Source organism: Medicago sativa, chromosome 5, assembly GCF_051527215.1.
Source record: "Medicago sativa cultivar Bolivia chromosome 5, Bolivia_mono, whole genome shotgun sequence".
Lineage (NCBI taxonomy): Eukaryota > Viridiplantae > Streptophyta > Magnoliopsida > Fabales > Fabaceae > Medicago > Medicago sativa.
In genome coordinates this window covers 74,262,190-74,330,663 of record NC_140753.1, presented here as the reverse complement: position 1 = coordinate 74,330,663, position 68,474 = coordinate 74,262,190, and the positions used below count along the sequence as shown (strand labels likewise).

The 68,474-nt window shown below is 34.3% G+C and overlaps 8 protein-coding genes across 13 annotated transcripts; 5 read left to right on the top strand and 3 right to left on the bottom strand.

Annotated features, from left to right (window-relative positions):
• Window positions 1-12,905: 12,905 nt before the first annotated feature.
• On the top strand, window positions 12,906-15,402 carry LOC146924930 (beta-amyrin 28-monooxygenase-like). Its single transcript, XM_085709888.1, has 4 exons — window positions 12,906-13,312; window positions 13,765-14,203; window positions 14,612-14,799; window positions 14,879-15,402. Exons 1-4 carry the CDS (start codon window positions 12,938-12,940, stop codon window positions 15,179-15,181), a joined length of 1,305 nt encoding a protein of 434 aa, XP_085566014.1. The 5' UTR covers window positions 12,906-12,937; the 3' UTR covers window positions 15,182-15,402.
• Window positions 15,403-15,497: 95 nt separating this feature from the next.
• LOC146924929 (uncharacterized) lies at window positions 15,498-20,835 on the bottom strand. The gene is made up of 7 exons (XM_085709887.1): window positions 20,455-20,835; window positions 19,240-19,380; window positions 18,774-19,139; window positions 17,920-18,165; window positions 17,335-17,427; window positions 16,828-17,028; window positions 15,498-16,061 (listed from the first exon to the last, which is right to left on the bottom strand). Exons 1-7 carry the CDS (start codon window positions 20,773-20,775, stop codon window positions 15,846-15,848), a joined length of 1,584 nt encoding a protein of 527 aa, XP_085566013.1. The 5' UTR covers window positions 20,776-20,835; the 3' UTR covers window positions 15,498-15,845.
• Window positions 20,836-25,060: 4,225 nt separating this feature from the next.
• LOC146924927 (DNA/RNA-binding protein Kin17, conserved region) lies at window positions 25,061-29,838 on the bottom strand. Of its 2 annotated transcripts, none has more exons than XM_085709890.1 (2): window positions 29,713-29,838; window positions 25,061-26,492 (listed from the first exon to the last, which is right to left on the bottom strand). In XM_085709890.1, exon 2 carries the CDS (start codon window positions 26,395-26,397, stop codon window positions 25,204-25,206), a length of 1,194 nt encoding a protein of 397 aa, XP_085566016.1. In that variant the 5' UTR covers window positions 26,398-26,492; window positions 29,713-29,838; the 3' UTR covers window positions 25,061-25,203. The 2 variants fall into 2 exon arrangements, with proteins under 2 accessions (XP_085566016.1, XP_085566015.1); XM_085709889.1 differs by having other exon boundaries at window positions 25,061-26,413.
• LOC146924928 (uncharacterized) lies at window positions 27,518-27,766 on the top strand. Its single transcript, XM_085709891.1, has one exon. The coding sequence runs from the start codon at window positions 27,518-27,520 to the stop codon at window positions 27,764-27,766; it is 249 nt and encodes an 82-aa protein (XP_085566017.1).
• A 3,063-nt stretch (window positions 29,839-32,901) lies between the features above and the next one.
• Window positions 32,902-35,420, top strand: LOC146924926 (putative serine/threonine-protein kinase PBL23). Its single transcript, XM_085709886.1, has 5 exons — window positions 32,902-33,021; window positions 33,248-33,435; window positions 33,726-33,915; window positions 34,256-34,647; window positions 35,018-35,420. Exons 1-5 carry the CDS (start codon window positions 32,925-32,927, stop codon window positions 35,267-35,269), a joined length of 1,119 nt encoding a protein of 372 aa, XP_085566012.1. The 5' UTR covers window positions 32,902-32,924; the 3' UTR covers window positions 35,270-35,420.
• Window positions 35,421-38,307: 2,887 nt separating this feature from the next.
• Window positions 38,308-46,382, top strand: LOC146924925 (DNA polymerase I A, chloroplastic/mitochondrial-like). Its single transcript, XM_085709885.1, has 12 exons — window positions 38,308-38,471; window positions 39,716-40,580; window positions 40,700-40,891; window positions 41,062-41,741; window positions 42,016-42,469; window positions 43,153-43,248; window positions 44,056-44,148; window positions 44,240-44,434; window positions 44,523-44,615; window positions 44,720-44,932; window positions 45,265-45,354; window positions 45,759-46,382. The coding sequence occupies exons 1-12, from the start codon at window positions 38,350-38,352 to the stop codon at window positions 45,918-45,920; spliced, it is 3,255 nt and encodes a 1,084-aa protein (XP_085566011.1). The 5' UTR covers window positions 38,308-38,349; the 3' UTR covers window positions 45,921-46,382.
• Window positions 46,383-47,885: 1,503 nt separating this feature from the next.
• LOC146924924 (hexon) lies at window positions 47,886-51,577 on the top strand. 4 transcript variants are annotated; one of them, XM_085709882.1, is made up of 3 exons: window positions 47,886-47,900; window positions 48,250-48,323; window positions 50,345-51,577. In XM_085709882.1, exon 3 carries the CDS (start codon window positions 50,430-50,432, stop codon window positions 50,943-50,945), a length of 516 nt encoding a protein of 171 aa, XP_085566008.1. In that variant the 5' UTR covers window positions 47,886-47,900; window positions 48,250-48,323; window positions 50,345-50,429; the 3' UTR covers window positions 50,946-51,577. The 4 variants fall into 4 exon arrangements, with proteins under 4 accessions (XP_085566008.1, XP_085566007.1, XP_085566006.1 ...); XM_085709881.1 differs by lacking the exon at window positions 47,886-47,900 and adding an exon at window positions 47,962-48,108; XM_085709880.1 differs by lacking the exons at window positions 47,886-47,900; window positions 48,250-48,323 and adding an exon at window positions 49,431-49,569.
• A 2,319-nt stretch (window positions 51,578-53,896) lies between these two features.
• CHL (chloroplastic lipocalin) lies at window positions 53,897-56,995 on the bottom strand. Of its 2 annotated transcripts, none has more exons than XM_085709878.1 (5): window positions 56,908-56,995; window positions 56,707-56,833; window positions 55,574-55,816; window positions 55,088-55,378; window positions 53,897-54,318 (listed from the first exon to the last, which is right to left on the bottom strand). In XM_085709878.1, exons 1-5 carry the CDS (start codon window positions 56,979-56,981, stop codon window positions 54,040-54,042), a joined length of 1,014 nt encoding a protein of 337 aa, XP_085566004.1. In that variant the 5' UTR covers window positions 56,982-56,995; the 3' UTR covers window positions 53,897-54,039. The 2 variants fall into 2 exon arrangements, with proteins under 2 accessions (XP_085566004.1, XP_085566005.1); XM_085709879.1 differs by having other exon boundaries at window positions 56,707-56,824.
• Between the last annotated feature and the right edge of the window lie 11,479 nt (window positions 56,996-68,474).

The window sequence follows — 68,474 nt, the reverse complement described above, 5'->3', positions numbered from 1 at the left end:
CTTGATGCATAAGCAACAACTTTACCATCTTGCATAAGTACACCGCCTAAGCCCAATTTGGACGCATCACAATACACTGCAAAAGGTTCATCAGGTTTTGGCAAAATCAAAACTGGAGCCGTCGTCAAACGCTTCTTCAATTCATTAAAACTGTTCTCACAATGAACATCCCACACAAAGGTTTTACCTTTACACGTCAACTGTGTTAACGGAAGTGCCAACTTAGAAAATCCTTCTATAAATCTTCGATAGTATCCTGCCAAACCCAAAAAGCTTCTAATCTCTGTAATCGACTTAGGAGTCTCCCATTGTGATACTGCTTCAACTTTAGATGGATCAACTGCAATACCACTACTAGAAATAACATGGCCCAGAAAACTTACCTCGTTCAACCAGAATTCACACTTAGACAATTTAGCATACAACTTCTTCTCTTTCAGCACTTGCAAAACGATTTTCAAATGTTCTGCATGTTCTTCTTCTGTCTTAGAGTAAATCAAAATATCATCGATGAACACAACCACAAAGCGATCCAAAAATGCATGGAAATGCGATTCATATACTCCATAAACACGCCAGGCGCATTACTCACACCAAAAGGCATCACCTTATATTCATAATGACCATATCGCGTCCTAAAGGCCGTCTTCTGCATGTCTTCATCTTTTACTTTAATCTGATGATAACCCGACCTTAAATCAATCTTGCTGAACACACGTGCACCCACCAGCTGGTCCATCAAATCATCAATTCTAGGAAGTGGATATCTATTCTTTATAGTTACTTTATTCAGTTGTCGATAATCAATGCACAACCTCATACTTCCATCTTTCTTCTTAACCAACAATACCGGCGCTCCCCAAGGTGAAACACTCGGTCTAATGAACTTCTTATCTAACAATTCCTCCAACTGTTTCTTCAACTCAGCCAACTCAGAAGCTGACATACGATAAGGTGTCATAGACACAGGCTTCGTTCCCGGAACAAGGTCAATAGAAAATTCAACTTCTCTCTCCGGTGGTACATCAGGGATTTCATCAGGGAAAACTTCAGGAAAATCACACACCACCTGCAACTTATCAATCACTGCTTGATTCTCCAAAGATAAGGATGCCATCAAGGAAAACATCAAGATCCCATCGCGTTCTAATTGCTTCAGCTGCTTAGTAGACAAAAATTCTGCTCCACTTTCCTCTTCAGCAGAAGAGAAACGCACCGTCTTACTAAAACAGTTAATGAGAACATGGTTGTACTCTAACCAGTTCATACCAAGAATTACATCCATTCCACTCAGAGGCAGACAAACTAAATCGATCTCAAAATCACAATCAAACATAGACAAAGGACATCGTAAACAAACAAGAGAAGTAGTCACCGAACCCTTAGCTGGAGTTTCGACGACCATTTCTCCACTCATATCAGACACAGCAAGACCCAACTTAGAAGCACAATCAAAAGCAACAAAACAATGTGTAGCACCAGTATCAATAATAGCAACTAAAGGAGTATTGTTAATATAACAAGTACCTCTGATCAAACGATCCTCATTTTCAGTCTGAGTACCAGTCAAAGCAAACACTTTCCCTCTAGTCTGAGTCTTCTTCGGATTCGTACACTGAGACCCAATATGACCCTCTTCTTTGCAGTTAAAACACACAATGTCCGCATGCTTACACTCTGCAAGTGTATGTCCTTTACTGCCACAACGAAAGCACCGTTTAATATCCTTAGTACAAGCAGTACTCTTATGGCCTTTCTCGCCACAAGTGTAACAAACAACCTCAGCACCAGCATCCTTCTTATTAGACCTCCTCTCATCATTAGCTCTTCCTTTTCCTTTGTCAGCAGGAGCACTGTAAGGCTTTGGGCGACTTTGTTGGCCCTTACCCCTCTTCTCACTCATAATCTTATAATGAGCTTTGCTGTCATCTTCATAGATTCTGCATCTGCTCACCAAAGCAGAAAAGTCACGGATCTGTTGGTAACCAATGGCTCGCTTAATATCAGCACGCAAACCATTCTCAAACTTGATACACTTGGAGAACTCAGCATTGTCCCCCGTGTAGTGTGGATAGAACTGAGCCAGCTCCACAAACTTTGCTGCATACTCCGTCACCGACATGTTTCCTTGCTTTAGCTCAAGGAACTCGATCTCTTTTCTCCCGCGAACATCCTCAGGAAAATATCTGTTTAGGAATTCTCTCTTAAACACAACCCAAGTAATAACTGCATCATCCTGCTCTAGGGTAGGTTGGAGGCTCACCCACCAGTCATCAGCTTCCTCAGCCAGCATATGCGTTCCAAAACGCACCTTCTGATCATCGGTACATTGCATAACTCTGAAAATTCTCTCAACCTCCTTGAGCCACGTCTGTGCTCCATCAGGGTCGTACCTTCCTTTGAAGGTAGGAGGATGATTTCTCAGAAAGGTCTCCAACATCCTCACATCCGCATTCGCACCAGCACCAGCATTTGGATGTTGTCCCACAGCTTGGGCTACAGCTTCCAAAGCAGCAGCAATCGCAGCATCATTTCTTCCAGCCATTCTAGTCCTCTTATAGCAAATAAGATTCGCAGCCTCCAGGTCTCTTCTCTGCACAACACACAACATTTAGAATATCATATAGTGGTATTCCAACTCCTAAAGACACAACTCGACTCACTACTTGGCCGGACGGACCGACCTGCTCTGATACCAATTGTAACACCCCGTTTTCCCAACATAAAAATTTCATTTAAAATCAGAGTATTTTGATCACAACGGAATGTCACATACTTCATTTAAATCATAAAATGGATAATAATGATTATCTTTCAAATTCAACATCATGAAATATCTTAAACTATTGCAGCGGAAAATAGTTCAACATTTTAAAGTCTTGGCACGCAGGCCTTATTGGAAAATCTCATAAATTAGTTCATAAAAGAGACACGTAAGGAATAGAAGTAAAAGCAAGCCCCCATCCCGTTACGTATCAGAGCACCTAGACACCAACTGAGGAGTCCACTCACGAACGCCTCTAATCTTTATTACCTGCACATTACCCACGGTCGAGGCAACATATACGCAGAAGGGGTGAGATTTCATAATCAATACATTAAGCATATAATCCAATAAAATGCATTTAACAACTTAAACATTAATAACATATCAACAATTAACAATTGGCATATTTTTCATTACATAACAAATACGATCATCAAATACCATTACTAATTTTCATCACAAATCATAATCAACTTAACACTCAACTTGACGACACAACTCATCCTTGACCATGCAACTCTATCAACTCGACAACAACTCGACAACTTAGACATCATGAACTTCTTGATATGCAAATGCATGTGGTACCAATCAGTAACAAAATGAGCATAATAGGCTCTTCAACGTGTGAGCACAAAGGCTGCCGGGCCTAAAGCCCCCAACTTTAATGAGCACAAAGGCTGCCGGGCCTAAAGCCCCCAACTTTAATGAGCACAAAGGCTGCCGGGCCTAAAGCCCCCAACTTTAATGAGCACAAAGGCTGCCGGGCCTAAAGCCCCCAACTTTAATGAGCACAAAGGCTGCCGGGCCTAAAGCCCCCAACTTTAATGAGTATGCAATGAACTCAACTTCCAACAACTTAGACAACGACGTGTACAACTCATACGACTCATAATCATGGACGACTTCTTAAATTCCAACAACATAGACCGACTCATGCAACCTCAAGACACTAACAGTCGACAACAGAAAACAGCAGCAACATGCAACAATTAACAACGCTTGAATGTGTTAACATTCACATAAAGAATTAATTACATCAATATAAATATCATAAAACATCATTATAGCATTCATGCAGCAACACTTCTAGTTTCAGTCACCATAACAGACTTCTGGAGCTTATGAAAGCATCCTAAACAGCTCTCTAACTTACTTCTAAGGTCATCTCAAGACTACACGTGCGAAAGGATCGCATCGGGACAATTTTGGGCAACTAACAGCCTAACTCGCAGTGGCGAGTAACTTCACTCGCAATGGCGAGCAAAGTGTGCATTCTGAGTTCCTACGTATTTACTCGCAGTGGCGAGTTATTCTGCTCGCGGTTGCGAGCTCACAGGTCACTCGCAGTTGCGAGTTGCATTGCTCGCAGTTGCGAGTTCTGGGTTCTAGCTCGCAGATGCGAGTGTTCTTGCTCGCAGGTGCGAGCGATGAATGTCAGTACGGCCAGAAACCTAAAAATCACAACTTTTCACCTATATTCACGATTCCTTCATCCAAATAGCATCTAATTATCATCTTAAGTCATATCTAAGGTCTGTACACTAATTTTGCATCAATCTAACATCTGTTCTTGATTCATTCATCAAAATTGATCCTAAACCTAATTCCCAATTCTCACCAAAACTTAACCTAATCATGCTAAATTCATCCTATAGAATTATACCCTTAATAATATTGAAAATTAGTCTCACCCTTACCTTGTAATTGCAGAATCGATAGCCTCTCCCTCTGGTTCTCCTCTTCTGACTTTTCTCCCTTTTCTCCAAAAGCGTTTCACGTAAAAACGTTTCCCACTTATGTCTGTATTATTTATTTACTCTTATTACTCATCTCACCTATAAACTTACTCTTCCCACCTCACAGCCCAACTTCTAATATTTTTATTTTATTTCTAATATCTTATTTTATTTAATAATAAAATAAGTCACACCAACATAACAACTTCGCAACATCATATACTCCACATAATTTCTTCATAAATCGTATAACTTACTCAAATCATAAATCACATAAATTACTCAAATTATAAATCATATAAGCATATATTTATAAATATATTCTAAACTTCATTGAATTAATTAAATAGTTAAGACGGGCGTTACATTTTCCACTCCCAATTCCTGATATTCTCGTGCCATTTATGGTTCTTTATAGTGCATCACTTCTGCTTCTTCTGGTTAGTTGTGTAACACCTATATATTATTTTGAATGTAAGATGCTTATATCATATCAGTTAGAATTGATTGAAAAATGCAATCAGGACGGAGTAATTTATAGAACAAATATTTTTTTTTTTTTGAGGGAAACTTGCTTATAGCATTTCATTAATAATTATGGATTCAATACAACTGGGTATTTCATAAAAGACAGCGGAACTAGCTGAACACGTGGCCTCTCGTGCAAGAGTATGAGCCACCGCGTTGGCTTGTCGCCTAACAAACTCCACCCTAGAGTTAGAAAATAAATTATGAATCAAAGACCGACATGAAGAAATAATAGAGCCAAATTCAGACAAGTCGTTTCGAGTAGAAAGGAAGGCATCAATTGTTATTTTAGAGTCGGTTTCGAAGTCCATATTATCGAGTTGCATATCGCTCAACCATTGCAAAGCATAATGCAGCCCTAGAGCTTCTCCAACATCCACCGAAGCAATGAAAGGATATGTAGCACCTTTAGCCAAAACAAAACTACCTTCCGAGTCACGGACACAAATGCCTATACCTGTGCGGTTATGAGTAGGAGAAAAAGTTGCGTCGATATTACACTTATACCTTCCTGATGCAGGGGGCTGCCACAAGGTGCTACTAGTTTGGTGCGAAGGTACTCCCATAGTCGCGGCCACCATAGGCTGAGTCGGTGAAGTAGAGGCAAGGGCATCCGGAGCATTCGCCAATTGCCAATCGATAATCATGTTTCGAGCACGTTCTACAACCACGACACTTGTTTCGATAACATCATCCCAAACTCTAAGGTTGCGGTGTTTCCATAAACTCCACATAACAGTTAACAACCGTTGTTTGAGCTCGACAGACAAATTCTCTAGAAGAGAGAAAATAGCATCCGTAGCGGAAGTAGTATGAGTGAGAGCATGTTGTATCGAGCTCCAAAGACCGGTCCTGTTCCACACCTGTATAGCAAAAGGACATTCAAAGAAAACATGCAAAAGATCCTCATGAGTAGAATCACAGCTAGAACAGTTAGTGGGACAAACAACACCTTTATCCAACAGACGGACACGGGTCGGCAAACAACCTCGACACATGCGCCAAAGTAAATTCTTAACCTTCGGAGGCACTTTGAGGTTCCAGATACCAGACCAATATCCCGGACGCCATAAATAGGAAGAATCAATTAAATCTGTTACGCACAGCCTGTAAGCACTACGTACAGAGTAACGTCCATGTCTTTCTGCTTTCCAAATAATTCTATCTTCCTCAACCTGGGAGATAAGTGGTGTATGCAATATTTTATCTGCAATGTCCACACTAAATATCTGTCGTACCACCTGTTCATTCCAGCTTTTTTCATGTAAATTCATCAGACTATTAACAGTGAGGTTATGAACAAAGTGAGCACCTGGAATATCGCTTCTAATGGACTCCCCATTTGACAACCAAGACTCATTGAGAATGGAGATAGTAGCACCGGAACCTATACTCCACCGTACTCCCCCGCGCACAATAAATCTTGCACGCATGATACTTCGCCATACATAACTCAGATTATGTCCCACAGTAGCCGTGAGATAGGAACCGCCCGGGAAATATCGAGCTTTGAAAACGCGAGAAACAAGAGAATCCGGTTCAGCAATGAATCTCCATCCCTGTTTTCCCAACATAGCTAAATTGAAAGCAGATAAATCCTTAAAACCCATACCTCCATGAACTTTTGGTGCCGATAACTTCTCCCAATTCATCCAATGAATCCCGCGTTGCGTCGTTCTTCCACGACCCCACCAGAAAGAATTCATCATCCTTTCGATAGAATCAACCAAAGTACTAGGCAACTGAAAAATACTCATTACATAATTAGGAATAGCCTGCAAAACAGACTTTATCATTACCTCTCGACCCGCTTTCGAAAGACACTTACCACTCCAGGAATTGATTTTATGCCAGACACGGTCCTTGATATATGCAAAAGTGGCTTTACGGTCACGACCTATCATAGATGGTAGACCCAAATATTTACCTGTGCCCAAAACAACTCGAACACCCAGAACATTGGTAATAGTTAGGGATGTCAATGGGTATCCATGGATACGGGTAGTATGATATCCGTCCCCGCCCCGTTGGATAATTATGGTACCCGTGCCCATCCCCGTACCCGTGCGGGTATCTCTATACGGGTAATCCACGGGTATTTAGATCCCCACGAATATTCGCGGGTACCCATGGATATTTGATTTTTTTTTTGTACAAAGAAAAATACTTTTTTAATTTCCTACAAACTTCAACTTTTTTTTTAATAGACAAACTTCAACTTTTAACGATCCATACCTAACATATTCCATTCAAATTTCATAATTCATATCATAATCTAACAAAAATCATGATTATTACATAATCCCAAGCAAATTCATCATACCATAATGCATATGATTCTTATATAATCCATACAAATTCTTGAAGTAAAATAAAACGATAAAAACATCCAACATCCATAAAGGATAAAAACCTCCAAATAAAAGCTAGAAAAGACTAAAATTAAAATAAACATCCGAAAATTCATATGCATTCCAAGCTATTTTATATATACACATGGATATATTAGTAATTTACTTAATTTATTAACAGGTATGGATACCCGCGGGTACGAGTATCATCAAATCCGTGTCCGTGTCCATAAAGTAACGGGTAATTAAATACCCGTTTATTATACCCGCGGGTACCCATTTAGCTACCCGCCCCGTGACCATGACGGATTTTATCCGCGGATACCCGCGGGCACGGATTTTTTTGCCACCCCTAGTAATAGTAGTTTGAAGATCGCTAGGGACATTACGACTACAATAAATTTCTGATTTTGGTAAACTAATCGCTTGACCTGAAGCTAGCTCATAAGTTGATAAAATATTTTTCATAACCTGCGCTTCCTGTTGGCTAGCTTTAAAAAATAGAAAACAATCATCAGCGAACAAAAGATGTGAAACAGTGCATGGCGACAAACCTTTGTCCCTGTTAGTACCCCGCGCGCCTCTGCATCCCTAATAAGAGATGATAAGCCTTCCGCACAAAGGATAAATAAATAGGGGGAAAGAGGGTCTTCTTGGCGGAGACCGCGCCCTGGAATGATCGGACCAACCTGCGAACCATTAACTAGCACAGAGTAATCGACAGATTCAACGCACATACGCATCCAGTGAATCCAACGATGATGAAAACCCATTTTTTGTAAAACAGCCATTAGATAACTCCAGTCCATACGGTCGTATGCTTTACTAATGTCAAGTTTAAGTGCAACATACCTGTCCGCTCCACATGTCTTGGCTTTCATAAAATGAAGAACCTCAATGGCTACCATAGCATTATCAAGTATGGAGCGACCGGGAACGAAGGCAGATTGGTTGTTGGAGATGCATTGCGACAGAACCCTTTTCAGCCTATTGGCTAGAACCTTGGAAATGAGTTTATACAGAACATTACACAGTGCAATAGGCCACCAATCTTTCATGCTAACCTGCGATGAACCTTTAGGAATAAGAGCAATGTTAGTTGTATTTAAATCAGGAGGAAACTGTCCTGTATCTAGCCAATTGCAGCAATCTTTGAAAATGTCGTCACTACATATATTCCAAAAATGTTGATAGAAACCCGAACTATAACCGTCGGGACCCGAACATTTGTCCGGATGCATGGAGAAAATAGCGTCACGGAACTCAGTTTTAGAGAAAGGCGCCATAAGCATATCATTATCGCTACCAGATATGGACGGATTTATAACATCTATCACCGACGAAAAATCACTATTCTGCTGTTGAAAAATATTTACAAAATAATGTCTTGCTACATCTTGCATCCCTTGTTCACTAGTAATTTGATTACCTATATCATCATCAAGTGAGGTAATGCGGTTTACCTTTTTCCTAGCCGTTGCCGATGCATGAAAAAACTTGGTATTTCTATCACCATCTTTGTACCAGTGAGTTTTTGCACGTTGCCGCGAATAGACATCTTCTTGGATCAGCAGCCGTTGCATATGCGCTGCCTTAGCTCAATAAGTCGAACCTGGTCCTCCCCAGAAGCTTGCAACCGTATGTCTTGCATCTGTCTGCGACATAGATCGATATCACGCTTTAAATTATGACAATGAGTTTTTTTCCATGCCAACATATCCTCCGCACAAGCTGACAACTTGGGAATAATATTATTTGAGGAGTGTACCTGCCAAGAATTATGAACAAAATCCTTAAACCCTGGTTCTAATTGCCAAGCATTCTCATAACGAAAACGTTTAACAAAATGGAGAGACCGAGGTTTAGGAGAACATTGTAACCAAATAGGATAGTGATCCGACGCGGGTGCTATAAGATTTTCCAAAGATGCATTAGGAAACAGGTTAAACCATAAGTTATTAGCAAGAGCACGGTCTAACCTTTCTTCGATAGCACGTGGTGTGCCAAGACTCTTAAACCAGGTAAATGGGTACCCTTCAAACGGTACATCAGACAATCCAGAATCTAGAACGGCTTGCCGAAAGCCATTAATAAGCCACGAAGACCTTAAGTTGCGCCCCCTTTTCTCATTGGCATCTAGTATGTCGTTAAAATCTCCCAAAATGCACCACGGTCCTGCAAAACTATTAGAGAGTTGACGGAGAAAATTCCAAGCAGCAGTTCGTCTACCATTATTGGATAACCATAATAACCAGTGACTCTCCATGGACCACGTATAGTATCAATAATTTCAACAGTGATGTGATTATTTGAAAAATCAATAAGTTTACAATTAAAAGAATTTTGCCAAAATAAAGCAAGACCCCCGCTTCTACCGGTGCGGTCTACATGAACACAGGAATCGTAACCAAGCAAACAACGAAGCTCACCATTGTTTCCCAATTCCCCTTCAGCAGCAAATGTATTGGTAGCATTCTGAAGGTTCAGCATCCGTTTCCTTTTCTTCAATTCAGAACCAGTATCGGTATCATCATGAGATTCATCACACCCAGCAAGTGTGATAGGGACAGCCGGTAAGCCAAGCACCACAGGCTGGTTGGACAGCAAGCTGGAGGTCGAATTGCCTGTTGAGGAAGAAGGCAGATAGTGCAGTTTACCAGAGAAACAGTACCTATACCTTGTTTCATTTTTGCAGTGGTCTGGACAGCGAGCATGTCATGCTTGATTGCAGTTATTTGAGTTTGGACAGCAAGCATCCTGTCATTGAAACTTGGTACAGCAGCGGCACCTGCAGCAGTTGCATTGGAAGCATCGAATCCACCACTAGCAGTGTTGTTACCTTGCGACACAGTTGCAGTAATAGGGTCTTGAAGCCAACGATTTGTTGCAGCAGTACCAACACGTTGAGCAGCAGGTCGAAGGTAAATTCCCCAGTTTCGCACACCATCATCAGAGTCCAATTCATACAGCTCCAGACACACCTTGTCCGTATGACCGATCAGCCCACACCTGTGACAAAAAACACCCAATTTTTCATATTTAAAATTAACAGTCACAAAAGAACTGTTACTAGCACGGACACGCCATTCTTTTTTTAACGGCACAGTAACATCAACGACCACTTTGATACGCATGTAGGCACTATGAATTGTGTTCCGGCCATCATAGGACTTAAGAGTACCAAGGAAACTGCCTAGACCTTGACCTACTTTGGGTTGAATGAAACCAAAAGGCAAACCATGGACTTGCACCCAGAAATCGATGTGGTTTAGGGGCACAAAGCTCGGGACGACACCGGGGTTAATACGATCCAGTGCTATATGAAAGTTATCATACAACCACGGACCTTCATCTAGGACACGAGTAGCATCCACCTTATGGTGGAATTGAAACAAGAAACGGTCTGCAACAGATTTCGTGATCGTAACTCGTTTGACTGGCTTCTAGGCTCGCGACATACGCTCACTGAAATAGGCAAACTGGATTTCACGATCAGCAAGAACACGACCAATCAAACAGTTTTCGAGAATGGCAGTGGGTTCAGGCTCGGTTTCAAGATTAAGGGTTAGACCCTCCTCAGACAGAGTTAAACCAGCAAGGTTGAGGTTTGATGGATCCATAGGACACAGCTTACAGTGAAAGAAAACGACTAGAGAATGCCAGGAACACAATTGACTCGATTTAGAAACAAAGCAATACGCAAGCAGACTAGGGTTTGTGTGATGATTTGAACCAGAAGGAAGAACCAGTATATATACGCGATGCAGAAGCATCTAGATCCTGAAAACAGAACGAGATCAAACTCAAGGAACAGATAGGTATCAAACTCATGGAGTGGATAAAGATCTACTTCTCACTGAGATGAATCCAGCCCAAGGTGCGGCAACAACCCAATCAAGGGGAGGCGCTAGAAACCCTAAACCTGGAAACCCTAGGAGACCGAAAAAAAAGAATGTCGATAGTCTTGTAGAACAAATATGAATATAAGTAATTTATATCATATCAGTAAGAATTAATTGGAAAATGCAATTAGGAATGAGCTCCTTTGCAAGAGAATGATTCGTCAAATATGCATCTCTCCTATCAAAGGAAACTAAGTAATTAATAGAACTCTGAATAAGTCTTATATTGGTCATCACACCAAAGTCAGAAATAGAATCCTTTGAAGATAATAGTACCAACCACTACATGAAGGCATTGGTCTCGTGCCCACTTACATCTTGAAACGAGTGTTTGGTAAGCCAAAGTATATTACATAATCAGATGAAATGATACATATTGCAACTATCATGTAAAAATAACTTTTTGATATTTTCAAAGTTCAAGTTACAGTATTCAATTATTTTTGTCAATTAAATCCTTAAATATTTATTGCAGAAAGAAAAATTGGTCCAATGTTTGGTAAAAAAAAAATGGTCCAATGAAAAATGAATCTCTAAAAATATAGCATAAAAAGAACAATAATTCCATAAAAATAAATAAATAATTCCCTTTATTAGTGTAAGAAACCTTAAAAACACTAACAAAGGAACAAAGACTACACTACCAAAAAAAGGAACAAATACTACGTAACTTATCCCACTCAAAACATATCCCACAACGTAATTATTTCCAAATCAATTGCATTCCAATTCCATGTATGATGTTGTTGTACTAACGAGGTCATCATTAAAAAAAAACGAGGTCATCACTCAAAAGCAATGTAATCAAAATATAAAGTTAACACTAGTGGTTCAATAATTAAACCATCTTTGAATTTATTTATTTTTTTTCGAGGAAATAAAACCATGGTTGAACTGATAAACATTAATTGATAAACCATGGATCAAGTAGCACATTTTTTCCAGTTATGTTAGTTAGTTAACACTTCTAGTCATACCTTTCACTCGTACTCATAAAGAACATTGTTTAACAAGTAAATATTCGTTAAAATTTGAAGTATATACATATCTCTTATTAATCTATTAAAATATTTCCTGTGTACCAAAATATATGTCATTTTAACTTAAGACACACTAAATTAAGAAATATAATTTTCCTCCCTCAAAAAAAATTTAATTAATTGTACGGAAAAAAGGATCAATTTTGATTTATTTTACAAAATCACCCTTCATTAATAATATGAGAAAGAATGATTAAAAGAATTGAAAAAATAGAGTAATAAGTAAAGAAACATTGTTCCAAAAAAAAAAAATACAAAAAGAAACATTAATATCATTGACATGTTGTGCAAATGAGGGAGTACACAACGTTCTATAAATATTTACATTTGTAGACGTGTTAAACAATGTAGATACTCTTCAGCATTTGTCAACTGGCAAAATGAGATGACAGCTTCTATCTTGCCACTGGATTTAATATAGATAAATGGATAGAATTGATATTATATATGAGAAAAGCTTTAATAATTTACACAGCCGGCTTGTTTTTATTTGAAAACTCCAACTAAGGAATCAAAGAAAAGGACAGATCCTCTTATACAAGCATCAATAAAACACTCTCATGTGATCATATCAGGATATTCCAGAACCTGAAAAACAAAGTCTTCAACCATGATGGCTAGTGTTCTTCGTGCTATGCGCGCCAACACCGCAGAAAAATGGGTGGAAGACAGAATCAACAAGTATGGTCCTATTTCAAAGCTGAGTTTATTTGGAACACCAACTGTTTTGATTCATGGACAGGCTGCGAATAAGTTTATATTCACCAATCGCGATGAGAATATTGTTAACCAGCAAACACAGTCAATTAAGATGATATTAGGCGACAGGAACTTGCTTGAACTGAGTAGCAAAGATCATAGCAGAGTCAGAGGTGCACTTGTCCCGTTCTTGAAGCCAGAGTCTTTGAAGCAATATGTTGGTAAAATTGATGAAGAAGTTAGGAGGCACATTCAGATGCATTGGGAAGGGAAACAGCAGCTCAAGGTATGTTGCTACAAATCTTAACAAAATCAAAAGCTAATAAAAATACATGGTGTTAACTTGTGGTAATCTATAGGATCGGATCCTCTCCAGTTAATGGACAATCTATCTGGTATCGACACGGGTACAATACTAGTACAGATATGGGCAGGGGCCGGATTTTTCTAAAATGACCAAGTAAATACACATTAACATAAACTTACATTAAATTATATGAGAAAATAGAATTTGATATAAAAATTGATCAAATTGTAGACAGAGATCTGATTCAGAGGGAAAATGACTTGATTTACTTGAATAGGAGATAAGAAGTAGTATTAAGTTACTTGATGGGTTAGACTAATTTATATGATTTCTGTACAAAATAAATACTTGATTACATATTCTTTTTGGGTTAAGAAATGAAAACTGAAGTAGGAAAAAAATTATACAATTTTTTTTTTTCTTTCTGATAGGTATTGCCCCTAATGAAGACTCTCACTTTCAACATAATTTGTTCTCTACTGTTTGGTCTTGAGCGTGGAAAACAAAGAGATCAATTCATGAATCCATTTCAATCAATAATTAAGGGAATGTGGTCAGTCCCAATTAATGCACCCTTTACACACTACAACCGCAGCCTCAAGGAGAGTGCAAGGATCCAAAACATGTTAAAGGAAATTGTGCACCAGAAGAAAGTTGAATACGAGAAAAATGGCGCCAATTCCCGCCAAGACTTAATCAGTAGCTTGCTTAGTATGGTTGAAGATGGAAAACAAGTTTTAACTGAGAACGAAATTATCCATAATGCTATGCTTGTCATGGTTGCAGGACATGATACATCATCCATTCTAATCACTTTCATTATCCGGCTCTTGGCTAAAGAACCAGCTATATGTGCAGCTGTTCTTAAAGGTATGCATAGACTTGTGTGTGTGTGTGTGTGTGTGTGTGTGTGTGTGTGTGTGTGAGAGAGAGAGAGAGAGACGAGCTAGGATCCTCTTTTTCCATGCAGCCTACAGAAGGAAAAATTAGGGTGGGAGGAAAGACGAGATAAAGAGAAAACGAAAAAAATTTAGGGGATGTAAAGGAGGCTGTATTGCGGAGGATCCAAATTTAGGAGAGACATACAAACAGGCGTTGAGGGTAACTCTACAGTCGATCTCTTGCAAAATCTCAACTGTCGGATTAGTCTAGAGGGGCTACAAATAACGATCCAAGTTTTAATTTTATTTTAATACGATAGTGATTCAAGAATTATTCAATCGAGAATACTTAAAATGAAGGCAAAGAAATCTTGGTATTTGATTTTTATGATTGCAGAACAGGAAGAGATAGCTAAAGGCAAGCTCTTGGGAGAGACTCTAACATGGGAAGACCTTTCAAAGATGAAGTATACTTGGAGAGTAGCAATGGAAACTCTGAGAAGGTTTTCTCCCATCTTTGGTGGATTCAGAAAAACTACAACAGATATTGAATATGGTGGATACATTATACCCAAAGGGTGGCAGGTAAATGAAACTCTAGTGTATGTCATTGATGAACTTCTCAACATGCAATCTAATTAACATAAAACTTGTCTTTTTATAGATCTTTTGGGTTACATCATTGACTCACATGGACAACAACATTTTCCCAGAACCTTCACAGTTTGATCCAAGTAGATTTGAAAACCTGGCATCTACCCCACCCTATTGCTTTGTTCCATTTGGAGGGGGAGCAAGAATATGTCCAGGATATGAGTTTGCTAGGGTTGAAACTCTGGTGGCGATTCATTACCTTGTGACCAAATTCAGTTGTAAGCTACTTTCAGACAATTCTTTCAGCAGGGATCCAATGCCAACACCAAGTCAAGGCCTACTGATTGAACTTTGCCCAAGGAAACTATCTTAGCTCTCTCATTCAACTTATGGTCCCCCTAATAAGATTTTTACGGGAATATGTTATGTAGATTAGTGTATATTTGTATTAGCTTATCTTGTATTTAACTACAATATAAACTATATAGTTAAAATCTTATTAGGACTTGTAAGGGAAAAGTAATGCAAATTCAAATATGAACTTTTTAATGAGTCGGAATCGAACTCAATACTCTAGAATTTACAACTCTCACACACACACCCCTCTAATGTAAATGTTCTATAAATGGGTAAGCATGCAATACTATAAATGTGTATAGCAGAATTGGAGTAAACAACAAACGTGCAACTTTCACAAACCACGGTACAGTAATCTTCATTTCAATGTTGATGGACTAAATTTTTTGAAGACAAATAAAGATGTACCACTAGGAACATATACATATCTTCAAGTTCCATCTATTTACATAATCTATAGTCTAGCTAGAAATGTAATCCAAATTACACAAATCATCTAAGCTGTGATTGTGAGGATATATACAATGGTGAGTCTGTTGTACTTTTTTTATGAGATCAAATGGATACAAACAACATAATTATTAATTTGGAATGTCCAAAATAATTCCAAAATCTATTGGAAGAAATAATCTTGTGACGCAATCTGCCCATGAATAGAAGGAAAGAATTGTAGACTGCAACTAGCAATTCTTGGTTCTGGAGTACTTTGTGGGAAGAGATGGGCACCTTTCATTCATGTGGGGATATGGTTGCATGGTATTGTATCCAGGTAACTCCATTCGATACTTTCCTTTAATCTGACAATAAGGAAGCTTCACCGTGTCTCCATCGTTGCACCAAGATGGCAAGCGACTTGAATTATTCTCGAAAAAATTGAGAATGTAAGCATCTTTTATCTGCATTTATTGCATAAAAACAAGCCCATAAGAACCTGGTCAAGAAAATTCTACAAAAAAAAAAAAAAATAGTTCATTAACTTGTGAAGTTATAAAAATAATATACTCCCTCCGGTCTCAAATATAAGAAAAGATTCCTTTTTTAGGTTCATTGAGTAGTTAATGTATCTAGTCTACATTGTAAAACAAATACATTAATTATTCAATGAACCTAAAAAAGGAATCTTTTCTTATATTTGAGACCGGAGGGAGTAGATTGGAATTGATATCAGCCATGCTCAAACGATCTGATCTCATTTTGTTAATTTATTTAAGGATGAGATGAATAGTAGTCAACAGTCATAGCATATGTCCTACTTCATAAAGGTGGAAACAAACTATTGGATGATTTCACTAGATGAAGATGGTGTGGAAACCAGTGCCGTTCGCACAACTGGCTCCGACTTAGTAATGGACAGCATCAAGAGTTAAAACACTATAACGAGCACAACATATTTCATGAACAAGTCCTGAAACACGTATTTTAGTTGAGGTGTGAATTCATTCCTCAAACAACACAGTAATGAAACTTCTGGATATGTCCTAAACTACTATAAGAGCTTTTTAACTACTATAAGAGCTTAGAGCACACAAGAGAAAATGTACAGCCAAGGTAACAAATTGTATATGCTCAATGGTTCCTATTAATTTAGTGCAGGGTGAAATTTTCAAATTATGACAATATTGCAATACAAAACATAGAAACCAGAATCTAGGACAAACTCACCGTAAATTCAGTCACTTGGATAGAACTAGCAATTGGATCAAACAATCCTGCTTCCTTGTACATTGCAAGTATAAAAGCAACACAAGAAGTCGACTTGCCATCACTGTAGGTCCAGTCATCCTGTTCTGGAATTGTCAGTAGTTCATCAAAAGATGATCCGCGCTTTTCAACTTCCACTAAAACTTCAGGAAGGTCAAGCCCCTGCAGAAAGAAGAAACACAGAAAGGCTATATTGTTTACTTAAGTTAATGGGGATGTTCGAGACTATCACAAAGAAGTTACATGTAATAGATCAAAGAGCACAAAATATTATATTGCATATATGAGAGTTCCCAGTACTGATAGATTGCTAGTCTATACAGTAGATCACATCACAAGCATCTTATGATTTATATTAGAAGGTTGAAGGTATTGGTTCAATTTATAGTCAAAAGCCAAAAAAAATTAATATCAGAATGACACACACACAGATATTGGAGCACGAGACAAGTAAAGGTTGCAGCATACTTTAGTTCCAAGTCGTTTGTTCAAGGCTTCATTCCACATATTTGCAGCATATGCAGGTTGGAGTTGACTCCAAATTGTCATAACACATGCAACCTGAAAAGCAGCAGAGTAAATGCCAAGATTCGTAAAAAAAAAAAAAAAAAAAAACAATAAGAGATATGTATTGTGTGGCTTAAATATGCAAAAGACAGAAAAGCAACAAATACAATAGTCGATAGTTGATGCCACAGATTGTAAAATTATTGATTACTTTTTTTAAACTGAGAGAAAAAAAAAATCACTACAAATGGTCTTATTGGGTGGCAACACATGCAATTATAAGTAAAACTAAAAGAGCCTATACTTTAATTCAAAATTCTGAACTAATTTTTTAGTATTTCCAAACTTGCGTAGAAAGCTTATGTTGAATTTCTGCAAAATCACGAGTTCAAGACTATGGTTTATTGATTCTCATTTGGAACAATTCATATTATTGCTAGGACTTAAGAAAGGGATGTAAAAAATTCTCAAGCATAGAATTTAGAGAGCAAAAACTCAAGATAGCTGATTTTTTTTTTTAAAATGAACAACTGATTAAATTCTTACCACATTAGCATCCAAGGGAGGTGGATAGTTCCCACTTAAAGTGTCTATCCAACTGAAAATCATGTTATGGTAACCATATGGTTGTCCATCCATACTCAGTGCATACTCCCACGCAGCCGTCTCATTAAACCTGGCACGCATGTCAGGGTGTAAAGGAAGCAGTGCAATATGGGGATTAGAATCGTCTTTATTCAGTTCAAAGTCCCACCACTCGTCCCACGGCATCATAGCAATTATATCTTCTCCCTACAAACAAAAGAGAGAGGAAGGAATGAAACGCTAGCAGACTCAAAATTATGCTGCAGAGTTTCACCAAGGTTGTTAAACACAAGAATCTATGTAAACTTATGAAATCTCCATAGGCTCTACTCATGCACTCACAAGAGTATACTTAGGGTGCAGTTAACATTCAAAATTCTAAGTAGTAAACAATTTTTGTAAGTGTGTTAAGATGTTAACTTAATTTTGACACCGAGAGTTGTAAAACTGCACAAATGAGTTAACTCAGGAGTTTGATAACCACGGAGTTCAGAAATTACCATGCCATTTACCACCAATAACTCAAAGTCAACAACCATGATGAATTATATGCCACGAAAGAAATCTAGATTATATTAAAATCATCAATATTGCGATTCACAAATTTTAAATCACAATTAAACCTACTCTGATGCTGACAAGATTAAGGAAAGCTTACAGTAATGCTTTATAAACATAAATTTTTATCGGATTCAAGAAATGTTTGATTCTTGAAAGGATAATTATATAAATATTATGAAATTAAGAAGAAATAACAATTCAATATATTATATCATGCTTGAACCAATAGACAAAATGCAAATTAAATACTTTACCTTTTCATTTTCATGTCCTGACTCCCCAACCCAAAGCTTTCCATCTGAATCTCTTAAGCAAACAGCAGTGTGACCGGCATAAGCTCCACTAACCCATTTTTCTAGAGTCTCAAAAGCACCCCAGCGACCTCGGATTTTTGAAACAGCAAGGAAATCTCCAGAGTGAATGTCATCAACACTGATATTTGTAACCCAAGGCTGAGGACGAGTTTCAAAAGAGGCTCCCATATGTTTCTCCATAAACCCAATATTGGACTTCTCACCCCATCCGGTATTGGTAAATAAAGGGAAGACCTCCCAAAGTGCTTGAAGGGTCCCCAACATTCCAGCTTTCATTAGGAAAATCGATAACCCGTGATTTTTCACCTGATTCCATAAAGGGTAAGGATCCCTAAAAGAAAAAGGTATGTTTCTACTTTCAACACTTTACTTTGTGATGATGTAGTGAAGAGAAATGGTTACTTACATACTCGTACTCGGCTCTTCCATCCCATTCCTTGATCTCGAGTGTATGCTCCCGGGACAGAAAATAATAATCCCATGTTACGCGATATGGGGTTGCAAAAATGTAAATATCCATACATGTATAACTATGAGCATTGCTAACCTAGATCAGAGCAAATAGATAATAATAACCAATCAGTCTCTTTGAATCCAAATATCAATGTTTACAGAGGAGAGGGTAATAGTAATACAATTATAGAACTGCATAATGCAAACAATAATACTGACTTATGCAAAACATTGAATGCCGTTAAATGTAGAGTGAACTTGATCTCCTCTGATGAAATATAGTCTAGGGCTTTAATTGCCTCGCCCTTTCGCTGGTTTTACCAGGTTACCACCAAATTTAGGTTTCTGAACATTTCAAATTACAACGTGTTGGTCCAACCAAATCTACCAAACTACAACTCCCACACATATCTTAACACACATACCAAACTACAACTCCTACGCATATCTTAATCTAGATCTAATGGAAAATTATATTATGTGGATAAAATATATAATATAAGCTCTTTTCATATAAGCATATCCTAACACTCAGAAAATTATGTTACACACACCAACTCCCCTAAGAATTTCTATTATCTATTATAAGTAAAGTAAAAACTACAAATATATCATGATTCATGAATATGACAACTTTCTGTTTATATGCTTCGGGCCTTTCAGAATATTAAATCTTAAGTATCTTTCAGACCCAAAACAACTGTAAACAAGTTCTTCATCTACATACTAATTAGTTTAATTAGTAAAAAAAACTACAAATATATCATGATTCATGAATATCACAAACAAACTTCTGTTTCAAGCTTCATGCTTTGCAGAGGATTAAGTCTTGACTATCTTTCAAAGCCATAACAGCAGGAAACAAGTTTAATTAGTTCTTCATCTTCATACTAGTTAGTTTAATCAGTAAACAAAAATTTCAACACAACAAGTCTTAACATAAAATCTGATTCTAATCAACATATTAAACAAAAACAACATCAACCCAGATTTCAAAATCTTGAAATTAAGACACAGAAACTAAAATCAAAGGGGAAAAAAAAAATCAATAAACCAAAGTTCAATACAACAAGTCCTAACATAAAATCTGAACAATATTTAACAAAAACAACAACGACCCAGATTTCAAAACCATGAAATTAAGACAAAGAAGTAATAAGAAAACGACCTTTAAGTGAAGGGTACCACCACCAAATTGGGAACCAGTTTTATTATGAAACTCCATCCAAGCTTGATTCTTGTAAAAGCAAGCACCTTTCCACTCAGGGGTGTTGTTAGGGGAAGAAGCAGCAGCAACGAAGACAGGGAGAATATCAACAGCGCTATGGAGGGAGTTGAGGATTGGCCATGAAATTTGTTTGGGCATCAATGGAAGCAAGTCTCGTGGGTGAAATGGTGATTTGAAGGTAGAGAATTGAAGGCATGTGAGGAAGATGAGAAGCGTGGTTATTGCACATGCTGCTATCTTCGAAGAAGAAGAAGAAGCCATTGATGGAAGGAGAAGAAAGAGGGGTGGTAAAATGGAACTCTTTTTTTGAATGTTGTTTGTGCATAAATTTGAGTCAACAACCTATATATAATTTATTTCTTTTCTTCACACCACAATATTTTTTTGTTGATTTTGTAATGACACGAGTTTCATTTTTACTCTTTCTAGTCTCACCCCATATAATTCTAGTTACACCCAAATTTCTTTAAAATTTTACAATAATACCAAAATTGCCATCTTCATGTAAATTTCTAAAAACCCTTATTTCATTATCATTCTGAACCCTCACCCCTTTTCAGCCACAAACCACCATGGATATGCAATCAATACCTACTGAAATCGCCAATTGAATCAATATCTCTTCCAAATAAGTGAATTTCATAAATTTCTTCAAGTTTCTATTTATCGTTTTCTCTATGATTTATTCGATGTTGTTAATTTCACGTTTGTATGTTGATTTGTTTGATTTAATTTTATATAGAAGGGTTACGTAATTTAAGTTTACATAGGTCTCACGTGAATTTAGTTTACGTATTCTAAAAAGGAATAACTTACACGTAAACTCAGTTTACATGAACTAAGTAAACTCAATTTACATAAACCGTGTAACCTCAGTTTACGTTGGTTTACTTAACTTATGTAAACTCAGTTTACATAGTGTATGTAAACTTAGTTTACATGAACTACGTAAACTCAATTTACATAAACTGTGTAAACTCAGCTTACGTTGGTTTACTTAACTTATGTAAACTCGGTTTACATAGTGTATGTAAACTCAGTTTACATGAACTACGTAAACTCAATTTACATAAACTGTGTAAACTTAGTTTACATAGTGTATGTAAACTCAGTTTACCTAATGTATGTAAGCTGAATTTATAGGAAGGAGATGAAGGTGCGGTTGGCTTCTTTCTAGGTTTGAGGGGATATGTGAACTTAGAATACGTAACTGTGTTTTGTGGGTTTTGAATTGAATTGAAAATTTTATTCTAATTAAAGGGTATATTAGTAATTTTGGGGTGTAACTTGGATTATTTGGGGTGTGGGTAGTATCTATCTTTCATTTTTAGTTTAAAATAAAAATTAGGCTTTATGAAGAAAAGTGACGTGCACATTTGATTGTTTTACAAATTTAAAGAGACTTTAGCTCTTTTTAGGTTATCTTTTAAATTGCAGTTACAAAATGATTTTTAAGAGCATTTTATGGAAAGCAAAAATTTGCTTCATGAATGCATCACGATGTTGTTGTGTCATAGTTTCATGAAATTTTCACATTTAGAAATCCAAACGATTATGAGACATTCAAAGTTTACATTTAGAAATTCAAACGATTATGAGACATTCAAAGTTTAACGCCAATAAAAAAAATTTGTGAAGTGTTTGTGATGCATCATGTCACGAGATTTATCATTTCTCTTTAGGTAATTACGTGAAAATATCATGAGTTTTAATTACTTTACATCGACGATATTTCTTCATTATTAACACACACAAAAAATGATATATCTCCATTAAACTCTTTGTTTAGGTAAGCAACCAAAAACGGGTGTACTATTTCACAAACGGTTGGTTATATTAGTTGCTAACAACGGCATTCTAATAGTATGGTTCTCATATGACTTTATTCTAGTCGTTCACTGATTTACTCTAGTTGTCATCCTTCGAATGAGACCTCGACCAATCTGATAGCAAAAGATTCAACTTCACGACCATAGCTTTTTTAACATGCAGTTTTTCATCAATACACAGACACTTAAGTTGAATACCATATGCATCCAATCATTGAAACATTTTAGAAGATGTTTTAAAAATAACATAACAATGATATACTGATAAAATATAATTAAATGTTCGCGTAAACAATATTTATATCATCTATACAGGATATACTAGTTAAATTGATTATATAATGTTACATAGCATCTGTAACGGAATTTTTTTTATCAGATTTAAATTCTCTCATATTTAAATTTTAAAATGAGATAATTATGTTCATCATTCTCAACATCAAAACTAATAGAACTCACTTATATATTTTTTAAGTAGGGATAATTAAAATTTAATGTGTGCGATAATAAATTTGCAACGCTACCAAGAGTAAATGCTACTTGACTACACTTTCATTCTCTTATGTTCCATTTCCTTTTCACTAGTCCTAGACATAAGGTGATCAAAGATTGGACAAGAAATTACAAGTGTCTACAAAATGTAAGGATAATTTTTCTTTTCTTGTTGGAATAAAATATTAAAATATGTATGACAAAACAAGAATAGCATGCACACGTCCTCAGCATCATACAAATATGCTACAGAATATACTTTCCCCAAAGTCAACCACAAGTGAAAAAAGGATCCACATAATGGACCATCAACTTAACCTTACAATCAATCAAACAACAGATACATATACCACAGTTTGGTTATTACTATTTAGCAAAGATACGACATCGTGGACATAACCATATTTAGACAAGAACCTCCTCTTCCTCTTTTGATTTAATTAATATGTTTAGTATATATTCAATATTATAGTGAGTTTGCCATAATTGTTGAGCTACCATAATTTGTTAAAAACCGCAATCCTAAGTCATATTAACTTTTGTAAAATTCTAAAACTATTTTATACGATTATTCCTAAGTCCTAACGTTTGCTACTTCGGCTTTATCGCAACATTTGCATCTTTAAACCCAAAAAGAATAACCAGTAGAAATGAATGCCTTCATATATAAAATTTGAAACATTAATACCATCAAATCAGAGTGGCGCAGCGGAAGCGTGGTGGGCCCATAACCCACAGGTTCCTGGATCGAAACCAGGCTCTGATAAAATAAAAATCTGGTTTTTTTTTTCTTTCAAATTTTCTCTATTTTTCATGTATTTTTGTCAAAAAAACTTTGCTACCGTTGATTAATATATTTTCAGAATTTAAATGAATTCTATACTATGTCTTATACTTCTACTAATCAAATTCAAACATTTCACTATCACTTTCATTTTTAAATGATATTAACTCTTGTTGAAAACGTTTTATTTTAACTTTGCTGGTCGTTTTTGCTTTTCTGAACTAATTTTTTTGTTTATTTTCTTCATAAAAATTCACTTAACCAAGTTTTCCAAAATGCTTGCTTATTTACTTTATTGAATAAGTGGATTCCAATATTATTTGCCTAAGTTATGCATAATAAGAAAACATGTTTTTCTTGATGTCATTGTAGTGATTCATTGGATTTTGGTTCCTTGATCGTGACCGCAACCAAAAGTAAACAAATAGCACAACCAGATGACAAAGTTTAGAGAGGCTGAAACAGCATCAGTAAAGAGTAAAATTGGAGGACTCTTGAGTGATTATGGAAGCAAAAAAATTATTTTGATATGTTTGATTGTTCTCGAGTAAAACTGATTGAAAAATACTGTATAGCACGACACATGATTGTCGTATCCACCCACGACATGTATTTTGCCAAGAAGCTATTTCAGTTTTTTAAAATTATTTTAATTGTAATTTAATATAAACAAATAGGATGAAGCCATGTCAGCTGTGGTGCGGTGTCGTGGGTTAAATTGGTCGTGCACAATAGCACTTCTCAAATTGATTTTGCCTCCGTAATATAATACTTTGTTGTGTAGTTTTTAAGTCTAAACATGATTTTCATCCATAAAGTTATGTTCAATTCTCTTTTACATATATGTATTCAAACAAATCATTTAAATCAATTTTATAAATTCAACAACAATCACGTTTTCAACAACAATCATGTTTTATTCTACCAAGTGTGGTCAGTAACATGGATCAAACAACGTCTGCTCATCACAATTTAAACAAATTATTGCTCGTGAAAATCATGATCAAATGTACATTTGGAAGCAGTTTAAAAAAAAACATAAGCTAAGACTTTTGGTTTAGCCTTCTACAAAGGATGAAATAATAGAAAATAATCTATAACCATTATTTACAATTTAAATATCATGGCTTTTTTTTGTATATATATCTACTAAGTTAACAATTAAAACTACAAGTACACTAGCCACTCAATCACATTGAAGAACAACACTGACCAGTGGTCACCGCATAACAAGCAGCTCACACCCATATAAGAACTCAATTTTGTTCACCAGTAAATTTTAGAATAAAGCTGAATACAAACATGTTAAGTTTCAGAGTCACAATCACCGTCCATTTAAGGACACATCAAGTAGCAATCACTATCCTTTTCTGCACTTTCCTTGCCCAACTATAATCACATAAATCAAAATTCTAAATTTTCAAGCAAGAATTCTATCCCATAGAAGAAAAGATAATTGTCATGATTTAATTTATGCTATAAAGATGACACTAAAGTCTAGTGCTTTTACATGATACATAACAACAAACTTTCCAACTCCTGAAACTTAACAGAATCATAAAACTCATCATTCCATCAAACTCACTAGGCTACTTTACAAATGTCTTCATATTCCACGGCTTTAAGCACCCTACCATCATAGGCACCTTTCTCTATCTGCACCTTAGCACAAAAACGATCTGTATCCACCCCCAGCAGCCTAGCAAGTGATCCACGATATGCCCCGTTGACTATTTTTACACGGCCCCCAACCTGTGGTATCACAGTTTCAAGCTCTTCCTGATCAACTCTAAGCACATGCTTGCTTTCTAGCATTTCTATTTCCCCTACATACTTGTCAATCACTTTTTTCACAACACCCTTTTGCTTGTAGTACCCCTTCTCAGCCAAGACTTTGCTCATAACCTTAACAACAATTCCCTCATGCAACCAATAATCCTTCCTGTTGTTTTTTTCTTTTATCCTCTCTTCCTCCCTGATCATTTCTTCCAAAGCTGATTTTCCACCACCGCTTTCTTTCCTCTTCAAATTGTTCTTGGGATTCCTTTCCTCATATTTCTCTTCATCAACCTCATCAAACACTACCCTTGATGCATCACCTGTTTCCTTGGTCACAGGTTTAGCTGATGATCCAAGAGAAAATCCTATCTTAGTTCCATCTTCTACATTTAGTTCCTTTGTGGTCTGTACCTGTGAAGGCTGATCAGACTCGGGATTAGACTGCTGCATCATTTGCTCAGCCCTTTCAATCTGTTTCTGAATCTCCTTCTCTTGCTTTTCTTCATCTACCAAATCTGCCTTGATTCTCTTATTCTTCATCTTCTCCTTGAAAAGAGTTTCTGAATCTCTATCTATGTATGTAATGAACCATCCCTTGGGCGTTTCTTCAACCTTACACTTTCCAGTTCGACCCAAATACTTAACAAACTCGGTGAGTGTAGCCCACTCTGTGGAATTCATATGAACATGGTTTCTATCATTTATGTATTCATTATAAACTACAGTTGCAGCCACACGGCTGAATCGATGGCTGCGCTTCATATGCTCAAGAAAAGTTGTCTCAAACTCTTCGGTATAGCCCTCTATTATGCGGGTTGGGTTTTGACCAAAAATTTGCATTTGACGCTGGTGCCCTTCACTCATGCAGTGGCATTTGAAACCATTCTCATCACGACACTGCTTCTGGCACATCTGACAATACCACCGAAGCTTCTGCAGTCCTTTTGCTTTAATTCGATTGGCAATTGCCTTAGGTGTGAGAAAGTCGTTTTTCCCCATTGGCAATCTGGATGAACTGTTTCAGATCAAACAAAATGATGTCAGTAATCCTGTCTGACACTTCCTTCTTCTTAGACAGCTGAAATTATGTTTGTCTCAAAAAAAAGAAGACAATATCATCAAAATAAATACGGCACTGTAACAACAGCTAAAATTCTTAATGCATTAGAACTTGAAGCAATAGTATTTTGAAGCAAGGATCAAAGCTAACACTGATCAATAAGATAGTAGCATATAATTATGACAAGCAGATCATTGATCAACATAAACATTTACTTGTGCACATGAATGCTAATTAAAACTTAAGATATGACTCTCAGTCCATCAATCATAAATTCATAACAAGATCAGTAAGAAGCCCAGATACTTGACACAATACAAATACGATACAATACGGATACGAGAAAATTTTAAAATTCAAAATACAATACGGTGGTAAGGATACTTTAATAAAAAAAATTAATTTATAATAAAATATACAAATGCACAATATGTAAACAGAACTAAAGTTGATAATGATAATAAATTAACATTCACATTACTCAAAATGAGCAAAACAAGTGACAATTACATATCTTAAGTACTATCCAAAAAGGACATCATTAGTAAATAGACAGTGAAGATGAAACAGAGTTAATAAACAAAATTAATCTGAGGGTTCAAAATTACAAATTATAAGCAAGCCTTGTTCTAAATTACAGTTACAGTAAATTTGTAGTGAAGAGCTACAAAAAGTTCTATTTCACAAATAAACCAAAACAAGACATTAACACACACCAATACAGCTGAACCAATCATTTCATTTAGGAAAACTATGAATCTACTATAAAAAACAAAGTAGTAATCAAAACTAAAAAAAAATTAGAGAAAGTATGGTTACCAGAGGTGAGAAAGAGGGCGGTGTTGACCGGGGAGAGGGCTATGTGGAAAGGATGAAGAAAAGAAAACATATGAATCTACTACAAAGATGAAAGGCACAAGTTTCCTCTTAAGAGGACAAGACTCTCTTCCTCTCCTCTATTTGATTTTTTATTATTCACTTACATACACTTTGATATTCTACTCTCTCTAACTACTGGAGGCTACTATCACAATTGTTCCAAATGGTGTGCGTGAAGGAATGAGGCAATCTATCACAGGGTTTCGAAGTCCGTTACCCTTTTCTAGGCTAATTAGACAGCTTGAGAAAGATGTGGAAACTGTGATTAAGGTGCGGCAGCCTGCACCTTTGGGAATCATAGAGCATAAGTTTTCTGCTAAAGATATTTGTAGGGCTAATACTATAGTCGCTAAAGCAGTAGCTAATTGGCAAAGAAATGCTATTCTTGAGGACAATAATCATATTTTGAAAGACTGTATTCACAAATGAAGGTTGCAGGTTAGAATATTTTGACAAACCATTTAGATGAAACTTCTATTTTCAGATCTTCTATAATGAATTCAGTTCTGCGCCCAGATTTTAATCAGCGGTCAAAATTGCCTTCTTTAATCATTTGAGATGAGATGCTGTGCTTGTTCGGATGTGTGAACATTTAGATGTTTAAAGTTGTAAATGCAGGTTATTGATGATAAGTTTGCGGAACGCAAGCTAATGATATCTTAACTTGGGTAAACCGGTCATTAGCTACATTTACTATAATGACAATGACATTGTCAAGGGAATTGGGATCTTTTTGTTTTCGATTGTGATGTGATTGTAAGTAATTGCAGAGGTTTTCCCCTTAGTTATAACTCCGCGTTTTTCGTCAACCAAAAAAAAAAAAAAAAAACTACTAAATTACTACTCAGACTAAGGAGTGTGAATCAAACTCATTTTTTAATTGAAATTTAGCACAATCATGATGCATATTCTTCCCTTCTGAATCAGGTAGATTTATATCCAAAAACTGTTGACAAAAGTTTTTCAAAATTAACTATTGCTCCATGTGTTAAAGGCATTCCAGTTGATCTTGATTCAACATTAAACGTGTATTATTTTTTTCCCAATAACCAAATACTTTTGTCTATGAAATACCACATATTTCATTGAACTCACAAATTTATTTCCTTCCCTATGAGTTCTAGTCTCAATAAGAATAACAAAAACCTCACAATATGAAAAGCACAAATTTCCTCTAAAAAGGACAAGATGCCTTTTCTTCTCCTCTCTTTAATTATTTACTTGCATATATACATTGTGATATCCTAACCTCTCTAACTACTTGAGTCTACTAAACTACGAACTAATTGAGTAAAACCTATTTGGGTGGGGTTACCTAACATGTTCTTGTTGCCCCTGCAGCAAAACTGAAATTTATGATAGTCAAATGCAGAGAAAAAGGAAGAACAAAGTAGGAAGTGATAGAGACAATTGGAAGAATCTAGCAACATCAACAACAAAACAACTATGAAGATCGACAATCAAAAGCAAAAGTTTTTTTTCTTCGAAAACGTCTAAATTTATTAAGCACACTCAAACCCAAGCACATGATGTACTAGATAAAGAGTCACAGAAAAAATACAATGGCGCTGCGATAACAGGGAAATACATACAGATGGGAGACCCTTCCCATAGAAAACCGATCTACTAGAAAACCCCCTCGTTAAACCAAAGAACAGCAAAACCAACCCAGTAAACAACATAAAGAGCAGCAGCTACAGAAAACTATAAATCTAAATAATACCAAACTTGCATAAGGCTAAACACGTCTCTTGTAGCTAGAACTAAGTTCTATAAAGCCTCCTAGTTAACAAGAACTAAAGAATTAGCACCACCTAATAAAAATACCAACAAACACCAACTACAAAAAAATAAAAACAGACCCAAACTCTAACTTGTAAGCAGCATACCAACCAAACCACATGTCATGAAGAACGAACATAGACGCGAACTCCGACACACCGACACCAATAATAATTTGAAAAAATAACATGTTTCAATGTAATCACATGTGTTGGTGTCGCCGAGTCAGATACTAGACACGCCATTGAGTTGACGCTAAAAATCCAAATTTCCAAAATTGAATAGTTTCAAATTCCATTTAGCTATTGCAGCAGCGGGGAGATGAATCAGAACCCTAGCACTAAATCCTAATAGATTGTTTTCTCCCAGTTAAACAATCCAATAATTTCAAATAAAACATTGTTATTTCATTATAATTTCTTGATTCGAAGTTGAAATCATAACGAATCTATAAAACATGGTTGTGCTAAGATTATCGAAAGTGGAATAAGTAAAATCCAAAATGGAAGAATGAGAACGGAGAAAGAAAACAAACGAGAGAGAGAGAGAGAGAGAGAGAGAGAGAGAGAGAGAGAGAGAGAGAGAGAACAGACCTGAACAGCAAAACCCTAGGAAAGGATTGCTTCTGGTTTGATAGATCGGAGAAAGAAACGCGAGAGAGAGGATTCAAGATTCTGATTTCTACAATTCGCAAAATGTTTTCAGAATTTATTTTTTTTCGATAAGCAAGCTTTCAGAATTTGAAAGAGGATGCGTTTTTTTAGAATTCTTTTTAGAAAAAAGAATTTATTTTTTTTTAAGGAAAACAAATTAACTTTTCAAAATGATAAAAGTAATTTTTTTTTATTTTTAAAAAATTACTTTATCAAAAAAAAATTGACTTTAAAATGAAAAACTATTAGGATTAATTTTTTCAAAATCTATTTTTTTTTCCTTAAAAAAAGATGGTAACACGTGAAAAAGTTAAAAAAATATTAAAAAAAATATGATCTTTTATGGATAGTAAACAATTATAAATAGTTTCAGATTTTTTTAAATCCATAAATATTAATCTCTAGACTTTTTTATCATAAAATCTATTTTTTTTAAATCACGGGTCTCTTCTAAGTTAACCAAAGTCATGGGTTCGAATCCAACATTGTGCATGCAGCAGCGTTAAAATTCTTAAGGAGAGTTTGCCGCTCATTTAGGTCCCACAATGTTTAAGGGATTAGCCTCTACAGTTGTGTGGGGGATACCCAGTTTAAGGAGAGTTTGCCGCTCATTTAGGTCCCTCCTCCTCTAACGGTATATCATTCCTCCATAAGTCCCTGCCATGATGTGTTGCACAAAATTCCATATTGGGATCCTCTTGTGCACTTGTCCACTCCTTCTACACTTGTCCACTGACTAGTATCCCAGATGATGATATCTTGATGCAAACACATTGTGAGATCAAGTCTAAACTAGGATTCACCGCCTATCCGTCCTCAATATCTGCAAGGGACTCATCTTCTTCTAGCCTAGGAGGGTTTCCCGCATGTGTGGGCAACATGTATGGATGTGGTATCCTTAGATACCACCTCGTATTACCTAGTTCAACATCCGACTCGTACAAAACATTGTCTCATAGCTCCTCTACGGACAACGTATGATCAAGAAACCTAGCTTAGGCATGTGAAACCTATTATCTAGACATCAGAGGAGGACAAGAGTTGGTTGGATGTTTGTAATTGGTTTAGACAAAGGAGAAATGTCGCAACTTTCACTCTAGAAGATATATAGCCATGCGAGGTCGGCATATGATCCAACAAGAGTAGACAATAATGTCCTGAAATGGGCGTGTCTAGCAGTGAACGACTTATGTGTAGCATCATAGATCATGAGGCAGTAATTGATCTAGCTACTCTCGATATGATTTTGTGATCGCGTGACAGATTCAACCTGTCTTTTATATTGACATGGACCAGATTCTATAATCCGAAACGTATTTTTATGTTTCATATTAAAAAATCCAAACGGAAAAATGTTAAATCCGTAGAGGGCGTGAGAAGGATGGGAACTGTAGATAAGAATTTCACCCAAAAAAAATTCTTCTAAACAGTTGTGCAATCACTTATGACAAGAGATAAACTCATATAAGCCCACAATAAGTCGATCCAAACATGCGCTTAAGGTGTATGACAAACATATGTTTTTAATTATTAAATGATGTTGCAGCACATCATTAAATGCATGTATAAATTGTTTCACAATAACAATGTACATTATTTTTCGTGAGAAAGAGACATTTGATATATTTCTTTTACAATAAGACATACACATTGGAAGGGGGGGACCATGCTTCTCTCAAATTTTTCCATTTTTTTTATAGGAAAACGAGTCCTATTTAGAAAGGACATGTAATGCAATGTAGATGCATTATTCATATATAGTTTCCCCGGTCTTTGGAGGGTACCTTAGGTGGTTGGGTGAGTACATACATATTCATGTTATTGGTTGTTAGGCACATTTGAGGAAGCTCTAAATGCAAGTTTGTTAATTTGCAGCGTGGTTGTAAAATTGTAATTTGATCTATCTCTTGTATTGCACTTCTTGTTCTTGGTTGATCTACAACATTTACAATTCTTCCAAATTCCATCAATTTCACTGTAGTGTTGAGTTCAGTGTTTCATTTTGATAATCTATTTTCTTGTTTTGTTTATCAATTCTCTCATTAACTCTTTAATTTCGTTCAAGCGCTTTTTTCATTTCTTCAAGCAACCATTGGCCTTTTTTTTGAACAAGTAAGCAAGCAACTATTGGCCTTGTTTCATGATGAACAAATCATTTTTATTTGCAATTTCTACCTAATACCAATCAAAAAATTTGCACATTGACTCTTGTAATGGCTATGTATAAACATGAAATTGTGTCGTAAATAAATAAATTAACGAAAGAGGTTAAAGAAGAAAAGAACCAACATTTTACGCTAAAGTATGTACATCTTCGGAACCGTTTCCTAAAATTGGAAAATGTGGTGGCCTTATGAACTACTCCCAACCAAATCTCTACACAAACAATTTGAACTAACTTCATAAAATTAGACCATCAATATGACACTTTTCATTCATTAAGGAACCAAAATATAACCGTAAAATTAAGTTAGAGGGACAAAAAGAAAACTAAGCCAATTCTTTGCACACATTACAAAAATGAAAAATAAAATAAAAAACAATTTTTAATATTCCAATGCGTCATTTTAATTGAGTTTGTCGACAATCTGTCAAAGAAAAAGGAGAGTTTATTGACATTAAAAGGCTTAAAACCGAAAAATATTAATATAGGTAAAATTAGGTACGCCCCTTAATGAAACAAAACATAATTGAGGTAGATGGGAAGGATCCAACGTTAAAAATGGTCCATGAAAAATTAATAGTTGTCATTATTTACTCTTATGAATCCATAAAAGAGTTCTCCTTGTGTTAGCTGGCATGATAAATTGGAACCTAAAAAAAACCACCTAAAATCCTATATTGAGGAAACAACTTTATATAATGACACAATTAGTATGTTTGACAAAGTCATAATTTCTTTTCCTAACTATGGCCTTTGAAGAACAATGAAACATTGCCAATGTGGCAAAAATTCTTTGAAGCCAAAATTCATAGGATCAATTTTGTTTTTATGATGGGTAAAGGTTTGAATTGAAAACATCTAGAATTGATTTTGAATTATAAGCTCCTTATGAATGTCCAAAGGTTACATTGATTTGAAAAGGTGATGCAAGAACTTTGTAATTTTGTAAATGTGGTTTTGGTCAGATCAAATATTTAGGGGGTGGAAAATGAGCTTTTTTGCATGTTGTAAGTCACAAGAGAAGAACACCAAGAACACATTGAAGAAAAGCATTAAGGACTATCATAACATTTGTTCTAAATCTGGTAATTTTCTTACCCTTCAATGTTAATCTTCCTCATTGTCTCAATTATTTCACATTAAATATTGCAAAGGGTATTGATTTTCATGTTATAGAGGTTCAATTTAATGTCTAATGTCTAGAGATCAATGTTGTTTTCTTTATGCAATGTTAGCACATACAAAACAAGCTTCATCCACTTTTTACCTCAATTGTTGTTGTCTCCTTAATTGTAAATCTTTATATTGTAGATGGTGGCAAACGGAAGTACATAGCAGAGGAAGAAAATACCAGAAATGGAAAAGGAAATATTACCTCTAAGATACTTTCTTACCATGAGCTATGCGTTGCAACTAAGAATTTTCACATCAACAATATGATTGGTGAAGGAGGCTTTGGGAGAGTATACAAAGGGCGCATTAAAAGCATAAATAATAAGGTATAATATTACTTGTGCTAGGAGTTATTTCAATATTATGCTAACAAATTAAGTTATTCGGTTTGTAAGCAATGTTTTAAAAATTGAACATCAAACCGGCAAGAACTCTGAATCATATTTCAACAGTCTAAAACGGTTGAATGGGGATAAAACCGTGATCTAAAGGTCATAAATAACCAAACCATAGTAAAGGTCAATTCAAGGTCCAACCGGTTAAACCGTCTTGTTCAATTTTTAAAACGCATATAGTAACGAACTTGTCAATGTTGTGTTACTTATACTATACGCAGGTTGTTGCTGTAAAGAAACTTAACAAGGATGGATTTCAAGGAAGCAGGGAATTTCTTGCAGAGGTTATGATTTTGAGTTTCTTGCACCACTCTAACCTTGTCAATTTGGTAGGGTATTGTGCAGAAGGTGATCAAAGGATTTTGGTATATGAGTATATGGCGAATGGTTCGTTAGAAGATCACCTTTTTGGTAAGAAAATGCACATCTTGCAAAATGTTTTCTTGCCTAAAAATCTTAAATCATCCAATTCTAGTATCAAAATTGTATAGTACAAATATGGCCACAAAATAAAGCACATTTTATAGCTTCTTAAATTTCTCATAGCTGTTTGGTTTACCTTTACATTTGTGTGACAACCAAATCATACATGAAATTTATATAAAAAAATCTGCACCATCAAAATAAATTGAAAAATGAAGGTCTATATATCCTTCCCGGTAATTACATGCAAGATTGCACCATAAAATGTTCCCTTTCTAATAAAACTTGCTAAATGTTAGCTGACCAACTAAAGAAAAATGATTTTCAGAGTTACCTCCGGGCAAAAAGCCTTTGGATTGGCACACTAGAATGAAAATTGCAGAAGGTGCGGCGAAAGGACTTGAATACTTACACGCAGAAGCAAAGCCACCGGTGATATATCGCGATTTCAAAGCATCAAACATACTCTTAGATGAAAATTTCAATCCAAAACTCTCTGATTTTGGACTTGCAAAGCTTGGTCCGACAGGCGATAAAACACATGTGTCCACTAGGGTGATGGGAACTTATGGCTATTGTGCACCTGAGTATGCCTCAACAGGTCAATTGACTACAAGGTCAGATGTTTATAGCTTTGGAGTGGTGTTTCTAGAGATGATTACTGGGAGAAGAGTACTTGATTCTTCAAGATCATCTGAAGAAGAAAACTTGGTCATTTGGGTATGTCTTTTAACCTTTATTTATGTGCCTAAAAGCTTAACATTTTCTCAGGAGGTTTTACAAATTGATCAAGATAAATGCTAACAAGTGTGGGCACATGTTAGTGCATGTTTGAATTTGTGGCGAGTTTGACTATACTGTGATTTTATCACCGTGATTCCAATCATGCACCAAATGATAAAAAATTGAAATATCATCTTGAACGTGTAATTCATTAAAAGTTAACATGATCCTATTCTTATATTAAAACATATTTTAAGAGACACAAAAATTGTGTATTATTGGATGTATACTTTCAAAGTACTTTTTGTGTTTTTTTGTAGTTGCCAATGAACCTAAAATTGACATTCATAACATTTTGTTTATTCAGGCACTGCCACTACTCAAAAACAAAAGAAAATATACATCAATGGTTGATCCATTGCTAAAAGGGAACTACCCAATGAGGGGTCTATTCCAAGCACTAGCAATTGCAGCAATGTGTCTATTGGAGGATGCTAATGCTCGACCTTTGATTGGTGATGTAGTCACAGCTCTTGAAGTTTTAGCAATGAGGCATGTACAAGTGGGTAAACAAAAACATACAAAAGAAACTTCTATTGAGAAAGGAGAATGCAGTTGACAAATGAATTTCATAGATTAGAGGTCATAGAGGGATAGTGAATGAAAAGGCAAATGTTATGTTTTGTGAAGTATTTTACTACATTTTCTTGTGTTGCCAATAGTGTGTCATTTTGAAGATCAAAACCATCACCATATTTTTCTATGATCAATGTTTATTCTTTTTAGTAGTATTAGATTAGATTTTGATGATAAAAATATGATTTCTATCTAGTTTATATTTTACCCACTAAGTTCTTCAGTAAAATTTGTTACAATATACTCAAGGCTTGTTATAGACTTAGGTGACAAATATAATTATCACATAAATATTGAGGATTTAAACATATGTTTAATAGCTACAAATATAACAATTTTTTGTTTTAATCATATAATTTTTTTCATCCCTAAAAATCAAATGTTTTGTTTCGAATACTTACATCATCTTTTTGATATAGGATGACTGTCACGTGTCATCACCCATATTAGATAATGATGACAAGTGACGTTTCCATAACATGCATGGACAAAAAACAAAACTGAAAAAAAAATAAAATTCACATTGTCTAAAACAACAAGAAATTTTCAATTTTTTAACTTCAACCATTGCATTTTTAATTATATTGTCACTCATAATGAAAGCTATGTTTATCTCGTTCACCTTTTTTTATTGGAAGCCCTGTCTTATGATACACCTTTATCATAGCTCATCAATAATAAATTGATAGTGCAATTTACAAATTCAAACAATTAGTGGGGGTTCATGGTTCAATGATTACAATATCCACATCAAATCATTGAACATATTCAATTTATAGATTGAAAAATGAAAACAAAGATTCATAGTGATGAATACTAAAGTGAGTGACATTTATAGGTCATCCTAACCAATATTTCCAAAACACAAGTTAAACAAACAAAAAGGACAAATTTTACATTAAAATGAACATCTTTTATATTTTTAATCTTTTTAAAAGTTTTATCATATATGCTTCCTTAACTAATGTCCTAATCATGCCCTTTAATTTGTGAACTACTCATTAGAAATTCATTACATCTTTTCGCTATGATTTGAGAAAATGAAAGAAGAATACTCATTTGACTTCACGTAAGTGTCACTTACTTTACAATATGCATTATAAATAGGGGTGGCAAAAAAATCCATGCCCGCGGGTATCCGCGGATAAAATCCGTCATGGACACGGGTACCCGCGGATATAATAAACGGGTATTTAGCTACCCGTTACTTTATGGACACGGACACATATTTGATGATACCCGTGTCCGCGGGTATCCGTACCCGTTAATAAATAAAGTAAATTACTAAAATATCCATGTATATATGTATTAGAGTTTGGTGTCTAAAAAAGCCCTAGCTTTTATTTGGAGGTTTTTATGCTTTTTGAATGTTTATTTGGATTTTAGATGTTTTTATCCTTTTATTTCACTTCAAGAATTTGTATGGATTATGTAAGAATCATGATTTTGTTGGATTATGGTATGGATTATGAAATTTGAATAGAATATGTTATGTATAGATCTTTAAAAGTTGAAGTTTGTAGGTAATTAATTTTTTTTTTCTTTGCACAAAAAAAATAATTCAAAAATCCATGAAAAAAAATTAATTCAAAAATCCATGGGTACCCGCTAATATCCGTGGGTATCTGAATACTTGTGGATTACCCTTATAGAGATACTCGCATGGATATGGGGACGGGCACGAGTATCATATTTATCCAACGGGGCGGGGACGGATATCACACTACTCGTACCCATTGACATCCCTAATTATAAACATAAATGAAAACGTTAAAGGACATATGACTTTGATCGACAGATTCTTCAACTTTAAAATACAATTTTGCAATATTAAAAGACCAAATTAACCAACTGTAAAATTTTAAATTTTATATTTTTTCATGAGAGGAGGAGGGAATTCACCTAACAAATCGGTGATTCACTTGTGAAATATAAAATATCCCATAAAATAAGAGTTTGTTATAATTTTTTAAAAGAGATTCTTTTTAGGAAAAAATTCAAATGAGAATTCAGTGTAAATAGTTTCTCATTAAAAATTATTTTAAGAATTTCACCTTTTTACTACCTTTTTTTTTTTTGTAACAGAAAGTTTAGGTGGGTTCGGCTCCGGTCACCACCAGGGTCAAGGCACGTCTCCGGGCCCAAAGGGCACTTAAAATATTTCACCTTTTTACTACGTTTTCTTTTTTTTTTTGGTAACAGAAAGTTTAGGTGGGTTCGGCTCCGGTCACCACCAGGGTCAGGGCACGCTTCCGAGCCCAAAGGGCACTTATAGAGGTACTTACAGATCACCCACCAACACTGCCCTCACATCGGCAGAGGGAATCGAACACACAACCTTCTGCAAGGAAGTGGCCCGTTCCTTACCAATTGAGCCAACGTGTGTTGGTTACTACGTTTTCTTAGATAGTAATTTTTTTTAAAAAAAATTAAAATGATAAGCTGTTTTAAGAGACCTATTCTTAAAAAATATGTGATTTTTATTATATAAAAAATATTTTTTTTATAAAATTAATAATATTATTTTAATCTATAATATATGAGTTCAAAATATTTTTGCAGCTTATCGTACATAAATTATTTAAAAAAAAATTCAAAAATAAAAATCACTTTAGAGGTGTAAAGTAAAAATCATGTATTTATTTTTTCCTACTATATATAACAAATGGGCCCACAATATAATTGTATTGTATATTTACATGGCAACTACTATTTTTTTTAGTGATGATATTTGAACAACTATTTGTGTACAACTTTTGGGACAACCTTGTTGTTCTCTCTCACATAATATGAGTATGAGAGAGAAAGTTGTACAAAAATTGTACCAAAATGGATGTACAAATATCAATTCTTTTGTTTTTTTTTTTTAAGGATTACATGGCAACTACTATATAATTGTATATTTTTTAGGGTATATAATAATAGTATTTTTTATTCTCTTATATTAAAATATTTAATATTTTTTTTTTGAAGAAAATTAAAATATTTAATATTTAAGCAGCAAAGGTTTGATGATAGAATAGAAGAAGCGAAGAAGCCATTGAAGTTGCAGAAGACGCAGCAATGAAGGCCACTACACAGTCCACTTCGTTAAGACCATATTGCCCTTTATGCTGCCGTCTCTCTCGCCCTTTCTCCCTCTCCTTATCTTCATGCTCTTCTCTCGTTTCCCTTACTCCCCACAGGTTCACTCGCTCTCCTCTTTTTATCTTTCTTTCATATTTTACTTGCCCATGTCTTCAAATTCTTTTTTAACTCCAAATTTTTCATCTTTTCTTCATTGGGTCTTTGAATTTTTGGTAAAAAATTCTTTAAAAATAAGTCAATTTTTTTACTTCATCAATTTTTTTACTTCATGTCAGTCATAGAAAAAACATGCTAAAAGTGTTGTTTTTCACTTGAACATAATGCTGATTACAGTGGTTGTTGTTTCATCTCTTGTTTATAAAGTTTGAGAATTTTGAGGATTATGTTTCAAATTTTTTAATTCATGTAATGTAACTAGTAAGTACATGTGATAAAAAATAGTGTAAAACTTGTTATTAGGGATGATATACTGGGATTAATTATTGTTAATGTGGAAATATTGAGCAATTTTTTTTTTTTTTTGAGGGAAATATTGAGCAAATTATTTAATGGATAGTGGAGATTTTATGAGTAAACAACAATTTAGGTAGTTGAATATGTTATACCGTCATTGTAGTCCCTGAATGTATTATAATTATAAAGAACTAACAAGTGCACTTAGGGCATTGTTCAAGGAATAAAAAAAACGTAATTTTTGTACTGTAAATTGTGTGCTTATGACTTTGACTTGTATTTCAAGACAAAATTTCCTTATAATGTTCCTTAAACAATGCCCTTAGGACACTTGTTAGCATGACCCTCATTACAAACGAGTATTGCTATATATCGCGAATTTTTTACATGTTTTTTTTAAAAACATTGGTCAAATTTTCAACCCGTTTGCCGGAAAACTCGGGAAGGGTAGAGGCCGAGTTGAGAAATGTTACAACCTACGTCATCTTTCACGAAATTGATGTTTGTGATAATAAGAATTTTTCATTACAAAAACATCGTTGAATGTGTCTTTTGTTGGTCACTTTAGTCCTAAAATGTTTCTTTGGTTAGTTAGTTTTGTTCTCAAATGTATCTTCTGATTGTGAGTTTGGTTCATGAAATTACTAACACAAGACACATTCAAGGACTATAATGACAATGCCTCACACATTTAGAGAACAAAGTGACTGTTTCCTCAAAAAAAGAAAATTGTTATATCTCTGGTACATGTGGAAGCCTGTATTATTTTACCACACATACACAGTTATAGAGGGAGTTTTTTCTTATCTGGTGCATTGCGGTATAATAACATGCTATTGCTTTTCATTTAATTGACACTTTTATTTTCATTGTATGATATGAACTGCAGAAGAAAGATCAAGGCAATCCAGATTGCTAGCAATGGCCTTCGAAATAGCAGTGCGCATAATAATTGTGTTAGAGCAGATTTATTGTGTCCAAAGTTGACATCTGCGGGGTTAAATAAACACAGTAACACTGGATACAAACATAATTTCCCATACAAGAGTCCGGTTCGCGTTACATTTATGAAGTTTTCAAATGCATCAGCTAGCATGTTAGAGGAAATGACAGCGGAGGAAGAGGTGAATTCTTCGCATTCCTCTGAAACACAAGTTAGGAAGGTGGATGTGGCTCCTTGCAATCCTGAACTTTCCACAACAGCCACTGAAAGAAAATTGGCTGGTGGTGATAATAGAGGATGGACTTTAGCAAAAAATAGGTTAGCTGAAGGTAAGAAGGAAATGAACGGCACAAACAAATACGAGAGAAAAAGTAATGGCTCTCATGTATCTAATAGATTTGCTTCCATTGGTCGGAGACAAGGTTCTTCTACGGATGTTGTCAGCAATCTTGTACGGCAAGGTCATGGTGAACATGTCTCATCTTCTGTTCAATATTCTGTATTAAACAATTCAAAGATGTTTACAGATTCTGAAACTGTGGTCCATCAGTTTAATGAATCTGCATTGGAGATCAGTGAAGAGAAAATTACTAAAGTTAATGGTGATGATGTTTTGGAGGAAACTGCGATGGACTCAACTGATGCGACGTTTGATAGAAAGGCTCGTCGCACCGACCAGTCAAAACTTCAGGACAGACTCTGTCGTATCTATGAAGATATTCTGGTGGTTGATAATATTCCTCTAGCAGAGGAGGTTGTTAAGATGATCACAGTAAAATACCGGCATCTTATTTATGCATGTGATACCGAGGTATAATTATTTTGACTATTTTCACTTGTGTGTCGGTGTATGCGCACTTTGATCACTAGTTCAACTAATTTGTATAAATGACGAACATATATTTTCTGCTGATCTCATTCTCTTCAAAGGTAGCCAAGATAGATGTCAAACAAGAAACACCTGTAGATCATGGGGAGATAACATGCTTCAGCATTTATGGTGGTCCAGATGCAGATTTTGGAGACGGAAAATCTTGTATCTGGGTAGATGTGCTTGATGGTGGAGGCAAAGAGATTTTAGAAAAATTTGCTAATTTTTTCAGCGATCCTTCGATCATGAAGGTGAACTTTTCTTTCTTCTTCTTCTATCCCTTATACATTCTTAATCCTATCACTCGCCTCAAAATGCAGCACTGCTTGTGCTGTAATTCTATGGTTTCTGCTGTATGAATGATATGGCTTTGGATTACAAATAATATTTGAAATAATCGAGTCACTGATGCATTGTGTAGGTCTGGCATAATTATAGCTTTGACTGTCATGTTATAGAGAACTATGGATTCAAGGTTTCTGGTTTTCATGCTGATACAATGCACATGGCACGGTTATGGGATTCATCAAGACAATTAAATGGGGGTTATTCTCTTGAAAAACTATCAGGCGACAAAAAGGTCATGTCAAGGTCTCGATTTAACCATGAAAAGGATTTGATTGGTAAAGTGTCAATGAAAACTATATTTGGTAAGAAAAAGGTGAAAAAAGATGGATCTGAGGGTAAAATTATTACCATTGCCCCTGTTGAAGATCTGCAGAGAGATGAGCGCGTACCTTGGATATGTTATTCTGCCTTAGATGCTAAAAGCACTTTGAATCTGTATGAGAGCCTAAAGAGCTATCTTTTAGACATGCCGTGGAAATTTGATGGTGTACCAGTTTCTGGGAAAACCATGTATGATTTCTACAATGAATATTGGCGCCCATTTGGGGAGATTCTAGTCCGAATGGAATCTGAGGGAATGCTAGTTGATCGGGAGTATCTTGAAGGCATAGAAAAGGTTGCCAAAGTAGAGCAAGAGATAGCTGTTGATAGATTCAGGAAATGGGCATGTAGGTATTGTCCCGATGCCAAGTATATGAATGTCGGAAGCGATTTACAGTTGCGCCAGCTGCTTTTTGGTGGTACCTTGAACAGGTGCACCTTTTTTTCCTTTTTTTTTTTTTAATCTTATGACTTGTGTGTACTACTTGATTCAAATTGTAAAAATATTGATTCTTAGTCGAAGCCTGAAATATTTATCAAGAAAACAGTCTGATTATTGTAATTTTAATGTATTCGTGAATGTTAGTATCTACTTTGATATTTTTGCATGTGTGTTGATTGAGCTCATGAAGGAGAAAAGGTCACAATTTTTTATGAATTGTGCTGTTTATGACAAAGTATCTGAAAGATATTGTTCTCATTGCAGAAAAGACTCCAATCTAGCACTTCCAACTGAGCGAATATTCAAAGTTCCCAATGTTGATGAAGTGATTGAAGAAGGAAAGAAGGCTCCCAAAAAATTTCGTGATATGAAGGTGAAGAGCCTGGGTTATACCTTGAAGACAGAAATGTACACAGCCAGTGGTTGGCCGTCAGTTAGTGGTGATGCTTTAAAGGTCCTGGCTGGAAACATTTCGTCTGATTTTGACTTTACTGATGAGATTTATAACTTAGATGATGACCATGATGATGATGATGAACATGGAAATCTTCCTCAAAATCATATTGAGGTTTCAAAAGTTGATAACTCTGCATATGGAACAGCCTTTTCTGCTTTTCCAACGGAGAAAGAAGGGAGAGAAGCTTGCCATGCAATTGCTGCTTTATGTGAAGTCAGTTCAATCAACTCTCTGATTTCGAATTTCATTCTACCCCTGCAGGTATGTATTTTAAGTGTTTTTGGTCTATTTAATTATGGCTGTCCAGTTCCTTGTAGTGAAAATAAATAGAGTCGATAAAGTGTTTAAGCAGTAACATCGCACATCTATAATTTGTGAAGGTGTCTGCCATTTGAAGTTTGGTGATCTTGTTTTAAAGCATTTGATCAAGCTTTTTTTTGTTGAAACTAGTACAAACAACAACTTTCATATATCTTGGCCACAGGAAATTGATGATATTTTCTTGTTTACCTGTTATGTTTTACTGAAGGCCATATTCTTTTTTAAATACGTGATGTTGGTGTATTCTATTGTTATCTAGAAGTATTTGTTGTTCCGCAGTATTGAATTGAAATATATAAGATATAGAAATGAAGCCATTCAGAGACTTCAAGTTTGTCTATTTCTTCTTGTGTAATGTTCTATTAAGTTTTATTATCATTTCTGGAATTGGTATATTTGATTTAGTATATGCTACCCTTATGACAATGATGAACTAAACTTTCAATAAACAAAAGAAACATGATTGTTCAATACCTTGCAAACAGCTTATCTGAATGATATTTGAGAACCCGAGACCATGTGCCATCACTTATCTATTAAAATTTTGATCTAGTATATGTCTTTTTTTAACTCTGAAGTTCTTTATACCTGTTCTACGTAGCTTCATAGTTTCTTTATGTCAGGGACATAATATATCAGGAAAGGATAACCGTGTTCACTGCTCCTTAAATATCAACACAGAGACAGGACGCTTGTCAGCTAGACGGCCAAATCTGCAGGTAATTCTAAATTGCATGACTTAATGGGATTTTGATTAGAACATTTCATTTTAATGGTGGTAGTTGCGAACCTGGAATTTTGTAAGCACTATTTATTTGATCATCGAATATTATCTTTGTGCATGCATGTTTAATTGGTGTCATAAGATTTTGTTGATTCTAAATTCTTAATTGGTGGCTTTATAATTCTCTTTTGACCTAAAATGTAATATCTCCTTTTAGTAGGAGTTGTTCCTATTAGACATGTAAATCCATTCTTGGGCCTCCACTCCATTCTTTCTTCCCTTGTTCTTTAAAATTAAAGTTTGGAAACTGCAGAAAATAAAAGAGGTCGAATAGTTATATGGGTTGTCCATGCTTCAACTTCAAAGTGCTCTTTGGTGACTGAGGTTGTCAAAGATATAAAACTATTTTTAGGCCTCCATGTAACATTTCAACTCAAGAGTTGATTCTGGAAACCTCCTCTCAAATTTACAATGTCTCCTTTCTTTCTTTTAATATATTCATTTATCAACAAGAAGCATCTAATCAAACTTGGTTTGTTTGGTTTTGTACTAACCAAAGCCTCTTCATACAATTTTACATACTCTTTTAATTACGTAATTGAATGATTTCTACTTAGTCTTGATACCACTTTGTTAAACATACAATCATTTGGATTGGACCCTAAAGTTGGGCTGCATTATGCATCCCAATGATTTTAAGTTGAATTCTGATATTCTTATTTGGGTATTACGTGTACTAGATATATAATTGATTTTCAAAAGGATAGAGACTTAATCTAATACATAGCAATTCATGAATTAGAATCAACCTGCTTTGGAAAAAGACCGATACAAAATCCGTCAAGCATTCATTGCTGCGCCTGGGAATTCTCTTATAGTTGCTGATTATGGACAGGTTAGTATAGTTCATATCACATACCTGTTTGGAATGTCTTCTACAATTTTCATTTTTGTTGACGATGTTATGTACTTATGTTTTGTTACAGCTTGAACTTAGGATTCTGGCACATCTTGCCAACTGTAAGAGCATGATGGAAGCTTTTAAAGCCGGTGGAGATTTCCATTCAAGGACTGCAATGAATATGTATCCATATATTCGTGAAGCAGTTGAGAAAAAGGAAGTGCTTCTTGAGTGGCACCCTCAGCCTGGTGAAGATAAACCCCCAGTGCCTCTATTGAAGGTATAGCTCGAATTATCGGTTTAGCATTGCAAATATCTTTTCCATAATTTGTTCATTCTCTATTTGTGTTTTTGCCCCTCCATTTTAGGATGCATTTGGTTCTGAAAGGCGAAAAGCTAAAATGCTTAACTTCTCAATTGCATATGGGAAGACTCCAGTAGGACTTTCTAAGGATTGGGGGGTACGTCGAGTTCTATTACTTATTATGAGAGATTTATAATGCTGACGAGTGTCCACGATTTATTATTTCGTTGTCAGGAAAAGTTCACATGTTTTCTCTTTCAGGTTACTGTGAAAGAAGCTAAGAAAACAGTTGACCTTTGGTACAACGATAGAAAAGAAGTTTTGCAATGGCAAGAGGAGCGTAAAAAAGAAGCCCGCGAGTACCATTGTGTCTACACATTACTAGGGCGAGCCCGGCGGTTCCCTTTGATGGCCCAAGCTAATACTTACCAGAAAGGTCACATTGAACGAGCTGCTATTAATACTCCAGTGCAGGTCCTTACTTCTTTTGAATAGACTAAATGACTAATGCAATATATGTAAATTGTTCATCAAACCAGAAGAAAAACAGACTATTTCTTACTAGACTAGGTCTACAATACAATCAGTTACATCTTTGGAAATTACCCCTTTAAGAAAACAGTTAATAATGAAATAATGTTTTCAAAACCCACTTATAAATCTATCATATTCAAAGTTTGTATCAAAGTGATAGTTCAACTAGTGCTTTATAGTAACTATTACCGTTTAATTGTATTTAACGTCACAATAACACATTCATGATACAAATCTTTCTCTATGGGTTTCTGATTTGTTAAATGCAACAGGGTAGTGCTGCTGATGTTGCCATGTGTGCTATGATACAAATTTCTAATAATAAAAAGTTGAAGGAGCTTGGATGGAAGTTACTTCTACAGGTAATTTCATGCTCTTATTTCCTTATTGCTCATTTTTCTTGCTCACTTTTATTGGTATGTATAAATTGTGTATCAATTGAAAGATAAGAGAAGTTGGCCATACAACCACCAACATTGTTAGATAGCGGTGCTATACCACCACAACTTAGCGAGCGAAAATTGAACAAATAGCTATTGTTCGCGATACGCTATGTAGTACAAAATGTTGTCAAATATTGTTGCTATTGCTATAGCACTGCTGCGTCGCAGAATTTGAACATACCACTATTTTCCACAATGTGCGATTGACAACATTGACAACCACACATGCATGGTCAAGATTAGTTTTACTTGATTGTTTTTAGATATCTATTCACAAGCTACCTTATTAATTTTTGCTAAGGTTTTTGAATATGGCAAAGCAGGTTCATGATGAAGTCATATTGGAAGGACCGACGGAGTCGGCTGAGGTTGCGAAATCCATAGTTGTTGAGTGCATGTCCAAACCCTTCTATGGCAAGAATATTCTTAAAGTTGATCTCTCTGTTGATGCCAAGTGTGCTCAAAATTGGTACTCTGCAAAATAGGTATACTACATGACTGTATTTGGTAGATGTTTATACATTCAGATAGCTTTGGATGCAAGGTTCCGTTCGTGATTGCAATCACAAGAGGCTGCTACTCTGGTGCTTCTATATTTAAGGCAAAAAAAAAAAAAAAAATCAATGCCTTAAATTGTATTGTTTCTATAGAGGTTTGGAATGCCCTTGTAGTTTTTCCACTACGATGTTTTGGTAATATTAAAGCCTATCACTCTTAACTTAGGACGGAGCGAAAGGCAAAAACCAGTGGCCTAGGCTTTTTACTGATTTAGATGATCGGGTTCCTTTTTTGAATGTGTATCTAATTTTCATGTCTTGCATCATGTACCGATATGGTTTTTTTGCTTGATGCAAAGTATGTAAGTATGTATGACTCCCGGTTGAAAACATGTACAACATTTTGTTGCAGCACTTTGCACATACATATTGATTGGTAACTAGTGACTATTTAGAGTGTTTGGAAGAGTTTATTTAAACTAATTTCATTATATAAGCACTGTTATTAATTTTTGAACACACTTATAAAAACAACTTGGCGGCAATTTTATAAGTTTTTTCCATCTTATTTCAATAAATTAGTTTTGAATGTATGCCAACTTAAATTGGGCGAAATGGCATTTTTAGCCTAGATACATAAATTTTTTACTTACTATTTTTTTTTCTTATATTTCATATTTTGGAGAGTATGCCATAAGATGTTCAATTATACATTGTACTAGATTTGGATTAATTAGAGCAATCAATCACAAATCATACATTTAATTCCAATATAATTTTAGTGATTTAGAAATAGAGAAATGCTAGAGTTACACCCACTAACACTCTCTTTTAACACATCCAATAAAAATTAGGCATGTGTCCCATTTTTTTTAATTCAATTACTTGTAAGAGAGAGAGAGAGAGAGAGAGAGAGAGAGAGAGAGAGAGAGTTGAAAAACAACATGGATGAGTTTGGATCTGAATCAAGTCTATATATCCATTTCTGATTCCAAACCAAGGGTTGTTATTCTACTTCTACATCGACTACCAATTTCATATTATTCAATTCAATTTGTTTAACTAATTCATTCATTCGACATGCACTTTCAGTTTTTCTTCAAAGGACATTTTTCCCAATTCAATTTATGTACCCCTAATTCTTTCATTCACCATAGATATATTAATTTAATATTTTCTTCTTCTACGAATAAAACTACTTGAAATTTTATTGATGAATTCATTAATTTATATTGAATACCCGTTCTACTTCTTTCACCAAAAGGGTATCTTAATCCAATGATATAATGGAAGAGTACAATTTGCTATGAAAAAGATGGCCACAAATTCTTATCAATAGATCTGGGTAAGTTTCATCTTTCTATTCAAATAGACATATTGAAATTCCATCGAAATTAAAGACTTGATTCAGATCCAAATTCATCCATGTTGTTTCTCAACACTCTTCTCTTTTTTTTTTTTTTCTCTCTTTCTCTCTCCAAAAAAATCAAACTTTTAAAAACAGGATGAGCAGGTTACAGATAAATTGAATTAAAAAGATGAGACACATGCCTAATTTTTATTGGGTGCGTTAAAAGAAAATGTTAGTGGGTGTCACCCTAACATTTCTCTTAAAAATATGTAACTTTATTTTATTTTTGACGTGGAGCACACTGTGATCGTAATGGACCCCAGCTTGTAGATCATGACCACCCTAGATTGACATAGATTTTTACCAAAAAAAAGAGGCTGGCCTACTTTGGCATTTTTCCTTAAAATAACACTAGGAATTGCTAATCACAAACACACTCATCCATTCAGAAGAGGTACGTGGACTATTGGAAGACATGTAGAACGTGTGTCTGTATTCCCATTGTCACCGACTCACCGTGGCTGCTTTCTAGCCAAACCAGAGGCGGAGCTACACGAGGACTGGGGTAGGCCATGGCCTACCCATTTATTTCGTGAAAAGACTATAATGCCCCTAAGGTAATCTCAATATTATTATCATGCCATGGCCAATCATAACCATCCATGTATTTTCCTCTTCTACTTCAGTTTGAGCCGTGTTACTTATTTTCCTCTTCTACTTCAAACTTTCCTCCTTCTTTGGTTGCTGCTTCATTTTCTCTCAGGCTTCATCATAACCACCTGAAACTCCATCATAAGAATGAGTAGTGGCTTTTGGGTTGCATAGGTTTGAACCTGTTTTACATCTGATACCGATTCTGATTACCTAAAGTAGTGGCCAATTATTAGTAAATATTTTTACACCAACAAATCTGACTGTGATTATGTGAAGGCAAAAATGAGTTTTTATTTTATTTTGTATTAACAGGTTTATGAGCTAGTAGGAGAATGATGGATCTTGCGGACATTGATATGGTCAGTGGACATTGTGGACAGATACAAGTAAGTTCAAGCCCTTTACATAGTTCATTATATGGTAACTGTAGTTTGATAATTGAAAAGTTATAGAATGAAACAATATCAAACAAGAAATCCTTGATATGATTAGCATAACTGTATAAGATATGTTGATTTGGGGCCTATGTTATGTCAAGTGAAACAGGGAGGGTACCATGGGCAAGTTAAGGTACCTTGTAAACTTACTTATATTTGGTTTATCCATCCATGTATTTGATGATGGACAATAAATGAGAATTTTTTTGCCTTGTGGTTCAGATTGGGGAGGGTACTCCAAGAAAGGTCAAAAATGTTTGTAGTAGTTTTGCTAAGATTAGTTCCTTATTTTGCAGCTTTACTTTCTCAAAACTGTTTTCCCTCAGATTCTCATTCATGTACTTTAAATTTTGGCTACAATGTATAAATTTCTAATTTCCATTATTGCTACAGATTTTGTTTTTCTTTGATTTTGTTTTCCCAGTTTGCAATTCTTATTGATATTTTAAAAGGTTTAAAGTTCCTAATTGATATTACTAATCCTTATAAACTTGTCCAGTAATTACTAATCACTTGAGTTTTTGTTCCGGAGCTCATAATCTCACTCCTTCTTTGGTTAATTCAACACCACCTTGTTTTTGAAGACCATCTTCTAAATCAACTTCATCTTTCCTAGCTGCTTTTTTTAGATCAACATAGTTGGTGAATTTTTGTCATTAGGTAATTCATTTGTTAATGAATTTGATTTGTGATTTGGTTAATTAGATTTGCATATAATCACATGATTGTTTCTTTTGTAAGAATTCTCCATAAAAAAATTTCAATTTTTTCTCTGATGGCGGAATGCGGCCACCCCAAAATTTTTTGGCTGGCTCCGCCACTGAGCCAAACTCGTATGATGAGCCTCATTTTCTAACTTATTTTGGCAGCCAAAATTTATCACAATTGGTCACACCTAAATGTATATAGTATCCTAGTAATTTTAAAAACAGATTAATTTATCAAATCATGTGCACCTAAGTAATTAACTTATTGTAACTAAAAGAGTAATTAATTTATCGCAATTGGTACATTGATGTGAAAGTGAAAATAAAAGTCAAATCAATGAAAGTGGATCCGCACGCTCTAAGACTAAAATAACAAGACAGAGACAACAAACTGTGTTTTTTCTAGAACACAAGAACAATTAGCACAGGATTGTAAAAAAAGTTGCTTTCTTTGTTGGGTCTGTTTCAAATCTGCAATTTCCAAACATGTGAGTAAGATACCCAAAATCTATATTAATCTTTTTCTTTATGGATCTATAATGTGTTTGGTTTTAGTACTCTTATGAATGTGAAGGGTAATTCTGTTGAATTCAAAGTTAATTCCTTTTTCAATTTTGTTGTTGTTATTGCTCAATTTTGTATTTTTTTTTTTAAATTGTTAAATTTTGTGATTTTTTTGGTGAATGTGGACAGTGTTTTGGATTTGATTCTGTTTCATGATGTGTGGTTTTGCTGAGATATCATGATTCACAGTTTAATGGTTAAATTTAAACTAGTTGACCTGCATTGATTTTACTAATGAGATCAATTTGAACCAAGTTTTGGTCTTTCTTGAGAAGAAATATTTCCTTGTTTTTATCCCTAATATTTCTTGAAGCTAATTGGGGATTTACTATTTTGGACTACTTTTCAAAATTGGTGTTATTCTGTTTGTTCAATTGAACTTGAAGCTATGTTTCTTCTGTTGTTCAACTAAACTACCAATTAGTTTTCTAAGAAAATTATTACTTTAAATTTCAAAACATTGCGTGGCATACGTGGGTAAGTCGCTCGAGCTGACGAGTATTTATACGCAAGTTGTAATATGTAAACCCTAAGCTTGAATAATAGAAAGATATTGTAACCACTCTGCGGTTGGAGACCTAGGCACAATTGACCGAACTCTCTGATCAATCATGTGTGTTATCTGGTTGTGTTTTTTCATATATGTTTGCTTTTGAACTAGAGTTGCTATTCTAACTGGGTAACTCTAATGTGAAACAGATAATTGAATAAATCTGCAAGGAGTATCCATCTCAAAGGCTAGAATATTTGGATCATTAATTTGAGAAAATAGGATCATAGGAACATGGCTCAGACACTTGAAAGTATTAAGGGCAAAGGAGGTTCAATCAAGTTAGGGACCACTGGAACAATTGGCTCCTTAATGACAAGAGAATTAGACCGTGTCTCTTCTGTATCACACAAACAGCATGTATCTTCAAGAACTAAACCTAGGACACTTCCTGTTTCTGTTCCATGTAGCAGTAGTAGTAGTACTAGTACAAGTGCAACCCCTAAAAGACTACAACCAAGAAAATCATCAGATGAAGCCAGTGGCAGTGGAAGCAGTAAAATTACAAATAATAGAACAAAAGCTAATAGTACTAGAAGGAATACTCATAGAATACCAATGTTAGGTTCTGCTGATAACTTTTCAGTGGACAGAACTCCAGTCAGAGAGAAAAAAAATGATAAAAAGAAACCTAACATTGTTGAAGTTGTGGATATAAAATGTGGGAGTGCTGAGAAGACTTGGGCTACACCATTAGCGAGTCGTCTTAAGAAACTTGGTTTCTCGAAGCTCTCTGAGAGCATTATCTAAAACTGAAATTTTTTCTTGTCGGACCTTAGGTTTTTATAACCGAAGACCGAGGTTCTGTTAGGCCTACAGTTTTCTGATACATCAACCATAGAGCACATACTTGGTAGGAGCTTGCTACTTACTCGCTTTTTCTTTGTACTTTCAACTGTGGATACAATTGTGCTTCTGGAATTTGTGCTAAGGGAGGAACCTACATCTGTGATTTGATGAGACTTGTTCCTCTGTGACCTGTCTTGGGAATTTGATTCGATCCGGCTGAAATACTCAATTTCCTGCATTATGAGGGATGCCACCGTGCCTCGGGTGCCTATGTCTACTGGAGGAAATTCAGCCATCTCTTTTGTGTCACTTGTGTCAAGGGTAGTGGATCTATCATGCATGCTTTCTTTGTTTGGTGCTGAGGAGGTAGCTAAATCTTCTGTTCTAAGAACTGCTACTTCTGGTTTTGTTCTAGTGGGGAAAATGCAGATACTTTGAGGCATTTTTTTCTTGATCTTATGTTCTATATCTGAAATGCATGGTATAAAGTTTGTGTAATTGGTAGATTGGTTGATGATATTATGGTCACTGCATTCATGTGCTTGTAGTTAAAACACTTAGATTTCTAACTACTAAACTACCCTTTTTAACTACTTTTTAAGTTACATCATTTTCCTAGGTACATGCTAGCTCATTATTTGGGGCTACATGTCAGTGTGAAGCAATGTTTTTAAGAACCAAACTGAACCGGACGGTTCAACCGGTTGAACCGAGAATGGACTAGTATTTTTGGTTGGTTTGATTCTGGTTACCTTGCAACCTGGTTGAACCGAGATTGAAACAGGTTCAACCGGCTCAACTACAGTTGGTTCAACTGGTTTTCATATTGAACCGTGGTTGATCATATTGAACCAAATAAATTGTGATCTTGAGGTCTCCACTTATTTGCTCTCCGGTTCGGTTTTTAAAACTGGTGTGCTATGAACTGGATCTGATGAGATTCATGATAAAGGTAAAATAGGACAATATCTTTCATTGGCTTTTTAAGTAAACTGATTTTGTATTTTGGTGTATTAATTGGCAATAATAGTATGCTAAGTTGATAACTAGGCAAGGCAAGGAAAACAGTTAATTATTGAGTGCTTTTCAGGTCTAGGGAAGTACAGTATGCATGGTTTTATTTTAGCTGGCTCTATCTATTTTGTAATTTGGTTTTATATGGGGAAGTGTGTGAAAGATAGAACATCATTTACGAAATCTATATTTATCAACGAGTTGAACTTTTAATTCTGAAATTAGACAAAAACCTTGATGGACTACACTTAAAATTTGTTGTTTTGTATTTGTATTATGCTATCTATCTGAATCACCCTTTAAAATATTTTGTCTGTGACCAGTTTTAGTTAGCTTCTAAGTTCTAACTTATATGAATGTCTTAATTAAAAAAATAAATAAATAATAGTTAACCACATATTTGAACTCCAATAACCAAATTTGATGTCAAAATAACACAACTCTTCGTTAAATTTACCCAAATTTGTCAGAAAATATCATATGCAACCATTACTAACATGATGTAGTACACTTGGTAGATAATTGGATTCAAGTCGTGTGAAGTTCTTAGATTGCTGGTCAAAGAATAGCTGTTTTCACCCAAAAGAAAAGAAATATTACCAACCTATTTCTTCTCTTTATTTATTTCACTGTCGAGTGTGTGAGTTTATTGGTGCAAAACTTTACTACCAAAAAGAGAGGGATTAAGTTTAAGGAGCATGTGATTGTAACACTCTTCAAAACTCACCTATTTGTGGCCCCTCATCACGGTTTTTGTTGTGGAGTCACTCACGGGTAATTCATTTACTTGTACTTGGCCATCCATTTCACATCACAAGCTAAACAAAATAATGTAAGTAAACTAAGAAAAGAATAATCAAAGCTAAGGAGTGCCCTTTCTCATTCATGAATAGGACCAATTCTTATTGTGACTTTTAAGAATATAAAGCATACCACTGACCAAATAAATACATATAGCATAAATTTTAATCAAACATAGTAATAGATTAGGACAACATGGTAAGTGGATAACATAGTTGCTCAAATAGCTTCAAAATCACTAATTTTATGCATGCGCTGATTGCTTTTTAGACAAGCCTTTTACTTTTTCTTCTATTCTAAGTTTTGAATACATACTAATTGTTATTAGATGAAAAAAATTAACTCACATTATAAGGTAAGTGTGAAAATGACGAGGGAAAATGTTATTATTGACCAGTTTCGCTTCAGTCTAAAATACGATGTTCGATTTGGCCACTGAGTTAGCAAATTCCATAGCAAGGTACAAACTCACTGCCTCAGCCGTGACGGCGTCATCAAACCCTCTTCCCTGCTGAGTAGGAGCGGCAACAAAAAAAAAACACTAGTTATAACACAAATGTTATTTTCAATTATTTGTTATTGTATTTTTGAAGTGTGAAAAACTTTGTTGATCCTGTTCTGCATAGCATTCATATTCATATTATACATTAACATGAGATACCCAATGTTCTCATTGCATTAGCAATATTTGAAAGTTGGAACAACATAAGCAGCAAAGGTCAAAGCGTGGTCCAGTTTGAATGATTGATATCATGTTTCACAAAAGTGTCTGTTTGGATCTAATAGTCGATGTGAGGACCTCATTAGCGAATAATATGTAAGTGATATGCCTCTATAAATTGTTGAGGACTTGATATAACATGATTCTGTTTAGGTGACTTGACGTCCACCAAAGAAAAGGCAGTTTAATTACACTGTCAGTATGTGAAAATTTGACAGAAGCCATCGTCTAAGATTTGATCATGATCATCGAGGGAAAAACAAAAACATCAAACACCAAATCCTGAAAATTGAATTAGAATAACTTAATTTAATAATGTCAAGTTAATCAAGGTTATATGACCTCCTTAATGCAAAGAATTTAGTAAGACAAGATATCATCAAAACACAATCATTAAAATTCAAGGTTTCATTTGCAACATTTGCTAATAATTTTGCAATCACAATGCTTTATATTGCATTCTCACTGTATTTTAACAAAAAACATGATGAAACTTAATTGAGCTGAAGTTAATAGTTACTACTTAAAATAAAGCTCAACAAGCTTCTTCAGAGTTTCAAATACACTTGTGAGTGGATCAAATGCAACAGAGCCCTTCAGTTCAAGATCAGGAAATTGGTTTGTTAGTGCCTGTTGCATCCCTGGCATGGACATCATAGCTGCCAGTTTACTATTGGACATTACTTCACAATCTTGAGGTGTATCTTTAATTTCGCTTGGATTATAGCCATAATCTGCAAGGTAAGTTTTGTATTTCTCTATAAATTCAGGTCCAGGGTTAGGTGTCCTTGAGTATATCTGTAATATTGATCAAGGGAAAATGTATTATAATTGTGAATATTATGAATTACGACACCGGACATGACACTGACAAGTAGACACCACTAATAAATAATTTAAGAAAATGAAAGTAATTGAATGTAATATGCGTTGGTGTCATGTCGGACACTGACATGTGTGAGACACCGGACACGCCACCAATCCGGTATATTGGTGCTACAAACGTCATAATAAACTAGTATATGTGTTAACTTGGATTGCTGCAAAATCAAGTTGTCAAGTTTATCAACTCTTTCCTGGACCACAAATTATCAAGACATGATTCAACACTAAAAGTAAAAACAGAATCAAATACTCCCTTGCTAACTCATAGCTATTAATTAAAGAAATGTTGATGCAGCAGAGTTAGAGTGCTTGACTAACACATGATAACTAGTTGATGCCATTGCCATCAATTAAAATTTAGAAGAATTATTTCATATGATGTTTAATAAACAACTTAATTACACGCTTATAGCATAAGTGTTTATTATATAAGTGCTCATGTATAAGCTACTTCTATAACAAAAAGTAAAATTAAGTTAGATTCTTTACATATAAACTATAAGTTGTTTTCATGAGCTATCCTGGAGAGCTTATAGAAATAAGCTGAAAACAGATTATGGACATGTTATAAGCGGTTTATAGAAACTCTCTCAAACAATATCACATGACTTATGTCAATAGATAAGCTCAAATAACTAAATCAAAATAGTCACTTAAATCAAGTGCTTAAAAAGTTTAATACCTGAACAAAACTTGTGTCCTTAGCTCCAGAAACAAGAGCATAATTGTCATAATCAGTAGCAATCACATCATAAGGCTCCTTGGGAATGAACGGCAATGTTGGAAAGCGGAGAAAGCATTTTCCTTTGATCATCTCCTGCGTCTCAAGTTGTGTCTCATTTTTCACCAAATCTTCTTGTGAAAGACATTGAACCCTTCCCCTAATGCCAGTTATATACCCATCAGGGCCCCCATGAACACAAAAAGTATCAACTTGGATAGCTGGTTTTTCCCTATCAAATGTATACACACCCTGAAATGTCATTTATATACTCATATTAATATCAAGAAGCATGGTCATGGATGACAAAAAATAGATTCTATGCACATGTGGTTTTGTGAGTATGCCTCCCCCTTCAACAGTTAGTTGTGAACAATGTTAAGTTAACAAGGGAAATAAGTTGGAAAAACCTAAACACAGACTATATTTATTATAGCATTCACCTGCCTGAGTGCAATGACAGTCTTCTTGGCCTGCTCCAGCAAAACCGCGTTTGAGTGAAGCAACTTCAAACCATCTTCCTGAATATCTGATAGGGTCAAAATTCTTGGCTGTCATACCTCTCATCATCATAAGATTTTCGCTGTTTTCACTGGACTCATTCTCAAATGGTGAACTAACTGCATTTTCACTGGCAATAGCAAGCTGGCATATGTTTTGTTGATGAGAATATAGATCTGCTGCTACAGACTGTTGATGAAAAAGGTGGTCAAAATTTGAAACAGCTCATACACATATATATAGACACGTATTAACTAGATTTTTTATCAATCAAAAACTTTATCTATAGCAACATCCAGCATTTGTAAGAACTTCCATATGGTCATGTTAAAGAGTGAATAAACCCAAAATATCTACTTCCTCTAGACTGAAATATAAGCAAAATTTAACAAAAGTACACATGTTAAGAAAAAGTAGGTGATTGCATTTAACCTATGCAACCCAATAAAAAAAATTATTGCCTAAATTAACCTTCATAAGTCATAACTAATACATTGATTCATTGAAAAAGTTAACATTTGCTTATAATTCATTCCAAAATAGATGAAGTAAAATTTGCTTATAATTCATTTCGGAGGAGGTATCTAGCAAAGAAATCCACAGAAAAACATAATGACGCTCAATATTACAAGAGTAAGCAGTAATTTTGATCACTAATTGCGTGAGACGATGAAATTAAAATCCTTGAATGTATCGAAACTTCAAAAATATCACTGTGTATGTCTTATGCTTGTAGTTTTATGGGCCAAAACGACAAAAAGACTACACATTTGAGTATCAAACCGACTAGAGAAAGACACATTCGAAGATGTTTTTGTAACTTTAATACATTTATGGACTATAGTGACATGTTTGACATATTCAAGTAAGTTTATTTACTAATATTTACAAACTACAATAATTATTGAATTTTCCTCTAGCTAATGTCCATGTGATTTTGGAATCATATAAAAATAAAATGATTAAACACCACTATAATTAAAATCTGTATACACTATCTAAAAAAATATGAAATAGTAAAATTCTTAGAGTTGTGGAATACTTCTAATATTCTAATAATTATACAATACAATACAAACCTGATTTGCTGGAGAGATAAATATCAAGGAAGCAGCAAGACCAGATAAAACATGTTTAGTCAGAACCTTACTTGAAAGATCAAGTGAACACTTCAACTGTGTTTTTCTTGACACTCCCCTGCATTGTCTAGAAACAAAAGTTACAACAATAATTGATAATGGAAATGCAAAAGAGAAAATAAAGAGAGTTGAGTTTGTTACCTTTGATGAATGAGAGGATAAGAAGAAGTACAGTGAAGTAGCTTAGGTGATGCTCTTAGGAAAATATCTACCATGACTTTGCTTTCTCAATTTTCTACAATTGCTCATTCTCATCTTTCTATAATTGGTAATTCTATTATTCTGGTTTCTGTAGCAAAAGATCTTCCTGAAACATCATCATCGTCCAACGGTCCCATGAATGAAATTGGACCTGTCTCACCGTATAGATATTTATTTCTCAAAGGATAATGCTACCTATACGCTAAGTTTTTCCTATCCACACCCCTCTCTCTTTTCTTTTACTATAACACCCTTAATTTTTATTTTTCTTATTTGTTATGAGTGTTGATATTTTTAATTCAACTTTAGTGATTATGTTGTTTGTGACGATAAAAATTGTGGTTGCCTGATTTTAGATATCAAACAAAGTACAAAAATGTGAAGTTTGATATACATTCTATAAGGTTGAACAATGAAATTAAATACTACCTTATTCTCTATATATATAAGGCTGATTTGCCAAAATCACGAGAAATAAGAAAGTTGAAATTTGTATTAGAGTTGTTTGTAATCATGTTTTTACAATTTTATCCTTTAAAATTAAAAGAGAGAATTAATTTATGTTTTCAACATACTATTTATTGTTGATCGAAGAAAAAAATATATAATAAATGGGGATATATAGGTAAAGAAATAATTAATGTAGTTGAAAATAACAAAATGGTCTTATAAAAAGGAACATAAAAAATTCTCAGAATAACCTTATAATCAGCGATAATGTAGTATTTTTTTTGTTACAAAGCTAATAAAAACAAAAAGGAAAGAACATCAACAGAAAAGAAGAAGAAAAGCTATCGCCTAATGAAAAGCGATCTCATTTCATCCGTCCTTAGAAGCGGGAGTGGGAGCAAATCCTCAGGAAGAAAAGAGTAGATGGTCAAATCAACATGTGTCGAAGCTCCTAGCTTGGCCATGAAGTCCGCACACTAGGTCGAAGCCCCTAGCTTGGCCATGAAGTCCGCACCCTATGTAGTATGAAAATATATTTGGTTTTAATTTTTTAATGAAGAAAATATATTTGGTTATCTTGAGGTCACGGAGAATAATTGCTTTGAATGGATTTTGCTAATATATCAACCGTAACACTAAAATAGGTTGGTTATTAGTTTTAAGTATGTTGTTGTTCTGATTAGAGGTGTCAAAACGGGCTAGTCCGTATGGGCCGTGGGTAGCTCGTTAGACTACATAGCAAATATTTTTTTAGATATTATATATTTTAAATAATTATTTACTTAGTTAATTATTAAAGTAAAAAATAAAAGTAAAAATTCAATTTGTACCCAAAAAAAGTAAAAATTCAATCAATTAACACACAAATATAAAAGTAATAAAAAATTATATTTACTCGTTTTGTTGCTTATAATTTAAAATATCGAATATATAAATATCTATAACCATAACATACGTAGTTTATTTAAAACTGTTTTCCGCGCCGTTTTAGTTTGTGATGTTTGTACGAAAATGTTTACAAATATTTTTTTTTTGTGCTAGGAATTATTTAAACATATCAAAAATATTATGTATAAGAAATTTTATAGGATTATTTTATAGTGTTTTTTATTTAAAAAATACATAAATAAAAATTAATAAGGACCGGCCTATTTAGCCCGAGGCCCATGTAGGGCCAGGCTCGGGTGGTATTTTTGAAGCTCGTATTTTAACCGGACTTTTTTGCCCATCCCGATAAAGCCCGAAGCTCGTTAGGACCGACCTTAAATAGGTCGAATAGTCCATTTTGACAGCTCTAGCTATGTCGACCCAATTTGCTGTTAATTATGTTGTTGGAGCATTTTTTTGCTAATAACAAAAACAAATCATGTTAGTAACTCTATTTTTTATTTTTGGCAATAACAACAACAAAGTAATGAATTTCTATGGTTCATGCAAATGAAAAAGAATGACCATAGCAAATTTCTCTTAACAAGTTGATTTTGCTAAAAATATTATCATACTATTGATAGTAGATTCCTCAACTATGTCAAATAATGTTCAGAACTTGAGAATAACCGTTGGAACACTAGTTAATTCCGGTGGAAGTTGGATACCATAATGTAAGAACTAGTGTTTGACTTAAAAATGTTCTATATTGGTGAGTCACACCAATTAGCAAGTGTTTATATAAGGGTGGGGTGACCTCCAAGGATGTGCCGTTGGGGTATCCATTTTTGCGAACAGATGAGCGCTTAGAAAAATATATATATCACATGCGCGACGCCGCCTGCCGGGCCGAGCTTGGGTCAAAAAGATATATATTTTTTATCACTTGAAAATGATAAATTAATTAATTTAATCATTATTTGAAAGTGTTGGAACAAAATGTGTTTAACAATGAACCTTAAAGAGTTTTGATGATAACAAGGTATTAAAAATTGTAAATTTGACTAGCTAATATTTGTTCAAGTGTACAGGACCACAGTTAAAAATTTATATCATACAAAGGTTCTAAATGAGCAAATAAAGAGCAAAAGAAATCAACGAAATTGAATCTTAGATGCTCCTGAAGGCAAAGTGCTCCTGAAGACTAAAGCGCTCCTGAAGGAGAAGTGCTCCTGAAGTCTAAAGCGCTCTTGAAGTCAAAGTGCTCCTGAAGACTAGTGCTCCTGAAGACTAGAGGTCCTGAAGCGCCACGTCATCAGAAGCTACATCATCAGAAGCTGCCTCATCAGAAGCTGTATTTCACCAGAAGCTGAAGATCAACTGGATTTGCGAAATTCAAGGATTCAAGAGTTGTTTCATGGATCGAAATTCATCTAAAGACAGCAGAAGACTAGTGGAATTTTGCAATGGTCATTTCAAAGGTGTTTAAAGGCATTTTCTTGCAAAATGAACAAAAGCGTTGACATTGTACTTTGTACGAACTGTACAACCACCTTCTCCACTACTCTGCAGTTGTCCACGCTACAAGACAAGAAAACAGCTCCAGAATACGGCTACACCTGCAAAGATGTTCCTTCACAATGGGAATGGATTTCAAATTGGTTCTTCATAGGACAACAACCAAATCAGGCAAAAGATCATTGGTGAGAGATCAAGCTTCAACAACGACTCTTTTGATGTGCTGGCAATTTCACAACGTCTCTTTCACACCTCTATATAAAGGAGTGAAGACTTAGAGATTGGCATACGACTCTACCACAATTTACAAGCGCCAAATCTCTGCTGAAATTGTTCTGCTTTCAAAGTCACTTAGAATTTCTGTTTTCAAAGTCTCATCTTAGAAATTCTTAAGTCTTAGAGTCTGTATCTGATTTGTATTGTGAGCACCTCTGATTGTATATCAAGTGTTCATCCTCAAACATTATTCTTTGTAATCTTGTTTGTTTAGAAGTCTCTTGCAGTTGTGCTTGAGCATAGAAGTCTCTTGATTGTGTTCTTGAGCATAGGAAGACTCTTGCGAAGTGTGCTTGAGCAAAGGAAGTCTCTTGCTGTGTGCTTGAGCATTTGTAATCAGATATTACATTCTAGTGAAATCTCCTTGGAAGTGCAAGGGGGACTGGACTACTTCCAGATTGTGGAAGTAACCAATATAATTGCTTTGTGTCTTTCTTCTTTCCTTTCTCTCTGTTTTATTCCGCTGCATACACTCCTGACCACTCCCTTCAGAAGCAGTTCTTCAAGCTTCAGAATTTAAGTGCTCTGAGTTTTAGAGAAAACGAAGAAACGTCTAACACAATTCAACCCCCCCTTCTTGTGTTTTTCTCACCTTTAGAAAGCGTCACACGCGTAACAAATAAATTCGTTACGATCCAAAACGCGTATCCAGATGTATCCAATAGAAACAAAAACGCGTTTTACTTAAGGATTAACTTAATCCTTAAATCACTCCGTTTTTGTTAAAAGGAGAGTTCGCCCCCACTCATTCAGTACACCGAAATTCACAGTTGATGATTTCTGTGCCTTTTCTCTCTTCTCCCTCATTCGACTTGTGTTGACGAGTCCTTCTTCTGCTTCTACTCCTTTCTGTCCCTTCGGTTTCGATAAGAGTAGTCTACGTACCATATTGTGTGGTTTTAATCGAACGATTAAGCCATATTTTTGAGGTGTATATTCTCGAACAATTACATACTGGGCAGTACGTAATTGAATTGAACAGTGAACTGTGCTGTTTTATCCCGGAGGCGGTGCGGTTGTTATTCTACCTTGCACAAACTTGAATAGTGCCGCGAAACGCCTTAAAGAGAGCGACATGATCGTGACTCGACCCAGTAATCTCTTCGGTAGTAGTTTCTGATTTTTAAAATACAAAAACAACAATAACAAATGAATCGTGGTAAAGATAGATAATTGTTGGATAGGTATGGAAACAATACCATGTGCACTTTATTATACATTTTGACTATTCAAGATAAAAACTATTAATACAGTGTGAAATAAATGAAACAATAACAAGTCATTATATTGATTTAATTCTTAACCCCTAAATAAACTTGTTGGTCATGATGATATGCCTGCAAAACTTCTTTAAACTTTGATGGAAATGAAAAATAAATCAAGGAAGACATTCAAAATTCTACGTCCTCACAGGTAAAGCAGACTCACACTCAAATTTTTGTACATTAAATTGAAAATTCAAGATGGTGAAATAACCGGGTTTAATCGAAACATAAGGATCATATCCATACTTTCCTTCTAACACAATTAAGCTAGTAAAATTGTCCAATTGTAGGAGTATAAAAATTGTGTGAAACCACCGAAAGTATTTCACGTACAATACACGCATTATTGAATTTTGGAAAGACAAACTTCAACACTTTATAAATCCCATTTTGAAACTTTACCAAACTTCCACGATTAAATAAATCACAAAATCATATTGTATAAGACCCCATCACTCAAGTACACGTCGTGTAGTTAACATCATTCAAAGTCGTGTGCTTTTTACTTTCATTTCATCACCCTTTGCCAACACGTGTTTTAGGGTTCTTATCACAAAGAACTAACACTCACACTTGTTAGTAAACCCTAGGTATTAATTGAGCATGTTAATGAGTTATTGTGAATCATGATAGTAATATTTTATTTTTCTTGTCTTTAACAATCTAGTTTGGGGGATTAGGACATTGATATTTTGGAGTTTGACAGGAAGATTAAGAATACTATTAGTTAAAAGTTATTTGAATTAGGAGTTGAACTCCAATTATTGTGAATAGTTATATATTATTACCTTAAACTCATTAATCATTTTAATTAAACAACTTGATCATCAATTCATCATCCAATATTCAATATTACACGTGTATCATGGACCTATATTTTTAATCAATAAAATTTAGGCATTGACATCCGGCACAGTTTGTGGGCACACTTTTTTCATAATTCTCATTATTCCAAACAACCCCCGATTTATGTAACTAACAACATAAAATCATCATATTATGTCCCGTAAGTGCAGATCAGTTGGTAGCTACCAGAGATAATTTGTGCAGGGATCGGGGTTCGAACCCCGGATTCCCCACTTCTCCACACATAATGCGTGTCATCCCTTACTAACCCGTCTCGCTATACCTAACTTAATTTTGTTACCAATAACCTTCAAATATTACCTTCAATATGATCTGTGCGTTAGCATGGGTCGATGGTCTAGTCATATTATAAAATCATCAGTTTTATTTTTGAAAGACCCTTTAAAACCTAGAGTAATTCTAAATTAGTCACATCATTTTTTACTTTTATCTTTAAATTTTACTCATCTATGTGTGTGTGTGTCTAAGTCATTTTTATTTGTGTTTGTGACCAACTTAGACTTTCTCTTAAACGTATATGGTGGTTAGGTTGATGGCTTTATTTAATATATTAGAATTCGGAAGAAAATTAAAATAGTAGAGTAGAGCTTGTGATACCTTGATGAAGGCTGTGTTTGGTAACAAAAAAAAAGCTAGCTTATAGCTTGTTGGACTAGCTTATAAGCTTGTTGGATCAAAATGTGTCGTGTTTGGTAACAAGCTTTTCTCGTGAGCTTATAACTGTTTTTGAAAAGCTATTTCAAGTAGCTTTTTAACTTATAGCTTATAGCTTCTTATAATTTCTTCCAATTTTGACCTTGTTTATTTCATTTTATTTTTTTAAAATAAAAAAAACCACCCACGTTCCACGTTTTATAACTTACGGCATCCCACCTCACAACTTCCTAGTTATATATTGGGGGGAATTAGTCACTTTAGTCCCTGAATCGGAAGGGATTCGTCACTCTAGTCCCTGAATGCAGATAAATTGCAAAATAGTCCTTGAATGTAGACTTTGTTAGTCAATTTAGTCCCTGAATGCAAACTTCGTTAGTCAATTTAGTCCCTGAATGTAGACTCTGTTAGTCACTTTAGTCCCTGAAATTGACCATGCAGGGACTGTTTTGCAATTTCTCTTCATTCAGGGACTAAAGTGACTAATTCCCCTATATATTGGTAGTGTTTTATTGTTCACTATTTTTTAATGAGCTTGCATTTAATTCATATAATATTTAATTTTAAACAAAACATGTAATAAATAAATAAATAGTGAATTAGTTAAATAAAATTTGTTAAAAAATGAAAATTCGTCGAATAAAAAATGTCAATTGAATTCATAAAACACATTTATCATTGTGAAGATGAAAATAATTTCAAATAAAATTAAATAAATAAAAACAAATACATTAAGTAAAAAAAATTACATATATATTTTATAAAAAAATAAACAAACAAACATATCATTTTATGTCATTTTATATCTATCAGCTACTTCGACAACTACCTTTACCAAACACTTTAATTTTAATAAGCTAGTTTTTTCAGCTATAAGCTATCAGCCATCAGCTATAAGCTGGCTTTTCAGCTATCAGCTATCTTATCAGCTATCAGCTAGCTTATAGCTTATTTTTACCAAACATCCGAAGATTTGGAATTTCATTTGGGTCTTATTGGTCTTTGATGTTTTTGGTGGCTTTATTTTTATCGCTTTCTTAACCAATTATTCTCTATCATATACATACGTTAAAGACATAAGGCAAATGACATCCAAGTAAAATCCTAGACTTTGACATATGATGTCATTCTTAGGAGCAAGATCGTATGATTATAAGCACAAACGATTTACATTTATCCACACGCAAAAGATAAAAAGTAGAAAAAATAATTAGTTTTTGTTTATTATTTTTTTTTATTTTTCATCATTTGTGTGTGCTTAAATTCAAATTATTTTTGTTTGTGAGGATACAAATCTTACTCCTTTCTTAGATAAGGTTGCACCAAAAATACTAATAAAAAAGGGCATCCCAAATTAAAATATTGGCATAGGTTCTTACAGGGAAACATTTGGAACTAATAAGATTCCACAATAAACTAGTGCATCACAATATGGGTTTTGAGATCTGATGCAGTATTTTAATTATATCAATGATATTTTTTTTTTCTGTTGCATAATTATATCAATGATATGCAAACAAACATTATTTTCATACATTTATTCAACGTCTCATTTTCTCTCTATTTCTTTATTTTCATCACATTATTAACATATTTTATTATATTTTTTATTTCTTGTCAATGGAGTGATAGATGTCTATGAAACATTATTCCCTTCTTTTATCTCTATCATGAATGGTGTGAGGAGAAAGCAAAGTTGGTTTCCACAAACTTCTTCCGTATTAAGGCTTGCTATATAGTTGGGGAAAACAAGACTAATTAGCTTAAAGTATGTAGCAAGCCTTCAAACATTTCGAAGAGATGTATGCAAATATATTTATTTTTTTGAAAGATCGCAAATAATAATTCATATAAACAAAATATACAAACATAACTTTTCGTGGCAGTTTTGATTTTTCCTCTTGTTGAACTAGAATGGAACATTGAGGTTTTTTTCTCCTTTCCTTTAATAATTTTATTTTTAACGTTTTCTTGTATTAATCTTTTGCCGTAGTCAAATATTACTCAAGACAAACACCAGGTTGGTGCATCAAACAATAATGCCAAATTCATGGTAGAAAATGAACTTGTCCATGGTGAGTAATATCAAAAGTAGATATTGTAGATACATAAATTGTAAGTTCTATTAAAATTACAATATTTAATTTTATTATTTTATACTTATTCATTTTAGAGGATCTAAATCTTTTTTATATATATTTGTTATATTCGTTTCACACTATATTTTTTAAATGTATTTATTATTAAATTTAATCGGAATTTGTTATGATTAATTGTTAGTTTGTTATTTTAGTTATTTTTGAGCCACGTTTTACACACATTGTAATTATTCATCAATTTCATTCTATCAAATCCTCCAAAATCAAGTTGGACTTGGGTAAAAAAAAATCCTCCAAAATCAATATTTCTTTCCTTCATTCTTATCTTCTCTTCGTTGAATTTTACCATGCTTCTCAATATTTATTAAAAAAGAATCCTTAAAAAGAATTTTATAAACATTTTCCTTTTTTTGGTCAGAATAATATTCATTTTTATGTCCCTTTTTTCATAATATTCTCACACCCCATGGAGTGTGACATTAATATTTTTGTACAATAAAGATACTACAGGTTTGGATTCTCTCATTTTATGCATAAAAAACTAAATGTTTTATAGAAATGAGATAGAGAGAAGAAAATTGGAAATTAAGCATGTGGAGACTATTTAAAGGAAATAACCCAGATCCCGGATATTGCATGCAGGTGTTTGATAATGTAGTAGTAATTCATAAATAATCCGTACATATGTGTTGTGATTAATTTTATTTTATAACAAAAAAACAATGTTTATTTTGAGTGGATTTTATAACAATGTTGTTGGTGTATTTTAATCATCCCGTTTGGTGCAAGGGGGCATGCTTGATTGCTTGCACGCCGCAGCAGGCTTTTTCCTTTATCCAATAGATTATGCTAACTTGATTTAGATCCACCAATCAGATTCAATAATTCGTAATTAATTAGGGATGTGGAGAATTGGATCTGAAGCAGTCAAGGATGTATGCAGGCAGTATCATAGGACCGTTCTTTTAAGATTAGACGATTTAGATATCGATACAATTTTTAATTTTTATTTTGAGTTTAGTGGATGGACGAATTAAAATTTTTCTCTATTTAATCAACACTTCTATTTAGAGAGGTTTTTTGAAAGGAAATTTAAAGAGATAGATTCATAAAATAAATTGATAGGACTTTTTATTTTATGAGTCTATTTCTCTTCAATTGAAGATATTCATTAGATTCCTAGAAAAAAATTCATTAAATAAAGAGGATTTTGACCCGTGGATGGACATTCATGGATAAGACCAACAAAAAAAATTATCATTATAAATTTGTCAATTATCAATTGGAAAATGTTAACGAGTGCCCCCGGGGCACTGGTTAAGGAAGCTAAAAGAAGAAAGTAAAAGTCAAAAAAGACACTTTTTAATCTTTTAATGTATTGATTACACAGTTTTCTAAGCAAATATTACTACATTTGCTTTCTTAACCAGTGCCCCGGAGGCAAAAAAAAAACTATGTCTTCTAATTAATAAAAAAAAAAACTATGTCTTCTAATTAATACACAACATTTTCACGTTATTATTTTTAACTTTGCATCTATGATAATGAGAATCAACCAAAAGTTGATGAGGTTAATTTTTTTTATTTTAGAAGTATTCTCTTTTTTATGTTTATGACTTCTTAATTTGTGTCAAATGATCAATTATGTCGGTTTTTTTTATTGGATGGATGGAGCTGTGATACTCACCAATGCAAAGAAAAATCTCAAATATCCAGAACATTAACAAATATATTTATATATTATCTACTAATAAATTGATCATCACATTGACAATGTCATTCAAACTCAATTCATGAGAGCTTTGAGTTGAATATATACCAAGTGAATAACCTAGATTGTCATTGGATAACCTTCTATACATTTATATATGAAAACATTTAATTGTATGTTTGGTAGATTAAACATTTAATTGTATGTTTGGTAGATTTTATGGTATCTGTGAATGTAATACGTAGAACTGAAATAGGTTAGACCAAACTATACTTTGTAAACTTAATCGAAGTCATGCAATCAGCGAAAATGCCGTCAATGAAATTAGACCAAGTTAAATATACTTTTGTAAATTAGAATGTCAATGAAATTTGATTCTTAGACATAAAAAAATGGATTAAATATATAGGTAAAACTTCGGTCAAGTTTCTAAGATTTTTTTTAAGGAAGTTTCTAAGATCTTATTGATCATATTTTTTTTAGGAGTATTTTGACATTAATTTTAGAAATAAACGTAACCAATAAGACCTAAACAATTTTACCCAACCTTATCGTAAACTAAATATGGAATATCAAATATGAAAATAAATATGTCATCGATCAAAACGAGTAAACGACGAAGTATATGCGTTTAGTTTTTTATTCACAATCACACACAACACTCCAATCTTAATTATAATCAGTTTCTTTGTTCTTCTTTTTTATCCATAAACTAATAATCAAATGATAGGACTAATCAACAACACATAATATATCTCAATTGATTTTTTATATAAAATCAATTCATAATATTCTCAGTCGCATACACCCTCCGGTCACTATTATAAGCAAAAATCAACATTTTGGATTCATTCATTTAATGATGTATGTGGTCTATAATAAAGACCACATACATCATTAAATGAATGAACCTACAATATTGTTTTTTGCTTATAATAGTGACCGGAGGGTGTATATTATTAGTGACATAAGGATTAGCCTAGAAATTATGCCACACGGTCACACCCACTAACAAATCATGACATCACTTTCCTTTGTTTTTCTGAAAATTCCATACATCTCATAAGATGCTCAGTCCATCTTGACAACGATCATACAATACCTTTTTCTTAATCTTTTTATATACATAGTGCGTATTTACATGTTTTGCTCTCCTAATCGCACGCAGTAAAAACCCTCTAATGTCTAGTAAGCATCCTCCTTCACTGTCACAAAAATTCACTTATTATTAATTTCATAACGAGGGTAAAAAAATTTATGGATTAAACTTATAACTTATAGCTTGTAAGTATAGATGATCAAAATAAATATATTTGGTAACAATTTTTTCTCGCGAGCTTATATCTTTTTTTATTAGCTCACAACATTTTTTGATAAACTACTTCAAATGATGTTTGGGCTTACATCTTATAATTTTTTATTCAATTCTACGTTGAAAAAAAAGAAGCCAATTTTACAAAATATTTTAAACTCAATCAACTAGTTTATTCATTATCAATTGTCATGTAATTTATCCACGATCAATTATAAACTTATCTATTATCAACTAACTTTTTAGTTATCTGTTATTTTTATCAAACAAATCCTTAATCGCTTTGTTGTGAGCTTATAATTTTAATCACTTTTTTCATCCACAAGACTAAACTCAAGAAGATCAACACATAAGAACACAATGACCGAACAATGCTAGCATTTCTTAAGAAAGAGTGAATGTTGTACTTTTATATTATGTTATGAATTAAGGTTACTTAAAGTGTAACTGAATTTACAACTTTACTCCAATCAAACCAACATAATATC

What these genes read in the sequence shown, in the direction of transcription:
- LOC146924928 (XM_085709891.1), top strand. Translation starts at nt 27,518, where the DNA reads ATGAGGCAATCTATCACAGGGTTTCGAAGTCCGTTACCCTTTTCTAGG.
- LOC146924929 (XM_085709887.1), bottom strand. Translation starts at nt 20,775, where the DNA reads ATGGCTTCTTCTTCTTCTTCGAAGATAGCAGCATGTGCAATAACCACG. An exon ending in CAGGACATGAAAATGAAAAG is followed by an intron (nt 18,166 to 18,773) that starts GTAAAGTATTTA and finishes TTTTGTTTGTAG; the next exon opens with GGAGAAGATATAATTGCTAT. An exon ending in ACAAACGACTTGGAACTAAA is followed by an intron (nt 17,029 to 17,334) that starts GTATGCTGCAAC and finishes TTCTTTCTGCAG; the next exon opens with GGGCTTGACCTTCCTGAAGT.
- CHL (XM_085709878.1), bottom strand. Translation starts at nt 56,981, where the DNA reads ATGGTAGATATTTTCCTAAGAGCATCACCTAAGCTACTTCACTGTACT. An exon ending in TTATCTCTCCAGCAAATCAG is followed by an intron (nt 55,817 to 56,706) that starts GTTTGTATTGTA and finishes TTTCATCAACAG; the next exon opens with TCTGTAGCAGCAGATCTATA. An exon ending in AAGACTGTCATTGCACTCAG is followed by an intron (nt 55,379 to 55,573) that starts GCAGGTGAATGC and finishes ATGACATTTCAG; the next exon opens with GGTGTGTATACATTTGATAG.
- LOC146924930 (XM_085709888.1), top strand. Translation starts at nt 12,938, where the DNA reads ATGATGGCTAGTGTTCTTCGTGCTATGCGCGCCAACACCGCAGAAAAA. An exon ending in AAGGGAAACAGCAGCTCAAG is followed by an intron (nt 13,313 to 13,764) that starts GTATGTTGCTAC and finishes TCTTTCTGATAG; the next exon opens with GTATTGCCCCTAATGAAGAC. An exon ending in TTATACCCAAAGGGTGGCAG is followed by an intron (nt 14,800 to 14,878) that starts GTAAATGAAACT and finishes GTCTTTTTATAG; the next exon opens with ATCTTTTGGGTTACATCATT.
- LOC146924924 (XM_085709882.1), top strand. Translation starts at nt 50,430, where the DNA reads ATGGCTCAGACACTTGAAAGTATTAAGGGCAAAGGAGGTTCAATCAAG.
- LOC146924927 (XM_085709890.1), bottom strand. Translation starts at nt 26,397, where the DNA reads ATGGGGAAAAACGACTTTCTCACACCTAAGGCAATTGCCAATCGAATT.
- LOC146924926 (XM_085709886.1), top strand. Translation starts at nt 32,925, where the DNA reads ATGAGCTTTTTTGCATGTTGTAAGTCACAAGAGAAGAACACCAAGAAC. An exon ending in GTTAGAAGATCACCTTTTTG is followed by an intron (nt 33,916 to 34,255) that starts GTAAGAAAATGC and finishes AATGATTTTCAG; the next exon opens with AGTTACCTCCGGGCAAAAAG. An exon ending in AAGAAAACTTGGTCATTTGG is followed by an intron (nt 34,648 to 35,017) that starts GTATGTCTTTTA and finishes TTGTTTATTCAG; the next exon opens with GCACTGCCACTACTCAAAAA.
- LOC146924925 (XM_085709885.1), top strand. Translation starts at nt 38,350, where the DNA reads ATGAAGGCCACTACACAGTCCACTTCGTTAAGACCATATTGCCCTTTA. An exon ending in ATTTCATTCTACCCCTGCAG is followed by an intron (nt 42,470 to 43,152) that starts GTATGTATTTTA and finishes TCTTTATGTCAG; the next exon opens with GGACATAATATATCAGGAAA. An exon ending in CTAGACGGCCAAATCTGCAG is followed by an intron (nt 43,249 to 44,055) that starts GTAATTCTAAAT and finishes TTCATGAATTAG; the next exon opens with AATCAACCTGCTTTGGAAAA.